The sequence below is a fragment of the Brienomyrus brachyistius genome, chromosome 15 (assembly GCF_023856365.1).
Source record: "Brienomyrus brachyistius isolate T26 chromosome 15, BBRACH_0.4, whole genome shotgun sequence".
NCBI lineage: Eukaryota > Metazoa > Chordata > Actinopteri > Osteoglossiformes > Mormyridae > Brienomyrus > Brienomyrus brachyistius.
Genome location: NC_064547.1, coordinates 11,190,343 through 11,262,431, shown reverse-complemented (window position 1 = coordinate 11,262,431; position 72,089 = coordinate 11,190,343). Strand labels below are relative to the sequence as shown.

Below are 72,089 nucleotides of genomic sequence, written 5' to 3'. Positions count from 1 at the left end.
AGGTCCAGCACCCCAGTGTAATCCCAGGCATCCCTGCATGCTCCCCTGTTCACCTGTGGCTACCTTCAAGCTATGCTGTCAATCTGGGCCTGATGCTATGAAAACCGTGAATCTGCATCGGCGTCTCCCAATCAGCCTTTCCCACGATCCTGCACTGCAACGGAGCGAGCCTCATTGTGCCGACCCGCGTGTAGGGCGGCAACGGACATCAGTCACACGGGTTTTATAAAGCAGTAGGTTTTCAGTCCACGTTGAATAAAGATCATGAGGCAAGAAGCTTTGTTTGAATAGGGCAGCCAGGAGTTTCCTACTAAAGGCGCGATAGAAGCCGCGACTGAAATCTGCTGTGAATACAAGTGCCTTTATGTTCACTTCATCCCCTTTAATAGGGACAGAACAGAAATGTTGATGATCTGCTCACAATGGGATACATATGAATAGGTTTGTCCTAAATATCTGACAGCGGACAAGAAAATCTATCAATTATTATGCTTAGATGTCAGTCTGTGGGATGGGGGGGGGGGGGGTTTTAACCCTCATTTGTCATTTTTTTTATTGCGAATTAAATTCATGGCACAAATGCCATAACTTTGGGTGTAAATATAAAAGGAAAAAAGTAAAACAAAATCAGTAAATACAATGGCAAAATATTTCACACATCAGTACTGAATAATAAAATATATTTGCTTATATGTGCTATATGCCTCATGAGTGTTACTTTGGATGAAAGTGAATTATAAGGCATTCTCGCAATGCATACTCTTGCATTCTCAAAACAACAAAGCAGATTACTGAGCAGTATTATGTGCAAATACCCCTTAATCATAACACTCCAGAAAAACTAGATTACATAGTTAAGTATCAGTGCATCCTGTAATATGTAACATAGTTATAAAAAGCATATGGAGCATATTTATTTAGATTTATCATCATAATATTAATTAATACTTCAAAGCATGATTAACAGCTATCACTGAGGGTTTAAGCTGTAGAGACTAGCCTGAGAGCCAGCAGGCAAGATAATATTTATTTAATATTTCACCTGTCAGCAGCAGCACATTTTGATGGTTTCAGGGGCCTGACAGCACAGCCATGCAGTGTGATTGGAAGCTGGCTTTAGCTGCTGATTAGTCAGCTAATGAGAGGCCGAAATAGGCCTGGCTCCTTTCCTTAGCTGTGCCTGTCACTTCATGACCGCTTCTGGGGGGAGGTGAGTTTGCATGTGTGTGATGTTCCCAATTTCCCAGGTCACGATGGACAGAGCGATGAATGGACACTGAGGTGGAGGTTAATGAGGCCAGTTAGGAACAAGATCCATGATGAGGGGTTAGCCATGATGCAACAGGGGCTGCTGAAGGCCGTCACTGCTGGGCCGCACAGAGCGGGTGAGAGACGTGTCACTGGATGGACGGACGGGGCAGAGACCCTCGCCTATCACATGGTAGCAGGACTTCAGGATGTGGCTGGTAGTGAAGCGTGAGAGAAAAAGACCAAAACCGTTTGATGGAGAGCAAAGGGGCAGAAAACATCAGGGGAACAATGGCCTGGGCTGAGTACCTTCTGATACCTCCTGATCAAAGAAGAGAGCAATGAAGAAACTGACAAGGCTGTGTGTGAAGGTATCCATTAAAGCAGCCAGCTTGAGATTCAATCTGATGTCTTATAGTGGTTTATTTGAGTGCTTAATATGTAACTGTAGCACCCATGACATCTCATGTAATATCAATAAATTATCTATCCATCCATCCATCCGTCCATCCATCCAATCTAAACTTTTCGCCTTTAGAGTAACAGAATGATAGCCTTATTTCTGTGGTGTGGCCCTGCATCTGAAAGTGTTGTATTGGGTTAACTGTCACGGATTGCGTCCGGGAAAGCAACACAGACGTTGTGAAGTCGGGTAAACAGGGATTTATTCGAAAATACAAAAACCACAGGACACAACGCAAGCACGAACGTTAATGACCAGACAGGGGCAAGACAGACATGGAAGCACTAAATACACAGAATCAATTAACAACACCTGACACAGCTGAAAACACTGGGAATCCACATGGGGAAACAAGGGGGCATGGCACACAGGAGGATCGGAACGAGCAGGTCATGACAGTTAACAATGCCAGAGGACATAATCTTCCCTCAGGCAACTCCTTGAACTTGGTTTGTCCTGAGTGAGCCAGGCCCTGATCTCCCACCAGCCTCAGGCCTACATTCTACATTCAGCCCATTGTGTTCAAGTAGTAAGTATTAAAAAGTATTTGAGGAATTAAACAATACAAAGTCATAATCAGAATAGTATCTCTCAGCTAGCAGAGTATCTCTCCATTCCCAAATTCAACAGTGTTGCATATTCTCAGTGTGCTGGATTGGTGATGTAGTTAAAGCCAAGTCCAGAATATGTTGCATGTATCTAGGATAACCATGGTTGCAAAGGATGCTGCTGAGAGAGAGCTTTCTTGAAAGATTTAGGGGAACGGAGTGGAAAGAAAATTCCTAGATATCTCAGTAAATCCAAAAACAGCTGCTGTTTAGTATTCAGACTCTCTGCTGCTTTAATTGCAGCAAAACAAGCATCTTCAATAATGTCCCAAAATACATTCTTTTATTTTTACTGCTAGTAATGACCACCACAAGGACTGTGTCCTAAAAGCTTTCATAAAAAATGGGGAAGGGTTGTGCTTTTAGTTTCTTTTTTTCTGATATCTGTCATTTTTGGACTATGCCCTCATTATCAGAATAATAGTGTATATGTAAACACAGCCAGTGGGCTGCAATCTGGTGGCGAACAGACCCTAGCTGAGCCCACCATGGACTGAGCCAGCACCCCTTCTGCAAACAGGATTCAGCCAGTTTTCTGCAATTACCTGTGATACTGGGTTGCCTTTCATGCTGTCTGCGGAAGTGGTGGGAGTATAGGAGGCTTAAGGACAGCCATCGGGATAAGTGGGTTTGGCCCTGTGCTGGCCAACAGAACATGAACCTCTGAGAAGATCTAGGGGGGCTCATGTGTTCCTCACCTGTTATCTTTGCGAGTAACTGGTAGACTGAGCGAACCAGTAGGATCACTGGCTGTGTGCTTTCACCTGCGTTCTCCTGTTATTTATTTATACCTAACCCTAGCATGAGGCCTGTTCAGTGAATATTTGTCCATCCACCTTCCACATGTATGTTTACCCTGGATAGGCACAAGGCAGGAGAACGTCTGGATGGCTCTGGATTGGTCAGTCCATTCCCCACTAGCATTTTTTTTCCTCTAGCAACTTTCACCGACCAAACATTACAATTAAGGTAAGGAAATGTTCAAAGTGTCCAGTGTCCAGTGTAATAGTCATGAAGATTCCCACTTTGGCATTGCCCAAGGATTAGATAAGAAGTTAAATTATAGATAAGATACCATTTCACTTAGTTCTCCTAGGCAGTTAGATTCTGTTGATAGGCACAGAAATCTAGGTAGGTAGTATACTATCTGCTGCTGATTACCAACTTGTATAATCTACCCTGTGCTGGATACTTCACTACTTAACTGGTTTCATCTAGGCACTAAATGACATGCATGCTAAGTCCATCCCACATGTCCTGATGCCTCCTAATAAAAATAATACCAGTTTCAAAAAAACATGAGATGTACATGAGCACAAGTGAGTAAATCTGTCCTATTGAGCAAACTCACTAACTGAAGCACTAAACTATTATTATATAATATACACCAAAGAGACATAACATTAAAACCACCTACCTAATATCGTGTAGGTCCCCCTTGTGCTACCAAAACAGCTCTGACATGTTGAGGTATGGACTCCACAAGACCTCTGAAGGTGTCCTGTGGTATCTGGCACCAAGACATTAGCAGCAGATTTTTGAAGACTTGTTTGTCCAGGATATCCCTCAGATGCTCTTTTGGAGTGAGACCTGGGGAATCTGGAGGTCATGCTCTCCTGTAGGATCAGACCAAATGGGCTACCCTTCGATCCCCATGTGCATTACTGAGCCTTGGGTGTTCATGACCATGGCACTGGTACACCGGTTGGCCTTCCTTGAACCACTTTTGGTAGGTACTGACCACTGCATGCTGGGAATACCACACAAGACCTGCCGTTTTGGACATTCTTTGACCCAGTCTTCTAACCATCACAATTTGACCATTGTCAAAGTCACTCAGATCCTAATGCTTGCTCATTTTCATGTATCCAACAAATCAATTTCAAGAAATGACTGTTTACAGTCACTGGCCACTAGATCTTGTTAATACTGGGATTAATACTCGATGTGGAGGAGCGGCAGCTCTACTCTGTGTCTCTCCCGAATGACCATACTCCTCATCCTATCTCTAAGGGAGAACCCAGCCACCCTATGAAACGAGGAAACTCATTTCAACCACTTGTACACTTGTAATCTATGTAATGTTATGGCTAATGATTTTACTGCATTACTGAACATTTTGGAAATGCTGTGCTCCCTGCCAAAACCAGTAATCATGCATTTCTCATTATTTCCTGTTGGCTAATGTACCACTTCTAAATCTCATTAATTACATAAAAAGACGAGCTACCACTCATAGCTTTCCCATTAAGAGGTGCCATTCTAAAAATGTGAAGACCATTTCGTAAGATGGAAAAACATTAACTCAGCAATGAATGAAATGTGAAGTACTAGCACCCATTTGCATGTTCTCCCCATGTCATCGTGGGGTTTCCTCCGGGTACTCCGGTTTCCCCCCACAGTCCAAAAACATACTGAGGCTAATTGGAGTTGCTCAATTGCCCGTAGGTGTGCATGTGTGAGTGAATGGTGTGTGAGTGTGCCCTGTGATGGGCTGGCCCCCCATCCAGGGTTGTTCCCTGCCTCGTGCCCTTTGCATCCGGGATAGGCTCTGGAGCCCCCGCGACCCAGTAGGATAAGCGGTTTGGAAAACGAATGGATGGATGGATGGATGGATGGATGGATGGATAGCTCTTACCCACACCAAGTAAAATGGGAAAGCTATAACTGTATCAGTTATAGAAAAGAAATTAGCACTATACTAGGTACTATAGCAAACACCACGGTAACGCTTTACCTGAGGGGACACAAATAACTCAGTTACTACTCAAGTACAAATCATGAATAAATATAGTAACTACATGAATGATTGTTTAATGGTGATCAAACATGGTATCAGTATGTAACTAACACTTAGTGTATGGAGTGCATGACTACATTGTTCCTCTTCAAGTAAAGCGTTACCAACACTTGGATTTTGCTAGACTTCTCCTACCTGCATCAAATGTGGATTAAGTTATGTGGATACAAAATTCAAAGCCACCAATCAAATTTAAAGCATTAAAGCAATGTATTAAATCACTTAATATTTTCGTTTATAACTATCCATCCATGTATAGATTTTCTATGAAGTTGTATAGTCTGGAGTGTTACATGTGCTTTATCTAAGACCCAGACACAAAATACAGAAGCTATATGGTTTTTGATTAACTTGTCCCCATATTTTAAAAAGTTTCTCAGTTATACTAGTTCGTATACGAGTTACACATGTCCTCTTTCTAAGGTTTGTGCTAAAGTGTATTATGTTGCTGTCATATGTGGTCATAAATGTCAGTGACCGTTAAGTGATTTATAGATAAGGAGAGATCTGGTTATGAGCATCGAGATTTATCTGGTTAATTGATGGTTAATATTTCTCATTGGAAGTGGTTATCCTCGCTGGCACTCGCTCTAAGGCTTGGCTGGCCCTGGATGCAGCCATGACACTCTACACCAAGTCTCTGATCCCCCAAACCCCTGCCCCTGCACAGACAAACACAGACAGGCACATGTTGGAGGTGCTGGCTTCCAGGTCAATCTATAGACATGTCTATTCATCAGTAGACAATGTCTGCCATGATGGTGCATGCCAGGAATTCGGTCTGGGAATTGAGGTATCTTGCCAGAAGAAAAAGAAAAAAATGGAGGGAATCAAGATCTCCCAGGCTGTTATTGTGATGACATGTCCCTTTTCAATAGAGCCAAACAGCTAGGATGACTTTTGTAGGTTTTGGTGGAATATAACGCCCTGCAGTCCTCAGTCCCATGAAACTGAACAAATTAATAAAATGAAAGATCATATTCTAGAGTCTCCCTAAAGCATGAGTTAATTTGACTTAATGAAATGAATAATGAGGTTATCTGTAGTGGTTAGCAGATTAAAGATCTGGAGGGATTATCCTACACCAGGAAATGAAGACTTGGTTGAACACCTCAACAGTCACAGTTAGTTAAGTTTAAATCTGGATTCCACACACGTCGTTGCCTTTTTCCACCCTGGTCAAAGCCCACAAGATCTTTTGTAAGGAAACCTTTCTCTTCAGAAGGGAAATTAAGGTCCCCTCGTTTTCTCAGGGATTTTGCATATCTGCATTGTATTGGTCCATTTCATGCAGTTTTCAGAAACAGAGATTCCGAAAGAATTTAAGTGCTTTAAGACCCACCTAATGAAATTGTTAAAAAGTCATGTATGTTCCTTAACACCCTTTAAATTTTCCTTTACAGTATCACTTGTATACCATTCTAACATTTACCAGCATACGATTCAATATTTCCCATTTCCTGCTATCTTTAAGGGTTTCTTTGACTGTATGGGACACCAGTCCATTGTAGGGCACATGTATGGGCAATTCAAAGGAACCACATATCTCTGAACTGGAAGATGAATAGCAGAGCATATAGAGGAAACCCGCATAATTCAGGGAGAATGTGTAAACTCCACCCAAACTGAACACCACCCAGATCCGAACCCCCAACCATAAAAGTATGAGAGAACAGCACCATACATACTTGGCAGCCATGCAATACAAATTTCCTTTTATCAAAATATTTTTTAAAATATATAATATTCAAATTCACCAGTATCATTTGAACTTCCTGTGAATACTTCTGCTGGCATTGTAGGTGGATTTGATCAGGACTGACAGGGTGGAGCTGCGCACAGAGCTCTGCTTGATGCCAGGCCATCCCTTCACTGTTCCCACTGATCCTGCAGTGGACATTCAGTTCCCCCATTCTCCGAAGGTAGAGCAAATTATCATCACTGTAATGTTGCCTCATTTTGCCCCTAGACCTAAAGGAATCTTTTCCATAAGTCACCTGTGTTTTTCTCTTATCCCTCATCGTTCGGCTTGTTTCATGTGTATTTTTGTGGATTCAAACCTCTGATGTGGTTTATTTCTAAATAAGACATTAATTTATCTTTTTGAACCAATGCCCCCCCCCGCTCCCGCCTGCCATGGCCTCTCATTCTCGTTTGTTGAGTATGTAAGTGTCATAATCAGAGGTGAGCTTGCAGTGAGCGCGTTTTCTCGTATTGAGTGAGAGCTGCTAATCCCCTAATAATATCCCTCCGATAAACCGCCCTGACACTAACGCAGCTGCATCTGCAGGCAGTGTAGGAAGGGGGGTGTGCCTCTTAATTCCGTGGGTCTCATTTATCCAGCCACTCCTGATGGAATCTAGATTGTAATTCCAGTTTCTTTGAATGGATTAGATCACCTGAGCAATGGAATAATAATTGGAGCAAATTAAAGAAAAAAAATACATTTAAAAATGTATGAGCATTCCAGGCAACTTTTAAATAGGTATAAAAGCAATAATTGTTAATATTACAAAAAATTCCATCAGTATTATACCTTCAGTTACAGAATAATTGCATGTATGAATGTATTGTGCATGTGTAAGTTCCATAATTCATTATGTGTTGAACTTCAGCGAACAGACTAAATTTGCCTGTTGTACATGATGGCAATTTATTTCATTCAGTATTTTAATCAAGCAGGCTTCTCTATCATTTGCTTCAAATATTTAAGATTGTTTTTTTAATTTTTAACTTCAAGAATTATGTTAATCAAATTCTTTAATCAAATATGTATTAATGTAAGCAATAACATTTAGATTTTAAATATCAGAAAATAAACATCTCTTCAATCCCAGATTGATTGTTTTCCATCATATGAGATCATATCAGAACAGAACAATAAAAAACTATACTGATTCTTTAAAGTCTTGCATATTTTATGATATACTTGAGGGCATTCACACTTTGTCCCAGATCTGCCTCCCCAGGATGATACCTCCGGAGACCATGAGGAGCCCTCCAACACACAAGCACTCTTCTTCTCCTCTCTGAGGAACAGGAGTGGCTGCTTGAGAAGGCAGGAGCTGCGGACATAAAGGCCGCCTCTCTAGTGAAGATGGCTCTCCCCGGTCGGCTCGGTCTGGCTGTAACAGGCCGCGCTTCTGGGTTGGCGTGCTGCCAGTGCACGTTCAGCCTCTTCAGGTGCACCTGTTCCGGAGATGGCCTCTCCTCCTGCCCGCATTGAGACCCTCCCCGCCATTATGGAGAGGCAGAGGAGCAGGGAAAAGGCTATCTGAAGAAAGCCCTTTCTAAAGGGCCCCGTTGCACATAGGCCAGATGTGTGAGGAGCAAGGGCTCCTCGAATGGCTTTGCTGATGGCGCCCCTCGTTATCCCAAGACATCCCTTTCAGGGTTCCTTCGAGTGGGCATGTCCATGGCAACCTCGGAGGTGGCCTGCCTTTTGTCCCCCACTGATCGCCCCCTCCTCCCCCTGACCCAAAGCTACCCAAACCCACCCAGGATAAAATTTCTGCTCCAGTGGTCCTAAACAAGGGCACCATTAACTGCACGCCTGTGTGGAGAGCACAGAGGACAATGGCACCAACACAGTGTCCCAGCCCTCAGACAAGACTGGAAACAAATGTTACAGGGATTTCGCAGAATAGAATCATCCGGACGGTGTCACTGAATACATTTACCTACCTCAGAGCCCATTCAGGGCTGTTTTATATCAGAAAAAAGAGCCGCGGCAACGGGGCGAACAATCATAGGGGGCAAATAGCTGGTCTCCACAGAGACGATCTCAACAGAAAATATGGGAACTTCTCAAAGGTGATGACACAGGGCTTACTCTTCAGAGATGAGGAGCTTTTTGGTTGTTTTTGTTTTTTTAAATAAACAAAGACTTGTTTGTGCTTTTGTTAGATCTGCTCACCCCTAATTTGCACTTCATACTAATTAGGGAGTTTGGAGAGTAGTGCAAACTAAAATATATACTCTTTTGGGTTTCCGAAGCTTGTTTAAAGAACTAAGGGCTGTATGTATGGGCCAAAGTTAACTAAATTTGACAGATTCAAGCAAAACAAGAAACAAGCTGGAGGTAGAGACTGGATCAGTCTCTGCTCTCTCAGCTACACCAGTCTTACAGGAAAACTGTAAAAATAATTCACTGAGGTTTATTATATATTATACAGCACAATTAAGGACCAAAGACATGCAGGTATTCATTCTAAATGTGTTTCATGGAAAAGGATTGTAGCCCTAGATGCTTCCCGACCTGTGGCCTTTAATAGACTTGCAGTAGCACTCAGATACCGCTGCTTGCATTCGAGCCCTGATAAGGCTGATCTGTGCTTATCCAAGCAATCTGCTCTGTCTGAGCTCTTATCTCCCCTCCAGCTTCAGGCCATCGTCTCCGACGGCACATTACATACATCTATGTCTCTCTCCACGTCCATCTCCGTAGATGAGTGACGGGCCTGCAGGAATGTGACGTTTGTGGGATGTGAGAAACAGACTGCAGAGCATTGGGGGGTTTGCACCACATGATCATTCAGAGCAAAAGGATAAAGCGTGTTTCTAAAAGAGCAGCTTTAACTACAGACACCTGCAGGCCATTAACCCAGCAGAGAACTGAAAAACACCATATGATTCTCACACAAAGGCCTCAAGTGAACAGCATTAGATGGTTTTATCTTATGGTATTAGCAGCTGAATAGTATATTTATATACGGTTAAATTACCCATTCCAGTTCTTTGGGCAAGCTATCCCAATAATTACTATATGAATAACAGAAATGGTAAAATATGCTGAAATCAAATATAGTATTTTTGTGGTGTCTGGTGACATTTTATATCTTAATCTAGATGGCTTAGTTTTTCCATAAATAGCATTGTTTTCTTAGAAAAATAATATGTGCGTTTGCGTGTGTGTGACTGTACACTGTACAGCACTGTGCAAACGTCTTAGGCACTCAAAAGAAATGTTTAACGCTATTTATCTGGGTAGTAAGTGCACATTTTCTTAGAACAAAAATAATATAATTTAACATAAGAACATATGAAAATTACGAGCAACACAATAAAAAGTAGAGAAAATGTCTTCTGTTCTCCAAAAAGTTACTGATGTCTACTTGGATGGCTAGATGAACACCACTTCAGTTCCCAAACTTCTCCTCAGTGGCACCCAAACCATTCTATGTATTTATTAAATTTCACCACCAGCTCGCTTAATTAATTAACTTAATTAGTTAAAAAAGTGAACGAGATATTGATATGAGGTGGGCTAGTGGTCAGGTTACAAAACACACGGGTGTGTTGTATGGTTTCTGGAAATAATAGGATTATTTTAGCAGAGGTTTTTAAATGGCTAAGCTGACACACTTTGCCAGACGTAACAGCATAGTTTTACATGAACATGACAGTTATTTAAACATAATTTTTTTTTGGCTGCCTAAGACTTTTGCACAGTATTGTAGATACTTACATACAGTATACACATATAGGCCAGTGGACTGATTGACCGTGTTCCCATTTCTCAGATGTGACCAGAATGCATAGATGTGAATGGTCATAAAAAACTATATAGTTTATTCTAGGAAAACAAGAAAGTACCTCCAAGCATTCAGTGGCACACAGGAATACTGAGCAGAAGCTAGCAGCCTCTGGTATGGGTGGGATCCCTGAAAAGAACAAAAACGCCTAGTGTCTTGGATGTCAAAACTTGTAATGTCATTTGTCACGTCATACATTTAAAGAAAGTATTTAAGGAATTACTTAAAAATGTAATAACAGAAAACATATACGTGTCCAAAAATGAATTTGACTGCTAGAACCTGCAATGAGAGGCTCATTCTCCATCTGGACTAGCAATTCATGTCACGAAAAGACATGGTTAAAATATTAGGTACAGCTTCAAGAGTCAACATGTACCTAGACACAGTTAATCCCTCATGATTTGTTTGATATTTGTATTTTTATCACATGTCGCAACCAAATTCCAGCATTCGCAGGGCCATTTTTGATATAAAACAAAGTTTGTAAAAGGTGCACCTTATGAAACTGTATTAAATAGCTTCATTTTTACTATATACATCATTAAAATTGTACTACATTCAAACAATATGCAATTTATTAAAAAAAATACATTTCTCACATTTTATCATACTATGTCCTGCTCTATAAAACTGATTCTTTGGGTCAAGAGTCATCATAGAGGAAGCATCTCGATACATTACTCACATGTTTGTGGTGATGCTGGTGTTAACAAACCTACTGCGCTGCCAGTAAAACTACAGTACATCACATACAATTATGTGCAGTACATAATACTTGACAATGACAATAACTATGTCATTCTTTTATGAAGTTACTAAAGTATTTTTTTTTTTATCGTTAAGCAGGCTATACCATCTAGGTTTGTGTCAGTACACACAACAAAAATATTTGAAACAAACACATTTCTCATAACATATCCCTGTTGTTAAGCGATGCATGACTAGGTGTGTGTGTATATATATATATATATATATATATATATATATATATATATAGGAATAGGAAGGAATATTTAATATTTAGTGGAGAAAACTGTGCCATTAATACACTAAGAAATTGTAAATCAAACTGTCTAACTGTGACATTACCTTGTTTGGGCCCATTTGAAAATTGCCTTCAGCATTTTAAAACGGCAGAATGTTTCCTTATTAAACTAGTTTTTTTTTTTTTAACAATAGAGAAACTGCGATGTAAAGAGCGCCCCCGGAGGCAGAGCAAACATGGGCCAGACATGTCCGCCTGCTGATGACAAAGCAGAGAGCCTTGGACAGGGATGCTCTGCCACAGACATCCTGTCCGGCTGAATAGCCCTTGTGTCACTTATAATAAATTGGGCCCTTCGTGAGGCTACCTGCGTGGGATATGAATGTGTCCCAAGCTGACTTTGGATGCCCTTTTGGGGTTTTGTTTGGGTTGTTTGTCCCCCGCCCCTGGTTCCCTGTCCTCTCCTAAGTGGGCTGTAGGTAGCCTGGGAAGCTGGCGGCCTGCCCGGGGACTTTTAGAGACAGCTCATGAATTAGCCCTTATTAGGCGACTGCCTGACATCCAGGGCAGCTTGTCAGAGGTGCGGCCCCGCCGACAATGCTGGCCGTTAACGAGCAGAGCGGCGGCCAAAAGACACACCAGCAAGAGAGCAATTTGTGGGAAAGCGAATTGACCCCTCTGTCTCAGCTTCCTGCTCTCCGGCACGGGGAAGCAGGGTGGGGTTGGGGGGTGACAGCTGAGCCTAGGACTATCCCCCGTGCCAGAGCTGTCACACCGTGGATGCTAAGCAGAGCCACTGAGGTGCTGCAGCCAGCGTCTGCTTGCCATCTTCCTTAAATAATGCGAGGCGCTCGTTTGGAGACAGACCACGTGCTTTGTTTCAGACGGGATCTGCTTGTGTCTGCTGTATGGACAGGCTTCTTCCACCACGTTTGTCCTCTAGCTCCATGGTGGGATGCAGACATAATGACAACTTCAGCTAATCTACCCATATTAAGTTTACACAGGTCAGCTTTCACAGGCGTGGCAGGACTGGGGGGTGGGTGGCAGAGATCTGTGGAATGTAGTCAGGTGAACCAGCAAGCCAGACAGCCTGGGCCCTACCCATCACTGGGGGCCTGAATGAGAGGCTTCCATGCTGCTCTCAGTTCCATCCCAGACACTGCTTTAGTGGCCAGCAGAATTTCACTTGCTGGAAACAATCTTCCATTTTCCACCGCTGCATATTTTGATTTTAAAACCCATAACCACAAAAATAGAGATGCAGCACATTTTTCCACTGGCTTGACCTTCCTAGCAGCCTGTTTGATGAGTGGACTCTTGCCATTGCTTAAACTTAACTTAAATCCAAAGAGCACCTGCATTTCTTCATTGACCTTTTTGTTAAAAAAAAAACAAACATCTCCTATCTGCCAAGTAAGTCAAACAAACCAAAACTAACCAAATATTGAGCAAAAAATACAAATTTTATCATAAAGTTAATATGAGATAATGACCCATATTTTAATATTCTTTTAATGGCTTCACTTTAATTGATTTACAGATTATTCATTTCCAACAAAAACACTCCTTGAGAGCAAGAACAAGATGATTTTCATAAAGACTAGATACACAGATGGCAACAAGACAAAAAAGGGCATTGCATTATAAGTAGGGATGCTAAACGTTTTTTCCCCACACACCTTGGTGATTAATGTCACATTGTACATATAACTGCATGTATTCAACAGGTGAATGCATGTCAGGTCAGGTTGGGGAGCATGTGCTGATGCATCGCGTTGCCGCTCCCACCACAGGACGAAACACCTTGGGATCTTGGTTGGCAACCACTCAGGCAAACTCTCGGCAATGAGGATCCTGCAAGCAGATGGCTGTAGTGCCATAACTGATGTGTGACCTCACAATGCAGGTAATGTGCCTCATTCAGGACTCTTCTAGCAACCGCTTATTTGACACAAAGTCAAACCAGTGGTACTTAAGGATTCTCCTAAGAGACACAGTACTGAAGGACTACAATCTTTGTCTCAGTTCACTGGATTGTGTCCATGTCTCACAGCCACACAGCAAGACAGGAAACACCAGGACTCTAAAAACTTGTTAAAAACCCTCGTCCTCTTGCAAAGATATCGGGAGCCACACACCCCTTTCCAGCGACCTCATGACCCCCCCATGCTCTCCCAATCTGTCTACTGACTTCATAGGAAGAGTCACCAGAGACATGAATGATGCTGCTGAGGTAAGCAAATCTATCGACGAGATCGATGTTCTCCCGCAGACAGACACACTACAGATGGCTGTGCCTAAGAAGTCAGTAAAGGCCTGGATCTTGGTTTTTATCCAGGACACTTGTAATCCCAGAAACTCAGACTCTTCACTCAGTCGCTCGAGAGCCACAATCAGAGATTCCATTGACCTTGCAAGGATCACAGCATCATCAGATTCAGGATCCAAGATCCAAGAGGTTTATGCGTCACATACACAGTTATACACATACAACATGTAGTGGAATGTAACCCTGGTCACTCTGAGCAGCTGTGCATGACAACAAACTATAGAGAGAAAATGAGGAAAAATAATAATATAACACAAAAACTATATATATATATATATATATATATATATATATATATATAATGTTCAGCTTTTATAATGTTAATCGATACATAAGTGATAGGTCAGAGGTATTTTTCTGTGCAATACAAGTGCAATGTGCAAGAGGCCTGAGGAATGTGCCAACAATTTGGACAATGTGAAGCAGTACCTAGAGTCACTGAGTATTGTCCTGGTTTAGGAGCCTTATGACCTGGGGGGAAAAGCTCCTCCTTGACCTTTCCGTTCTGGTCATAAGGCTGCGGAAGCATTTGCCTGAATTCAACAGGCAAAACAGAGAGTTATTTGGGTGTGATGGATCCTTGGAGATTTTTGTTGCTCTCATCCTACAGTGGCTATTGTAGATGTCTTGTAGTGAGGGCCAGGCAGATCTGGTGCGGCGCTCAGCTGCTCTAACCACCACTGCAGGGCTTTCCGGTCTTGGTCAGAGCAGTTCCCAAATCACGATGTGATGCTCATGATCAGGATGCTGTCTATGGCAGTCGAGTAGAAGGCTCAAAGGACAGCAGGAGAGACCTTAAACCACCTCAGCTGCCTCAGATGGTAGAGCCGCTGCCTCGTCTTGCTAACCAGAATACATGCATGTGTGGACCAGGTGAGGTCCTCCTGTAGATGGATGCAGAGGTATTTGAAGGTGCTCACCCTCTTTACTGTAGCACCGGTGATGTGGACAGGTGTGTAAGAGTCCTGTTGCCTTTTGTAGTCCACAGTCAGCTCCTTTGTTTTGGTGACGTTCAGCTGGAGAGTTATGCAGGCACCACGTTTCCAGGTTCTCCACTTCCTTTAAGTAGGTTGACGCATCATTGTTGCAGATGAGGCCGAGCACTTCTGTGTCGTCAGCAAATTTAATATATAAATATCAATATAAAGCTTTGGACAGAGCAGTGAAGGAGGCAAAGAGTCTCTACATGCGGAAACTAGAGTCACAGCTCTGACAAAACGACTGTAGGAGCCTGTGGCAGGGACTGAGAATGATAACAGACTATGAAATACCACCTTCCAGAATGGAGAAGGCAGATGTGTTTCTGGTAGAAGAGCTAAACACTTTCTACACTCCAAGGCTGGAGCCCATGGCGCTAACGATGCTAGCAGCACTAATAGGGCTGGTAGGGCTGTTGGCAGCAGTCATTCAGGAAGTGTGAGAGCAGAAAACACTGTCACCATTATGGAGCATGATGTGATGAGGGCTTTCTAAAGAGTGAACACCAGAAAATCTCAGGTAGATTCCTTAGAGCCTGTGCTAACCAGGTAACACCAGGGATCACAGAGATATTCATTCCCTCACTGGCATAGTCAGTAATCCACATGTGTTTTTAAAAAATCTGTAAATCTGTTATTTTTCCTGTACCAAAGAAATCCTAGCCAGTCTGTTTCAAGTACTACCACCCTGTAGCCTTGACCTCAGTGGCGATGAAGTGCTTTGAAAGTCTGGTCATAAACTTCAGTCACCTCTTTACCTATCACCCTAGACTTACTACAACTTCACAATTCTTCCACCGATGATGCCGTAACATATCTCCTACACACTGTCCAGAGTCATCTGGATACCAGGAATTGGAATTATGCGAAAATGCTGTTAGTTGATTGCAGCTCAGCATTTAATACCATTAATTATTCCCTCAAAACTCACAGAGAAGTTGGAGGATCTGGGTCTCAGCTCATCACCGTGCCAGTGGATCTACAACTTTCTGATGAGAGACCACGAGCTGTACGGGTGGGCAGACGTGTCTCATCCTCTCTCACCCTCAGCACTGGAGCCCCCCAGGGTTGTATATTGAGCACCATACTGTACTCACTGTCATCTACTACTCTGTGGTCACTTTCAATGGTCAAGTTTGCTGACGACACTGTTGTTATGGGCCTAATCGCTGACAATGAGGAGAAGGCCTACATGGAGGAGATTAAGGTCCTGGAGAACTGTTGCCAGAAGAACAACCTCCTCCTGAACATCAGCAAGACTAATTAATTAATTGCTAATTGTGGACTTCCTCACAAAACAGGAGAGGAGTTATCAATGGGTCATAATCAATGGGGCCCCAGTGGAGAGAGTGAACAGTTTCTGGTACCTAGGTATCTGCAGTACGCAGGATCTGTCCTGGTCCGGTCATACCAAAACCCTGGTGAAGAAGGCTCGCCAACGTTTATACAATCTCAGACGTCTCCGGAACTTCAGTCTGCCCACAAAGGTAGTTAAGAACTTTTATTCATGCAGAACTGAGAGCATCCTAACAAGGAGCATCTCAGCCTGGTTCAGGAACTGCACCATGCAGGACAGACAAGCTCTGCAGAGGGTGGTGCGATCAGTTGAGTGCACCATTCGCACCAAGCTCCCTGACCTGCAGTCCATGTACAATAAGCAGTGCTGGACCAAGGCCAGGAATATAATGAAGGACCCCAGGCATTCAAACAACGGTCTCTTTTCTCTGTTGCAACCAGGGAAGCGCTTCTACTTCCTGAAGGCCAAGAAGCTTCAAGAATGAAAGGAGCTTCTTCCCACACACCATTCGAACACTCAACCAGAATAGCACCTAAGTCCGAACATGGTCACTATCCAACCTACCCCCCCCCCCCCCCCAGCGACAAATCTCATTGCTTAAATCATTATTCCTTATATTTCTTATTTAATTGTAGACTATCTCTGCTTGCTGCGATGGGCTGGCCCCCCATCCTGGGTTGTTCCCTGCCTCGTGCCCATTGCTTCCGGGATAGGCTCCGTACCCCCCGCGACCCGGTAGGATAAGCGGTTTGGAAAATGGATGGATGGATGGATATCTGTGCTTGATGTTGCACTGCCTTTTACTTGCATCATAAGTTGCACTGCCTTCTGTTTGCACCATAACCAAGCATCTGTGCATCATTAAGTTATTTAGTTGACATGTGTGACATCTGTAAATAAAATTTGAATTTGAATCATCCTGTGTAAATACTGCAAATAACGATGTTCATTTTTTGGTTAACTTCCTTGTGAGAAAGGAACATGTGAGGGCAATTGTGCAATTATATTTTTTGGCAAATGTGAGGATTAGAGTTTGCACCCGTCCCATATGTTAGGTAATCACCCCATGTTGAAAAATAACATATTGTGCTCAGTTACATACCAAAATATGGTAAAAGATCTGTCCCATATTTCTGAACTGTGTTATCAATGCTCGCCCTCTCTTTTCCCCACTGACTCACTCAGCCAAATTTTTATTATTTTGGATCTAGGGAGCCAGGGATGTGGCCTCCCTTGTTTCTTCAAATTAAAATGAGGATTGATAGTTTGATCAACAAAGGCATGTATCTCCAGTTAGCCAAACACAATAACATACTGAGGAAAACCCACGATATTCTGAAAAAGCTGATTGATGTGATTTCATTTTTAGGTTGTCAGGAGCTGGCATTTAGGGGACAAGCTGAGAGTGAAATTCTAACAACAAAGAAAACTGTAGGGAGTTCACAGATGTGCTTCTGCACCATGACAGTATTCCTCCACTTCAAAAGGAGGTTCAGATATCTGTCTAAGATGCCTCCTGGACACCTCTACAGGGAGATGCTTCAGGCATGTCCAACCAGGAGGAGGCTCCGGGGCAGACCCAGGACATGCTGCAGAGATTTATATGTCTCTGCTTGCCTGGGAACACCTTAGTATTCCCCTGTAGGAACTGAAGGAGGTGGCTGGGGGAGGGTGGTATGGGCATCCCTACACAGACTGCTGCCCATGCAAGCAATGCCTAGATAAGCTGCGGAAAGTGTATGGCTAGATGAAATATAATACCATAGTATAGTAAACAAGCTCATAGCAGCACGTGGGATCGAGCCTGTGCTGTCATCTGTCATCTCCTGTGCTGCATGCCGAAATGATGGAGGGGTCGCTGACCCCTCTTGGGCGACACATGAAGCGGAGTGGTTGTTCATGTGTGCCAACCAGACTTCTGTGATGATCACTAGGAAAAAGGAAGAGGGAATAGAGCCCTGGGGGCAGCTTCCTGTCTTCCTGATATCATCGGCCGCAGACTGAAGCTGGGAGAAGCTCCCCTTTCATCCCCCTCTCTGCTAATTAACAAACAAAGTAACTGTGCTTCTTGCCTGCTTAATCCCAGATCAATGAGCAGCAGTAGATTTTACTTTCCTCCCTCATTCATCAAACAACCAAAGTAAGTCACTTTCATGATAAATCTGGAGTGGGGGGGGGGGGGGGGGGGTCCAGGCTTCCACAAAGCGCCCAATTTGATTTAATTGCTCTGCTAGGCCTGAGACCAGCGATGCCCCTGTTGGCCACTCCTATTAGTGCGAACGGCTTGGAAGCATCTCAGAGCTACGCCATGTGCTGGGAGCCCTGCCTCTGTGGCCTCATTAGAGAGATATATAGGGGTGAGCTTCTGCTGTAGCGTTAGGCAGACTGAGGCACTTCATCACCGGTGGGGCCAGGTGGGCTCTGCTCAGCCCTGCAGGGTCATTGTCAGCTCATTATCGCCAGTTCATGTAGGGCCAGGGCACGGCTGGTCATGGAAACACCTCCAGGAGAAGCAGGACCTGCCACTGTCATGGCATGTCCCTCTAACATTCTCCCAAAAGAGAGTTTTTGTGTAACAAAGCAGCTTCGTTTAGTTGAGAGGAGCGTATCTCAGATGCTTCTGCTAAGTGTCCCGGGTCACGTGTTTGTTGAGGTCACAAATGAGGTGCAAATTTGGTGCTGGTTCAAGTGGCTGACCGGTAAAGGCTGCTCTCTGGAGAGAGACCATTTAATTTTGCTATGGGCTATGACTTTTGGGTGTCACAGAGAAGTTGAGGGACATCTGAGACTGCCTGGGGTCCCGGAGGATATGAATGAAGGCAAATGCTATCAAGAACCATCCGTCAGAAGGTCCCTGTCATTCACCCATGTAAAAGAATAAATGAAAATGATACATGACAATGTACATATCGAAGAGAAAATATCAAGAATAAGGCCTTCGGATTTAGGATTCTGGTCATTTAAATTAGAGTTCTTCCACACACCTTGAAGTTATTATTTTTATTGTTCAGGTTTACAGCTTCAAAGCTTATGGAATGGCTGTTCCCCTGATGATTATTAGACACTTTGTGAGTTTAAAACCCCAATTCCCTGCACTCAGTAGGGTCGAGGGGAGATAACAGCTTGTTTTGAGTTTGCTTGCTTCATAACACCTATTCCTGCTCTGAGTCCTGGAGCTGGCAGCGGAGCACAGCTTTGGCAGGACCTCGTTAACTCTGGCTGCTCTAACGAAGCTCCCTGACAGGGTGCCGCTCTTCCAGATGGTCTGTCAGAGTGATGCTGAGTAGTTGTAAATTCCTGGTTTATTCTCAGTGCCCTGGATGCAATGATGCAATATCACCACACGTCAGCTCTGCCACAACCCTGACATGCTACTTGGTGGACATGCAACCCACCACAGCCCAGAGTTATATAGTGAGTCATCCCTGATGCCAAAAAGACAATATAATAATAAAGGTCACAACTTTGCTCAAAGGTCAGCTGTTTAAGTCTGAAGAGGGGCCTTGGTTTGAGCGGAGAGGATTCAGTTTAGCTGCTTCTGAAAAAATACTGTTGTTATGTGAAAAAACACTCCTGCTGACTAGGTTGCTTTGGAAACAAGTGTAACCTTAGAAAATATTTAAAGCACAGGCAATTTTATGAGAATGATCTTTCACTCGAATTTGCTAAGGAAACACTTCTAAATATAGTTTTCCGCTGTGCCTTGGAACCCCACTCAGAACTATGAATGCAAAGGATGTTTTCCCTCTCTTCAATTTATTGTTTAGCTTCAGTTTTCTGCAGAAAAGGCATTCTGTACGAGTGGAGCTGTAAAAAGACATAATGACATTAAGTCTTCATTTTAGCAGACAGCTCAAATGCTATTATTGCTTTAGTTAACTTACCAAGACATTTATCAGAAGTAATGGAGATGAATTATGCACCATGAAGATCTTAATCTCCTAAAAGGAACTTTGATGTTATTAAAAGTTCTCGGCTGCAGGCCTTAGTTTCAGATGAAGAAAGGTCCGTTTTTAAAGTTGATATTTTAGTTAGTCTGGGTGGTTTAGCAGTAGAATCGATGCCCGTAATTCATAGTCGCTATTATGTGTAAAGTATATCATTGGCCAAAGGCTGAGTGACTTCAATGGCATCCAAAACACAGCGTCCTGCCAGTGACAGGCTGACCCCCACGGCCTCTCTTTCAGCCACCCGCCATTGACAGGCAGCTGGACAAAGCTGATTAAAGGGCACTGGCCCCGCCCTCCCAGCAAGGAGTACCAGGTCGGCTCGGACAGGCTGGGTCCTGCCAGAGCTGAGGTCAGAGACCGCCATGACCCCCCGACCCAGGCGTGTTTGGACATGTCTGGAGGCAGAATAGTGTTGCCATAATCCAGCTGATTAGAATATGGATGGATGAAAGGGCCCACCTTGGCCACTGCTATGTACACAGAGCTGGGGTCTCACGGGGCCCCAGACCCCCACCACAGAATGGACGGCGACATGTAGTGGCTCCGCCCCAGCTTTACTGCTGCCAAGGCTCCAGAGATCATCTTGGATTGCAGCTTTCATCAATGTAAAGGAGGTCGCATTTCCCCCTCAATCTCCAGTCTTCCAGGTAATACTTGTGGCTCTTTATGTGTACTGATACTGCATGTGATCAGACTCACAAAAATGCCATTTATGAAATGTAGGAAGAATTTTTAGATGAAATGCTATTAAGAATGCAAAGTATAACTTCAGTAGAGCTGTCATGGTTTCAACTGAAAGAGGGATAATATGAAATGTTCATAGCCATAGTAATAGCATCCTCTAGCTAGCATATGAGGGCCACAGCACAATTTTTTATGTTCTGTGAAATAATTCTGGTATTCTATGAATAGCCTCAGTTTTGGGTTCACAGTTTGGTGCAATTTTGTTAGAGTAGGGCAAACTGAATTTGTTTTGAAATTATTTATTACTAGAACTGCGAACACAAACACAATTAGGGTGTACCCACACTTAGCCTGACTGTCTTGTGCCATACTCGGGTCGGGTCGCAGGGGCAGCAGTCTCAGCAGGGAAACCAAGACTTCCCTCTCCCCAGCCACTTCATCCTTCTCCTCCGGGGGAATTCAGAGGCGTTCCCAGGCCAGCCAAGAGACATAGTCTCTCCAGCGTGTCCTGGGTCTTCCCCGGGGCCTCCTCCCAGTGGGACATGCCCGGAACACCTCACCAGGGAGGCGTCCAGGAGGCATCCTAATCAGATGCCCGAGCCACCTCATCTGGCTCCTCTCAATGCGGAGGAGCAGCGGCTCTACTCTGAGTCCCTCCCGAATGACTGAGCTCCTCACCCCATCTCTAAGGGAGAGCCCAGCCACCCTGCGGAGAAAACTCATTTCGGCCTCTTGCACTCACGATCTCGTTCTTTCAGTCACTACCCATAGCTCATGACCATAGGTGAGGGTAGGAACATAGATCGACTGGTAAATCGAGAGCTTTGCCTTTTGGCTCAGCTCCTTCTTCACCATGACAGACCGATACAGCGCCCGCATCACTGCTGCTTCCTCACCGATCCACCTGTCGATCTCCCATTCCATCCTCACTCACTCGTGAACAAGACCCCGAGATTCTTAAACTCCTCCACTTGGGGAAGGACCCCCTCCCCGACCTGGAGAGAGCACTCCACCCTTTTCCTGCTGAGGACCATGGTCTCGGATTTGGAGGTGCTGATTTTCATTCCAGCCGCTTCACACTCAGCTGCGAACTGCTGAATGTTTTCAATGAACATCTGTGAATTTCTGCCCATGTCCTGAAATGTATTAATTCGTTTCATAGTGCATTGTGAACTGGAATTGAGGTAATCGAATGGCCCACACTGAATACCTGTGCCATCAGAGCCGTCCCAGAGAAGTGCTGATCATCCTGTGTGTCAAAAATGCAGCAAAACATTCTAGTTGTAATCTGATTGTTTTGATTTCTTGGGACTAAACTTTAGCAAACAAGGATCCAGCAGATAATGCCAGATAAAAGCAGACGAATAACAGCCCAATGGATGCTTTTAATTTTATTCTGTATCTTCAGAGGGTTTTTTGTGTATCATTGTTCAGTTTTATTTTAAAAGAATTTTCAGGAATAATGTTCACTATAAAGTTCACATTTGTAAATGTCATTTACATATAGCACAGATTTCCACCAAAAAATTGCAAAGTTTAGGTCATACTGTTATTAGCTAAATAAATAAGGCTTGGTTGGCCTTCACATCATTGGTGGGTTTTAATATGACCCTTTCAGTGACAGTCAGTACGTTTACATTGAAACACACTATGAAAATTGAAATGTGTTAGTCCAACCAAAATCTAACTTTTAAAGTATATTTATCTGACATATATGTGTATGTGTGTGTGCGTGTGTGTGTGTGTAAAATCAGTTCAGTTTGGGAATGAGTGATGAAGTGAGCAGTCTCTAATGAGAGGAGCTTTTATCTGTTGCCTGACCTGCTGCACGTGTTACGGCCCTAAGGCCAAAGGCAGAGTCCGGCCACCATGGCTTCTCCATCTGCACTCCCGCTGACCCCCAGGAACAAAGCTCTGTTGGTGAAGGTCTCAGGGGGCAATCCCCCCCTGCCAGGACTGCTGGCCAAAGCCCCCGGCCTGCTTCAGAAGCACATCTTTGTGCCTAATTAGGATGGTACTGACCCGATCCCAGGCAACCCCTCAGCGGCCCCAGTGTCCCAAGCCAGTGGTCCGAGCAGACACTTCCTGCGAGGCGCAGAGCTGGGGCACAGGGGTCTCGCTCGGACTCTCCTGTGTGGTTTCTTTCAACACCGAGGTTGTGTGTCATGGCTCAGGGGTCAGGGTGGGGGAGGGGGGCAGGCCCCAGGCAGGTAGACACTCTTAATTGGGCTCTTGAGACCAGGGTGGGGAGGAGGGACGTGGAGCAGGCAAAACAGAAATTCTGTCGTTTGAAGATAAAAATAACACATACACAGTCTGAAGTTAATGTTTGACAGCTTCCAAACAAAAGCATCATTTAGACATTCAAGGAATATGGCGTCTCTGCCTTACAAGTTCAAATATGGGGCCAGAATCGGGGGCAAATTTGTGCAACTGAATCAAGTGCACTATCAGCACTCTTCCTGAATGTTTGAACAAAATCCATATTCTTAACATAAAATGTTAATATCTACAAAAAGATGAGGTATGTAAAATGATTGAATTTACAATACATTTCACATATTCATTAATTACAGTTGAGTTCCCTTTTCTAATGACTCTGAAGGAGTACAGTAAGAGCTTTAGCAGAGCAGTTCAGCTGCATCAAAGAGAACCTTCAGCAGGGTTGTTAATGCCATTGTCACAGGGACGCTGGGAAGGTGGCCACGTGTAACATGCAACCAAAACAGATTCCAGGAAGTGGCCCTGAAGGAAGTAAACAGCCCCCCACCCCCATCCCCAGTTTTCCAGTGCTAAGAGCTGCTGTTGCAGAAGGTAGGAGTCAGAAGGTCAGTGTTTTGTCCGCTCAGGGGGAGGGGGGGCAGTGGGGGCTTGCCTTTGAGGTATTACCTGACCTGCTGATTGTTCAACAGGGCAGCTGATTTTAGGGTTATCTCTACATGTCTGGGGAGCTGCTTGTTTGAATCTGGGGGTGGGATTTGCTACTTTCTGTCACCTAAAGGCTTACAAAAGTAAGATATACTTCATGGGTTTTTTTTAAATGAATCAACAGGAACAGGCCAATACCTTCAGCGTAAGACCATGGGTCCACTTCACAAACCATTCATTGATATTTCTGTCTGTGTGAGTTTCCTCGCCACTTGAAGAAGCTGATGCTTCCCCCCGCCCCCATGCACAATCTGCTGATCAGCCGCCTGACTCCATCCTGTGCTGTTTTAAAGTTAGGAATGATGCTGTGGGTGGTGCAGAGTGCAGACATACCGCCGTGTCCCATGTGGGACGTGCAGCCAACCCGCCAATCGCCAATCGCCCACCATGTTTGCTCAGAGCCAGAGTCCACAGCACCCCATTATACACCTATTATAAGCTGGTAATTATTTACCTTCTCCTCTTCCAGAAGGACTGCATCCACAGATAAAGGAAGCCTCTTTGCCTGGAAGTGCTGTCTACGGCTCTTTGGAGAGCAAAGGCGCCGGGGGGCGGTAGCCATGACTCCTTGGTGTTAGCAGAGCAAACATTCCTGAGCAGAGATCACAGTGAGGGGGAACCACTGCTCCCAGGGCCGCTGGCCTGGCCAGGGCGCACTCTCACACCGGACAATGGGGGACAACAGCATTTAGTGGGACCCAACAAGAGCCAGCAGGAATGTTGCAGTGGCCCCAGTATTTTAACCCAATATTTGGGGAGGCTCTTGGCAGCGTGCCAGCTGGTCGTGTGTGGATGGGGGTTAGGGGCAGCTTTTCAGCAGAGCAAAAGTGTCACTTGTGGTGACAAGCAGGTGAACAAACAGGACGAGGAAAAATAAAGCAACAGCAGTAAAGAAGAGCTCCATTTTTAGTTTTAGACCACGTGCACTGATGCCGACAAAGTGAAGACAAACAGAGCATGATAAAGAAATTCTTTAAAATGTCTCACAACTGCTAGAAGATTCCAAACTGACTTTGTTACTCTTAACTGGGATAACAAAACAAAATTTAAAAATTATTTATCTAGTATTTATTAAATTCCGGATGAATAATAAAGGTTCAATGCTTCCTTTTCCCCAATCTTTTTCCCAGTCTTTTCATGGCACCTAGGATTCACTAGAAATGGAATGGAGATGGAGGATTAGACAGCAAAAAACTGGACCATTTCCTTATCTGTAACTTACGAAAAAGAAAAATCTTCAGAGCCCTTGAGAACCTACAAACGCCGCGGCCCTGCATGGGAGATGGTCCACACCAGGGTGTCAGTTGATTCCATTTATGAGCTGTTTGCCAAAGCAAGGATTACAGGGAAGTTGATAACATAGAACATTAGTTTTGCCTACTGTCTTGCAGCACATCAGGCTGTCAGGCAGAGTGCCGAGGGCAGCCAGATCCAGCATTCCACACCAGGAAAATAAAGCTATGCAGCTCTGGGCCACAGAATACAAGGAGAAACTGACACCAAGCTACTGTGCAGACTGTGGTACTGCTGTACCGTGGGAGCGTACTGTCCATGGAGGTAAGCGTAAGGCTGAAAGCCAGAGTAATGCCGGCGGGCAAACCCACATTATACTGGCCTCAATGGGCTCTTACGTCATCCACAGGGACTATTAGCTTCTGAAATAGATGCCTAGAAAACACAATGGCGCATAGAAGCGGCCTGTAATAACATGGGGAGCTGCAGCTGTATGCCTGTACACACTGTACGTACCCTAGACATTGTTATTTGGCTAAGGTTACATTTTTTTGCCTTGTCTGCAATACAAACATAAAAAGTGGAGTACGGTGCACGATTCTGGGTATGAATGTCAATGAGTGTTACTATCTCATAACTCATTAGGTGAATTAGCAACAGGTGAGTACAATATCAGGTTATATATAGTCTATGCAGTGAACATGAAGAGAGGTTCAACACTCTGTGAAAAAAACTGTATGGTTAAAGTGTGCAACAATTCAATAATGTTCCTCAATGAAATGTTGCAAAGAATTAGGGAATTTCATTACCTACAATACATAATACCATTAAAAGATTCAGAGAATCCCGAGAAATCTCTGTATACAAGGGATAACGCCGAAATCCAATATTGGATATTTGTGATCTTCGAATCCTCAGGTGATGCTGCATTAAAAACAGACACGATATCACTGATTGGGCTCATAAACGCTTCAGACATTGTTGTCTGTAATGCAGGATGAATCTTTACCATGCAAAGAAGAAACTATATCTAAACATAATGCAGAAATGCCACTGACTTCTCTGGGCCTGAGCTCATTTAAGATGGACAGAGACAAAATGGTATACTGTCCTGTGGTGTGAGGAATCCTAATTTCAAATTCTTTTTGGAAATCATGGATACCACGTCCTCCGGGCTAAAGAGGAGAGGAACCATCCAGCTTGTTATCAGCGGATAGATCAGAAACGAGCATCTGTGATGATATGGGGGTGCATTAGTGCCAATGGCTTGGGTAGCTTGCACATCTGAGCGATATAGATACAGGTTTTGGACCAACATATGCTGCCATCCAGATGTGTTTTTCAGAAAAGGTCTGTTTTTTATCTTTTACAGAGCGTTCCAACAATTTTGGAAATGGGGTTATAAATTGTCTACTTCCTTAATGTTCACATGTACCTCAAATAATCACACATTTAGTTGAGCTGTAACTTGGTAGAATGAGAATAAAGGCATTATAATTCCAGTATTAACATGCTGATATTTCCAGCCAATATTAATATTCAGAGTTTACAGCACCCTAAAGACACAACTGAAATAATGACGATGAATGCACTGTATGATAAACCATTTTCAACTGAAGGGAATCGTATACGTTTTATATCAGCCAGACATTAAATAAATAACAAAGTGCCTGGTCTGGCTAACTCATCATGTAATACTTTGGAATTAAATTGTACTTTGAAGAAGACCATATACCATGGGGGTATTTGCTTTGATTTTCATATTTACTGTTACAGAACAGTACGAATTTTGCCAATTATGCATATTACAATTCTGTTGCCACATACAAAGCCCGGTCCATCACAGACTCCCTCTGCTCCTTGCACTTTATTTGCTAATGCTTTCGGGATTCCAAAGGAGCCATTCTCCACAGTGAAGTAATGTCACCAGAGCACTTTTCTGGTCGGCCCCTGACCCACTTACACCATGAAAGCGTCCCCATCCGGGGACGAGTGGAAGCTTTAGTCGAGCCCTTCCTTGGCGAGATCAGCCGGGCTATGGATACACTTTCATCCTGAGGCCCAGGGCCCCATTCTGGGGCTGTTTACCTAAGGGATGAGCCTCTGGGCCTGGGCCTCACCTGCTGGCCTCGCCGCTCTCATGAATATGCACATAATCCGCCTAAACCCATGTGAGCCACAAGCGAGGGTGCCGGTCCTTTCACACGCCTCTATTATCCACAGCAAGTCTAATCTGCACATGAAAGCGAGTCACCGGCGCCACCATGGCCGTTTTCGCAGCCCTGTTTCTATCGGTGTTTACCTCCGAGGTGGCAAGATGGCCGCCGGCTAAATATAACGCTAACAGTGAGTCCTGGTGTCACTGTTGCTGAGAAAAAGAAGTGGATTTGCTTTGGTGCTCCGTCTGTGTAGGTAATCTGCGGGCCAGGAGTTTATCTTTGAAATATAGTTGGTCGACTGATAATTAGTTAAATGGCATAGTTTCCTCATAATGAGGCAATTCAGTTATACAGTCAGGACCATAAATACTTGGACAGAGACAAAGTTTTTCAGTGTTTAAGTTCTGCACATTACAACAACAAATTTTAAAAGAAACAAGTCAATTGCAGTTGAAGTGCAGACTTTCAGCTTTAATTTAGTGGGCAGAACAATTGCATAAAAATGTGTGGAACTAAAGTAATTTTTCTACACAATCCCCTCCTTTCAAGGGCTCATAAGTAATTGGACAAATTAGTATAACTGCAAATAAAATGTTCAGGTCTAATACTTAGTTGAAAACCCTTTGCAGGCAATGACTGCCTGAAGTCTTGAACTCATGGTCATGACCAGACCCTGGGTTTCCTCCTTTTTAATGCTCTGCCAGGCCTTTACTGCAGCAGCTTTCAGTTGCTGTTTAATTGAGGGTCTTTCTGTTGGAAGTTTAGTCTTTAGCGAGTGAAATACATGCTCAATGAGGTTGAGATCAGGTGATTGACTTGGCCATTCGAGAATATTCCACTTTTTTGCTTTAATAAGTCCTGGGTTGCTTTTTTTGTGGGGTTTGGTTTATTGTCCATCTGTATTATGAAACGCCGCCCAATCAGTTTGGCTGGATTTGAGCAGACATGATGCCTCTGAACACCTCAGCATTCATTCGGCTGCTTCCATCCTGTGTCACATCATCAAGAGACACTAAAGACCCAGTGTCACTGGCAGCCATGCACACCCAGGCCATCACACTGCCTCCACCATGTTTTACAGATGATGCGGTGTTCTTTGGATGATAAGCTGGTCCAGCCTTTCTCCATACTTTTTTCTTTCCATCATTCTGATACAGATTAATCTTTGTTTCATCTGTCCAATGAATGATGTTCCAGAACTGCTGCAAAGTCCAATCTAGCCTTTATATTCTTAAAGCTTATGAGTGGTTTGCATCTTGCAGTGAACCCTCTGTATTTGCTTTCATGCAGTCTTCTCTTTATGGTAGACTTGGATATTGATACGCCGACCTCCAGGAGAGTGTTGTTCACTTGCTTGGCTGTTACGAAGGGGTTTCTCTTAACCATGGAAATGATTCTGCGATCATTCACCACAGTTGTCGTCCGTGGACGTCCAGGCCTTTTTGCATTGCTGAGTTCACCAAAGCTTTCTTTCTCATGATGTACCAAATTGTAGGTTTTGGCACTGCTATTGTTGCGGCAATTTCTCAAATTGTTTTTTTTTTCTGTTTCTGCAGCCTAAGGATGGTCTGTTTCACCTGCATACTGAGTTCCTTTGACCGCATATTGCATGTTCACACCTCAATCTTCCAAATGTAAACAAGACACCTCAAATTAACTCCAGGCCTTTTATCTGCTTAATTGATAATGACAGAACGAAAGAATTGCCCACACCAGTCCATGAAATAGCATTTAAATGAATTGTCCAATTACTTTTGTCCCCTTTAAAAAGAGGGTGTCATGTGTTAATGAGGTGAAACTCCGAAACCTTTCATCCAGTTTGAATGTGGATACCCTAGAAAGATCTGAGAGTCTGCACTTTATATCCATACCCATTGTATAACTACAGTTGGAATATATTTCAGTAAACAGGTAAAATAGTAAAACCTTCGCCAGTGTCCAAATATATATGGACCTAACTGTATAACCTCTGGCATTAGAGAATAGTCTGTGCTGTTATTCATTGCTCCCCCCCCCCAATTTCCTGGCCTACCTCTGCAAATCTCCCCTATAGCCTCACAAACCGTGACCAAGATTAATGTCAAGGTTTTGTATTTAGTTAAATATGATATTTCACCACAGATAAAAACATGGAGAATTTCAAGGAGGACTGGAGTGAGAAGGGTTGGCTTTAATGCCATCAACACAAAATCACCAACCGCTCTTCAATGTTCACAAATGCATTATTTAGTAGCAGCACTATCAGGTAACAACCATTAGAGGTTTGGTATGGTGCGTAATAATGGTCATTTATTGTAATGAAAAGGGTGGCAGGTCCCATGTCACCTGGCTGTTGTTCCAATGGGCCACTTATCAGGATCCCCATGATGCCATATCTGTAACCTGTAAATAATCACAATGGTCAATGGTGTGACCGGCATCACAGGAAGAGCTCTAACTGTAAGAATGAGTGTTACTGGTCAGCATAGCCATTCAGCTGCTTTGGCAAACCAGCATGTGTGTGTGTGTGTGAGAGAGATAGAGAGAGAGGACCCCTTTATCACCTCAGGTGATAGCAAGTCATTTTTTGTGTTTTATTTCTGAATATATATCATAGGAGTGTGAGGAGACTTTGGTGTGAGAGTTCACGTTCAGTTTGGGGTGGCGCATTCAGAGCGGGAGGTCCCACACGCTACCCTCTTTGCGTTCCGTACATAAGGCCCTCCATTAACTCCTAACCTGTGCAAGAAGCAGACTGAACAAAGGGGGGGTGTCCGTCCCATCTCTCCAACAAGCAAGCTAACAAATGCTAACACGGCTATACCCGGCCCTCCCCCTGAATCACGAAATTGATTTTCTTACACCATAGAATTCAGATTTGAGGGGAAAAAAGCAAAAAAAGATAACAAAAGACAAGGTCTTTTTAGGAGGGGCAGAAGGGAATCTTTGTGGCCGTCTGGTGCCGCAGCAGATTTGACATTCCCTCGGCAGGCTTTGGCTTCTTTGTGTCACACGCATAATAGGCAAAACACAAATTGAGCAACAGCCGTATTGTGGCCTGACTATTAGTCAACGTGATGGCCTTTGGAAATGCTAATGGCCAGTGTAGAGTGTCCTCCCAGTCCTGAGAATTTGGTTATCTGATAGCACAATGGAGATTCCTACGGGTTGACTTTCGCCTCTGTCTAAGAAGCTGTATGGAGTCGAGCATCTTTTTTTTTCCAAGAGGAGGAATATAATCGCAGCATTTGAATGGAGAGAATGCAGAGTAACGGTGCGGGATTTCCCCACAGCCCCCCGCGCTGATTGGCACCCGCCCCCTCATCGCCTCTCCGCCCTCTTTGCCCCAAGGCTGGGCTATGATTGAGATGCCTGCAACAATCGCATCCCTTGTGAAACACATGAGTGAAGGCAGCATCCCCCCCTCCTTCTGGAGTTAAAGACCTCTACCCCCAGAGTTATCAATCAGCTAGCCATTAAGGCAGCTTCCCAACACAGCACCTTCAGCCCTGAGCTCAGACTCGTGCTTCTCTTGATAAGCAGTAAGGATTCTTAGCCTTTACACCCATAGGCTTCATGCGTGAATTAAGGCTACGTTAATGCTAATATCAATGCCATTACTCAGCTAGCAGCAGGGGATGGCCTTATCTTGCATTACACTCACCGAAGTTCATATACACTGTTTATCATGCATTCAGTGATGCTCCTTGCAATAAAAAGGCAGTACAGGTTATTCACATCTCTTGCATTCATGATGCAGATCAAAAAGCTGTCAGATTTACATGCCATTTCTCTGTAACTAACTGGAAACTAGGTTATCGACAGCAGCACTAGCTGATATGGGGGGTGATGCATGGCTGAATGGGTTGGGATGATAGGTTTGAATCTCATGGTTGCCAGAGTGATTTTATTGTTGAGCCCCAGAGTAAGATCAATAGCTCCAGGGACTGACCCTGGTTTTTAATTGTATGTTGCTTTGGTTAGAAGCATCTGCTAAATGAATGTATAATGTAAGGATTTGTGTCATGGTGATCTACTGAAATGGAGGAAGGAGAACAAAAAACACTGATGTAAGTGGTTTTAGTGGGATAAGCTATCAAGACAAAAGAACAACAATCGCAATCCCTACACGAGGCGCCTTCCCATCAAATTTCAGGAACCTAATTCCGCAAAACAATGGCGGTTCCCCAAACAACGGAATATGACAAACTCATGTTGTTAGTTATTAGTTATTGGGGGAGCGATCATGATCAAAATGGGACACAGCCTTTTATATGTTACTTATACGTCCTGTAACATTTAATTCATTATAATTCATTATTGAATCTAACCATCAGATCAATGATTAATTTTCCACAGAATAAAAAAAAATATGGAATGTTATGACACTAATAAGCACTGGCAAGGTTCATGTCCAGCACCGATGATATTTGACAAAGTATATTGGTTATCAAAGGAATTTCATGATATAGCAGTATGAAGATGAATACAAAAATAATTCCACCTGCTCAATTTTTCTTTCACTACTTCTATTTCTTTTCCTTGCAAGTTAGTGCCAGTGCTTGTGGTCAACCAATCAGCAATGTTAATCGAATTCGGAACTGCCTCCGAGGAACTACAATCGGAATGAATTACTGCGGTGGGAATGTGACAGAAGGCTGGGTTCCAGAACATATTCCTGTGGTAGGAAAACATCTATACATACAGTTCCTGCACATTAACATACAGCTAACACAAAAACAAAACACTGATATATGCTACAAGGACAGAATAACAACAGTATGCGAGGGATGCGATTAGAAGAAATCTGAAGAATCTTTTCATCATAATTTCCCTTAACTGTTCATCGAACTAAAGATTTTCTGCTTTTATGCAATCTATATTAAGGGAACTTAAAGCAGGACCCGATTGCACATACAGGAACTGCATTTTACATCAACAAGAAATAATTTAAACGCAACAAATATTTCGAAGTGCACTAATCTTCAGAATTCTAGAATTCTCGAATATTGGTCAAACTGAAGCTTGGGGAACCAAGTAACAAGCCATAAACATGTTTGCTGAGGACAGACAGAATAATCCATGCGAACTCGTGCTGCCATTGCGTTCGGACCTCGTCATTACCACCAGTCACTCCTTCAGGGTTCTGCCCTATTTCCAGGGGTCACTGAGAGGTGGAATCCATTACTTGTATGAAACTAAAACTGAACGATAGCTGACGGGCATCCTGGCGAGGGCAAACGCTCGTTACATGCAGGGATTGTGACCGGGACCCAAAGCACTTTAGAGATTTTGTTTGCCTCTTAGAGCAGGGCTATCCAGCAGGGGCTGAGAGACCCTCAGAAGCAGGAAAACAGCGCTGGCCGTGTGGGCGAGCATGACGCAAACACACAGGTGTCTGACAGGAAACCTGAGCTGCATTTAAGCCTGTAACCTTGAGGACAGGGAGTGGGGGTGGGTCATAGAGTGGCTTCATCGCCCTCACACATTGCCGAAAGAGAGAGAGAGCTGAATGGCTCCCTTTAACATGACACGGGGAATAAGCTTGTGAAAAGCAAACACGAGAACGTGGGGCCTGCCACAGTACACACACACCTGCAGATCCCACCCCTCCCTTATCGCCTGCAATCAGATAAACAAGCTTTGCCGATGAAACACTTCACTTTCACACTGAATCAGGCACAGGGCAAAAAAGAAAACACACATCACACTGGGGCTTTACACGGAGACGGCGCAGATCATGTGGGTATGGGGTCCCAGCGGCATGACAGAAGTGTCACGGAATGATGTTTGTTTTCTTATAACAGAGATCATTCTTCAGACTTTTCTTTGTTTGCAGAGTAGCGTGTACAAATGGACAATAGTGCAGAGCTTTTTGGTCCAAGTAACTTTCACTTTGCAAAGGAACTGCAGCCAAACACAGTTCTCATTAGAAATTCCTGAATTATTGGAGAGAGGGAGGAATTTGCTCTAATCCAGAAAGCCATGCGCCCCCCTCCCCCGATTGTTAAATTCTTGGATTCTAGTGTGGAAGAAGAATGATTCATAATAAATAAACCAAACACTTTTAATGAAAGCGTGATCATAGTCACACTGCATTAGCAACGTGACAAACAAGTGTGTGGTCAAATTCCACAAACTCCCACATTATTTCCACTTTCCCTTTATTATTTTTACTGTATCGACATTACTAATACTTTACAATTTTTTCCTTTGTTAATTTAATTAAACTGTGCCCCAATGTTAAAATCGGGGGCTGGGGAGGTGGGGTTTGTAGGTGGAGGAAAAAGCAGCAGCCTTTCTCGGATTGCCAGTGACCTGCAGTTTGTGTCCAGTCACAAATCCCCTACTGACAGCGAGCAGCTGCATGTCTAGAGAAGGGCAACGATTGGCCTGCAGGGCGGCGCACACCGCCACCGACAATAATTTATTTAATCACACATTACAATGTTACATTGCTTCTCAAATGCAGTGCTGCTGCAATAGGCGAACCAAGAAGGAACAGTCGGCACTGCATAATGTCGCACATTTCCAGGAAGGTCACATAGCCTGCGTTACTTCTCCTTGTGAAGAGCTTCGATGAAGGCTTCAAGTTTTTCTTGAATTTCCCGAACTTTTTCTGTGCAAAAGAGAAAAACACAAAATCAGATAAATGTACATGTACCTTAGAATCACGAATGGAGCTCTGAAGATTCCTGCGGCACCCTCTAGAGGTGTGCAAAGACCACACGGTGGCCTTTGCCCCCGCTGAACTTGTGACATGATGTCATCATTGACTAATTCATAGGCAGCAAGATGAGCCCTGCAGAATCTGCCTGGTAAAGCCTCGAAAGCTCCCAGCTCTGCTTGTAAACAATGATCATATTTTGCCCTATTTTTCTTTCTGGAACAGGAGAGCAGTTGGGCACCATTGTGCACCTCCCACTGCCTTTCAATCATCCACGCGATGCCGAGCAGATGGTTCCCATCACCGCTTTAAGACCAGAAAGGTGCACTTTGATGCTGTAAGTAGATCTAATAATGAAAGGCCGGTGTGAATTTCCACTTAGCCCCACGGAGCAGGGGGGACGTAACCTCCACGCAGGCCACATCAAAGCCCCTTGACATGGCCATTATTACGTGGTTGTCCCTCAGAGCAGGGATGCCACTACAGGGAAAGGAAACACCGGGGGAGTTCGAAATCCCGAAGAAGAAGGAGAAAAAGTGTCACCTCCTGATATATGTATTGTTCTGCCCTAAATGACAGTTGTCACTTACGCCAGTTAGAAACCAGCCCCCCCATTCCTCCCAAGCCAAACCCCCCGCAGCCCCCCCTCCGCTGACAGAGAGTGAAATCCCTCTGTAATAGTAATGCTTTGTGTATTCTCACACGACAGTACATTAATCTATAGGTTCTTTTTTCAAACACAAATTAAACAAGACCAAGTCCAAATCTTCACGACAAAACCACTATTCAGGAAGCGGCTGCAGCGGTGGCCTTCCTGGCTGGTTCAGTGGCTGGGAATTCCTGAGGCCATCCTGATTCCCTGTACAGTCTCAAAGGACTGGGAAAGCGAAGCAGCGGATTTCCTTTTTTGGCCACTTGGTTAAACCCAGCAGGTTCAGTTAGGCCAGAGAATGGGTTCCCTTCCAGACAGTCTTATTAGCAGCCCTTCTACAAAGCACGTTACACAGAAACCACTTTAAACTGTTCCTCTGCATTATAAACACCACTGTGTGCATATTTATGGATGGGTCTCAGTTCTTCCTCGACTGGGCGGTACACAGACCTAAGACTGAAAAGTATGTCAAAAACAGTCACGATGCAGGCTGGGCTGGTTGTCGTTTTTAGAGGTCCAGCACTCCAGAGAGGGTGTACATAATGCCCTGGTGCAGATATCAGTGGGGGGGGGCATTGGAGCACGTCCCTGACCCGTGCTTAGTGAGCTTTGAGAGATACTCATGCTCCTTTGATACTCTGTTAACATATCGTGGCACAAAGGAGAAGGGGAGAGATTACAGCACCTAGCCATGGGAGTGGGGGGAGCGGCTGCTCTGACATGGCAGGTGTGACGCTGAAACACGATCCAGCACCGGAGCGGACTGTGTACACGGGGGGGGGGGGGGGGGGGAGGGGCAGACAGAAGGGGCCATTCACGTGTGGCCACACTTATCGCTTTACAATAACAGGGATCTAGGCACGAGAGAAGTAAAACGTGACCCAGTGCCTGAACTCATGCAGTTTTACCATGCAGTTCATGGAGTTTTAACATGCAGTTCATGGAGTTTTACAACTACAAAAAAGTTCAGCACCAGCATTCAAACTTACCTATGACTCCAGACAACTAAGTCACCCCTAAAGGTGGCTGTATATATGCTTCCAATGAAATGGACTGAATCAACATTGTTTTAGCAGTACAATGTTGTATGAGCTGTAATTGCTGCGGCGATCACTGTCTTGGCGCACGGCCTGTGCAGGGCCCCGAGGCAAAACTTTACTTTTGTTATGATCCCACTCCTGTCCACGATTGACTGGCATAAATGTGACACTGCAAGGTTGGTCAGCAGGACTAATTATGCAGTTACTGGCATGCTCGTACTGTATTCCTCTTATGTATACATTTAAGTTATTGTAACTTTTCAGTTCATTGTTGACATTCTTAATTCTATTTTCGATTTGATTTTCACAGTCTAAGGGTCATTCAGGGTACATTTCACTACATGTTGTACTTGTATAACCATGTATGTCACAAATTTAGTATCTAGTATCTTATATGCTTTGCACCGCACCACACTTCAAATAGTGAAAATTAATATGTGTATTTCTGTTAATAGTAAATGTCATTACCATGCAAAGATTGCCATTGGATGGATGTTTTATTAGTTTCTAACCGTGACGCATAAATTGTTAGCTTCCCTGTCTGTGCTGCTGCTAGTATTTGGCTGCTAGTAAGTGGCTGCTGATAAAGAGGGCAACTTCCATTTCAAAAGAGCTGTCATCTCCTTTACTAAAATGACTCCCACACTCTCCACAATACATTTATTTGTGCTCGGTATGTAGGTCTGCTGCATCAAAAACATTCTGCGTCCTCTAGGGTTGTGGTGTGACACAACACAACAAGGTGGCAGCGTCGTTTTAAGTATGTGACAGATTGCTCTCGCCGACGTGTTCGATTTCATCTTGTCTGGACGTTGTTCAAAGTAAATAGCCACCTTAAATAGAAGCAGGTTTGGGAAGTAACTACCCACTGACTGCAGTCCTGGATTTAGAAAGGACAAGGGGACCTGAATGGGGCATAAATGCTGGCTGGATTGAGTCAGACAGACAGAGGATTGGAAAGCACTCGAAAAAGCTGGCAGGCCAAATTACATAATACCAACCAACATACTGGTAAAGGTATATATTACCTTTACCACTTATGAACCTGTTGAAGGTAACTGTGTCATATTCAAAGTTAGGTTTGCCAATAAGGACCAGCGCAACTAATAAACAGGCAATGTTGATTAGATGTTCTGCTGTGATGCTGAACTGAAAACCCAATTTTCCAAAAGAAAAACAAAAACAAAGGTAACTTTGAAGTGCAGGGTGGTCTTACAGAACAAGGGCCGACCAGCTAGATGGAACATTCAGTCTCAGTTAAGTGGACTGTGTAAAATGGATATTTATTGTCCACTACCATCTGTTTTTTTCTTGGTGGGGCGATGCAAGAGAACAACAAAGGGGAGACAGACTTCCCTTTTTCAGGAAAAGAAATGCAACAAAGTCACTGTTCCCTGTACCTCCAAGGAACGCAGGATCTAAAGTCCATTTAGGAATTGTTTACCTAAAAGATGAGCTGCTAGCAACATCAATTCATGACCCTCCTTTATTCCATCATGAATATTCCCATAATCCTCTGGCCCCTATCCCAGCAACCCCTTTCATAGGCGCTGTGCAGGATTCTTCCATTCAGCAGTCCTCCACAATCCCCCCATTCACTTTCTCAATGAAATGATATCTCTTTCACAGCCTCCCTCTCGCTGCTAAGCTTCCAGCTCTTGCAGAAGCGACTAAAGCCTTTAATTGACCTGTAATTAGACTCTGAAACAGTGTGGCTGAGGGGGAGAGTGACGGTGCAGGGCACAGAGAGCGAGGCATCGGCAACCATTCAGTGGGAGGGAAGAGGAAGGACAAGGAAACCTAATTTATTTAATGGAGGATGAAGTGTAAGTGAAAGTAAAACCAGCCTGATGGGCAATCGTGGCCATGCAGTAATGCAGTGATGCACTGTACAGCTAAAGAAAAGCCAGCCTGATAGGCAAACATGGCCATGCAGTAATGAGGTGATGTACTTGTACAGTGAAAGTAAATCTGGCCTGATGAGTCAACATGGTCATACAGTAAGGCAGTGATGTGCTGTACAGTGAAAGTAAAGCTGCCCTGATGAGCAAACATGGTTATAGTAAGGCAGTGATGTACTGTGCAGCAAAAGTAAAACCGGACTGATGTGCAATGGTAGCCATGCAGTAATGCAGTGACGCACCATATGTCGAGAGTAAAATCAACCTGAGGGGCAAACGCGGCCATGCAGTATTGCAGTGATGTACCGTACAGTGAAAGTAAAGCCAGCCTGAGGGGCAAACTTGGCCATGCAGTATTGCAGTGATGTACTGTACTGTGAAAGTAAAGCCAGCCTGGTGGGAAAACATGGCCATGCAGTAATGCAGTGATATGCAGTACAGGGAAAGTAAAGCCGGCCTGATGGACAATCGTGGCCAAGCCTAAATCTTGGTGGAAGGCAGGGGAAGGGTATATATAACGTCATACATATTTCAGAATATAAATTCATTCTTAAATCTCCAGTGAAGAGAACTCACACTTTACTTTCATCATTAGGCGTTGACGTGACTAGCAGCATATCCTTCAGCTCTGTGTCTTTGTGTTTTCTATGCCTTTTTGTTTCCTTTTTTTTTTACTTTGCAACTCTTGTATTACACAACCTGATCCTGTGGATACACAATTCTATCCTGTGGATATGGAACTGGAATTGCAATGCTCTGGCAGCAAGAAAGTTGTTTTTACGAGGAATCAGCTGGTCGCGCTACGAAGGAATGCCGGCGGCGTTCACTTTAACATCTCCAAGGAGTCAAGGTGAGGGCGAGGAGATGGGAAAGGAAGTGGAGATACAAGCCTTCAATTCCATCGATAGTGATGGGGAACGTGAACTCATTTAATAATAAGACTGGCGAACTGGCTGCCTTAGTAAGGAACCAGACGTTGTTCAGAGAATGTAGTCTGATATGCCGGACGCAGACGTGGCTAACTAGCTGCATCCCCACTGCTAATGTAGAGCTATTGGGATTTAGCGTGGTTCGCTTGGACAGAGATTACAAACTTTTGGGCGAGAAGAGGGGAGGGGGACTGGCGCTGTACATAAATAACAGAAGGTGTAATCCTGGTCATGTTACAGTTAAAGAGACTGTATACAGTAAGGATGTCGACTTATTAGCGGTTAGTCTCCGGCCGTACTACATGCTGAGGGAGTTCTCTGTTAGTGTTTATGTTCCGCCACGAGCCCTTCCGGACACAGCGTGTGACATCATTCACTCTACAATTGCAAGGCTCCAAACTCAACACACAGATGCGTTTTTTTTGCGATCTCTGGGGACTTCAATCATGTAACACTGGATTCTACCCTCACTAATTTTGACCAGTTTGTTGAATGCCCGACTAGGAAAAATAGGACAACAGACCTCTTGTATGCAAACGTAAGGGATGCATACAGCTCCACCCCCCTACCTCCACTGGGAAAGTCGGACCACAACCTCAATCATCTTCAGCCAAGATACAAGCCACAAGTACAGAGGCTACCAGTTGCTACACGCACCTTCAGAAAGTGGAGACCAGAAGCAGAAGAGGCCTTGACAGACTGTTTTGAATCACTGACTGGAGTGTGCTACAGAATGGAGAGGATCTACAGAAGGTCACTCATTGCACACCGGACTACCTGAACTTCTGCATGGAAGTTGCACTTCCCACAAAGACTGTGCGCTGCTTCCCGAATGACAAACCTTGGGTGACCAGTGATGTCAAAAACCTCCTTAATGAGAAGAAGAGGGCGTTTAAGGATGGTGACTTAACTGAACTGAGGCGTGTGCAGAAGGAGCTCTGAAAGAGGCAAAGGAGTCTTACAGGAGGAAGGTTGAAAGGAAACTGGAAGAAAACAACATGAAAGAGGTATGGAAGGGAATGAAGCAGATCACATGATGCGGGAAAAAACAGCACCAGGGCAGAGGGTGATGTGGCTAGAGCATATCAACTAAATCCATTTCTATAACGGTTTTGATGACTCTGCCACTACTGCTAATCGCCGTGCCATTGTAACTGCTGCAGCGACCACCCCAACACATCCCCCACCATTGTTTGCTGGGTGTACAGCGAGCAACCCAACGCCTCAACAACCTGGGACATTCCACTGGACACTGACTGCTGGGCATTGTCTGCTGACGTCTCAGCCATCGAACTCACACCTCCGTTGCCAACCTGTGACATTCCTGTGAGCTGCTGGGCAAGTGTCTGCTGATGGGTCTGCTGATGGAACAGCCATCAAACCCACACCTCCTTTGCCAACAGGTGACATTCCACTGCAAACTCCCCCCTCCCCCCCACCACTGCTACCAGACTCTGCAAGTGTCCCCCCCCCACCACCACACTATTACTGATTACTGTAGACCAGGTAAGAAGAGAGTTGACGAGGCTGAAACTGAAAGCTGCTGGGCCAGATAGAATCTGTGTAAGATTGCTGAAGGCCTATGCTGTGGAACTGGGGGAGCCACTCCAACACATCTTCAACTTGAGTCTGCGTCTGGGGAGGGTACCTACACTATGGAAAACATCATGCCTGGTACCAGTTCCCAAGAAGCAACACCCCAAAGAACTCAACGACTTTAGGCCGGTTGCCCTCACCTCACACGTAATGAAGACCCTTGAGCGGCTGCTGCTCCACCTCCTCCTAAGTGGCCCCAGTTTGTTAGACTAGGGGACATCACATCTGGGGCTGTGGTCAGCAGCACTGGGGCGCCACAGGGAACTGGTCTCTCTCCTGTACTGTTCACCTTGTACACCACACAAACTTCAAGTACAACTCAGATTCGTGCCATATGCAGAAGTTCTCTGATGACACTACAATTGTAGACTGTATCAAGGATGGGCAGGAGGCTGAGTATAGGAGCTTTGTGGAGGACTTTGTGGGATAGTGTAGAACCAACCAGCTGCAGCTGAACATCACCAAAATGAAGGAAATGGTAGCAGACTTCAGGAGGTTTGCCCCTCCATTGCCGTCTGTCACCATCGACGGGATGAATGTGGAGACTGTCAGTACATACAAGTACCTGGGGGTCCACTTTGACAATAAACTGAACTGGTCTGCCAATACTGAAGCACTTTACAAGAATGGGCAGAGTAGGCTGTACTTCCTTAGGAGGCTGGGGTCCTTCAATGTCTGTAGCAATCTCCTGCTCATGTTCTACCAGTCTGTCATGCTCAGTGTCCTTTCCTATGTTGTGGTATGTTGGGGAGGCAGCACTATGAAGAGGAATGCTGGATCACTGGATATGCTGGTGAGGAAAGCTACCTCTGTGGTGGGCATGGAGCTGGAGTTACTGACATCAGAAGAGCATGCTCTCCAAACAGAAGAGCATGTTCAGTGATAGGGTCCTGTCTCTGTCATGCAGAACAGACAGGTTCAGAAGGTCCTTTGTCTCTAGGGCCATGCAACTCTTCAACGTCACATGGAAGCGGAGGAGTGTGATGGACTTAAGTGTTTAGTCCTGTATAGTACACTGCCCTGTTATTTTCCTTTGTATTGTTGCAGTATGTATGTGTGCATGAATGTCATAGGTCTGTGTGCCTATGTGTATGTATACTGTGTATAAGCTACTGGGAACCTAAATTTCTTTCTGGATAAAGTATGTCTCTCTCTCTCTATCACTCAGTTGTACCACTCCAACTGAAAAAAACAAGCACTAGCATTCAAACAATTCTGGACAACTAGGTTAACCCTAAAGACCAGCGGATTTGGGAAGTGACCACACAGTGACTGCAGCCCTGGATTTACAAAGGACAAGGAAATTTGGATAGGGCATAAATGACAAAAAATATATATTGCATGAGATAATTGTGTGTCCTGAGACAAAATACAGTGGGGTTCTAGATAGTAATACATGAAAATAAATGTGGCACAATGGCAGCTTAAATGGAAAAACTGATAAAAGCTTAACAGAAGAACCCCTGGTTTCCAGTTTAAACAAGAGGTGAATGTACACTGTCATCAAACATAGCAGTGCAACACCCCCACATTTGGAAGTGGCTTCAGTGAAATGTGCCCAGCAACTCTTTAAACGTGTTATATATGCTATATGTTAAATTAAATTAAACAAATATAATAATGGTGCTTCTCACAAATGGTGAGGAAGTACTGTAGTAATCTGAACTGTTAATACACGAGCACTAGCTTTACCCACATAAAGACTAACATGGAATCCATCTGGGCAGACTTCACATTTATTTTTTTGGTCTAAGCCAGAGGTCTTTAGCCCAACACAAACTGAATTCCTCATCGCAAGGAAGTTGCACATAATTAAATTCACCTCTTACCAGTTTATCATTTTCATTTTAAACTGCTGTAGCCAGGGCTGGATCTCGCCAAGTCCTTTCATACGTCCCAGTTACCCATTACCGGCTCATCCATCTTATTCTCACCATTACATCAACTAGGCTTGATGGCTAGAAAGCCCAACCACCCCAAAGCGTACATATGACTTGTTAAGTTTATACGGGCCTGATCTCCATCAGCGTTCACATGAGTTTTTGGTTATCGTTTATCCGCTAAATTACAGACCACCCCCATTGCTACAAGCTTTGTTTTATGGGAATTAGGCTTGCAATACTTCATTCATTCGCTGATGGATAAAACGTGTGTTCTTGAAAACCATGTGATTCTGATTATGGCGACAAAAACCCCATGCTGACAAAATTACACTATTCACCGCAAACAACACGCAGGCTTTCTGTTTGTGTATATGTTTCTGGGTGCTGGGTTACAGCTCGGCCCAGTACTTTAGTTACAGAGCCAAACAGTGCAGCACTGTAGGCTACTATTTAAGCAGGGAGTCCACCTGGAGCACAGCACCCCTGGACCACCACTCAATCAGCACTGACAGCCCCTGGGAAACATCTCCTTATATGGCAGAAACTTACCTCATAGCCTAGTGACGCACATAATTAAGCGCCTTTGCAGGGGGCTACAGGCAGCTCTCATTGTAACACATTCCTCTGGGTTAGTGTTAGTTAGTCATACTACTTACATGCTTTAATTCAGTTGCAGTATTTTTTATGCATCAGCATCACTATTCGTCAAAACTGAATTTCAGCTAAAGTTAATTTTTTTCATTGATAAAACCAATCCGTTACAAAACTATAGGAAGATAATTATTAAGTTGGAAAAGCTTAAAGGAAATGGGACACACAGGAAGAAGAGGGTAGAGATGGGGGACAGGGCAGCGGGGGGCGGGCAGAGACAGGATACAGAGGTGGGGGACAGGGCAGCGGGCGGCGGGCAGAGACAGGATACAGAGGTGGGGGACAGGGCAGCGGGCGGCGGGCAGAGACAGGATACAGAGGTGGGGGACAGGGCAGCGGGCGGCGGGCAGAGACAGGATACAGAGGTGGGGGACAGGGCAGCGGGCGGCGGGCAGAGACAGGATACAGAGGTGGGGGACAGGGCAGCGGGCGGCGGGCAGAGACAGGATACAGAGGTGGGGGACAGGGCAGTGGGCAGCGGGCAGAGACAGGATACAGAGGTGGGGGACAGGGCAGTGGGCAGCGGGCAGAGACAGGATACAGAGGTGGGGGACAGGGCAGCGGGGGGCGGGCAGAGACAGGATACAGAGGTGGGGGACAGGGCAGTGGGCAGCGGGCAGAGACAGGATACAGAGGTGGGGGACAGGGCAGCGGGGGGCGGGCAGAGACAGGATACAGAGGTGGGGGACAGGGCAGCGGGGGGCGGGCAGAGACAGGATACAGAGGTGGGGGACAGGGCAGCGGGCGGCGGGCAGAGACAGGATACAGAGGTGGGGGACAGGGCAGCGGGCGGCGGGCAGAGACAGGATACAGAGGTGGGGGACAGGGCAGTGGGGGGCGGGCAGAGACAGGATACAGAGATGGGGGACAGGGCAGCGGGCGGCGGGCAGAGACAGGATACAGAGGTGGGGGACAGGGCAGCGGGCGGCGGGCAGAGACAGGATACAGAGATGGGGGACAGGGCAGCGGGGGGCGGGCAGAGACAGGATACAGAGGTGGGGGACAGGGCAGCGGGGGGCGGGCAGAGACAGGATACAGAGGTGGGGGACAGGGCAGCGGGGGGCGGGCAGAGACAGGATACAGAGGTGGGGGACAGGGCAGCGGGGGGCGGGCAGAGACAGGATACAGAGGTGGGGGACAGGGCAGCGGGGGGTGGGCAGAGACAGGATACAGAGGTGGGGGACAGGGCAGCGGGGGGCGGGCAGAGACAGGATACAGAGGTGGGGGACAGGGCAGCGGGGGGCGGGCAGAGACAGGATACAGAGGTGGGGGACAGGGCAGCGGTCAGCGGGCAGAGACAGGATACAGAGGTGGGGGACAGGGCAGCGGTCAGCGGGCAGAGACAGGATACAGAGGTGGGGGACAGGGCAGTGGACAAGGGTCCATAACGGGGGAATGGAGGCCGGAAACAGCAGCTCATTAATCTTAGCAATGCTGGTCTTGGAACTTTATCGGCATCACATGACAGGCCCCCCACCTCGCTTCCTGGGGTCTGCAGATAGACTCGACCCCTGGCAGGTCTTGGCCAGAATACGATCACTCACAAAACAAAAACAAAAGATCAATTAAGTGAACGAAGTCCATTAACAGGTAAGTCTTCTCTAGCGAGCATGACTGGTAAATTGTAACAACCCAATAGTGAATTAAAAAATTTAAGGTTAAACTTTCACTAAAGCTACAAATCTTATGTCTGATTTAAACCACTTTTGAAGTTCTCTAGCTGATGGCCGGTGACACCTCCACCCAGTCAGGATGGCCAAAGGACACCGATGTTCTGCAGGCCATTATGATGATCAGAGTTATGATGAGTTTTGATGGGAGGGTCACAGAGACGAGAGACAGGGGCTGAGAGCATTCCAGAAGCAGGCCCGGACAGCGTCGGGGCAGCAGGCAGCTGCCTATGGATACACCCACGGCACTCTGAGCTGGGAGGTCGTGGGGCCCGGGATGTGTTTATCATCCAGGCACAGGGGGCCCTTTCAGAGCCATGTCAGCTCTGTTTTGGGAATGCCAGAGCACGGGGGGGGGGGGTTAGGCAGAATGACCCATCAGCTCCATTTGAGGAGGGGGGGGTGCCACTTTTGCAGGAGTGATATCTGACGGGGAGGGGGTAGGGCAAGGATGCCGCCTCAGATTGAGCTACATACACCCACTTCTACTCAACAAGTCACTCCAATCATTTGTCTGTGGGTGGGACACCCCCTCACCCATCTCGCAATCCTCAGAAGACTAGGCATGCGGGCAGCGGCGCTCCTGACGGCAACAATCCCCATGCAATAGCCTCCCCCCCCCCCCCCCCGCCTCCCCAATGTAAACTGTTGCCTAGGTGTCCTGTGGGGCCGTAGCCGTGACAGAAGACAGCCGCCCCCCCCTTATCAGGAACGTGTGACCATGGCTTAGCAGAGGTGTCAGGGCCCAATACACAGTTTACGCTGCAAGCGGAAGGGTGGTCCCACCGTGCCCCCCAACCCTGTGACTGGGAGCCACACGCCCGAACAGGTAGGCTTGGGGGGGGGGGTCTGCGGGTTCATCAACACTAATTACACTAATTACACAGAAGCCAAAGCCAGGCTGCATATTAAAGCAGCCCAGTGTGGTTCCGGGTGCGAGGGCTGCACATGCACAGGAGTGCCTGGGCTGGCCACACATCTCACAGCTGTCTGGTGCCCCCCCCATTCCCAGGGGCAAGCTTTAACTCAGCACAGCGCTGAGGTTTAACCCCCCCACCTGCATGAAACCTGAGAATCACGGCGCGATCCTGTGAGTGAGAGTCAACGCTCGCTACCTCAGTGTGCAGCCCCCCAGGGATGCACTTCTCTCTTTGTCCAGCTGAAGTAGCTGGTCCCCCCCAAACCTGCAGGCATGGCAGCCCACGCGGCTCACTGCCCCGGCCTCAGGTCAGCCCGTCCAATGACAGTCTCTCGCTTTTAATTACAGCAATTAGGCCTTCACTTTACGCAGCTCTCCCTTTTCCTCTGGGGCGGGGGGTTAAGGTATCACACAGCTCTCTGTTTAATCCCTGCTGGGCTGACCCCCCCCCCCCCCCCCGTCTGCTCCAGGTGGCTGCTGTTTCCATGTGTGCCCTCGTGCCTAACCTAAGCACCAAATATCATCACAGACTGCAAAACTCCGAAACCCCCCCCATGTGCTCACATCTATCTCCCAGGCAGGTCAGGGGGCCGGCAGGTTTCCGGTGCCTTCGTACAGGACCACAGAGCCCGTGCTGACGGCCAGCACACTGTTTACACTCTGGGAGGCGCCGCTTAGTAAGCAGACAGTGTTATTCCTCACAGGCGTGTGGAATGCTGAGATCCCCTCTGTTCCCCCCACTGTGGCAGGCCAAGAGGGCAGGCAAGCCTGGACGCATCCTGCAAGCCGCCTGTCATCCCCCCCGCGGCCTCGGGGGACTGGGAGGGGGTGGGAGCACACCTGCCGGGGGGAGCAACGTGGCGGGAGGGCTGGCGTGCCGCTGCATACGCTGCCTAATCCCACATCAAAAGGGCTCCGTGTGCAGGGGGCATTGGCGCCACCTACTGCAAGCCAACTGCAGGGCCAGGCAGGCCCGGAATTCCAACGCCTCCAAGCGTGGGAGTCCTGCCTTGCATTTCCAAGGGTGCATTTTCATAATAAAGTCTAAAAAAAGAGGAAATGAAGTAAGCTCTTCAGATGAGGCTTGACAGCAGATCAAAGCCCATGTGGAGCTAAGGGAGGACAGGCATTCCCACCGCACCCTGTTGGAGCTCGGGGGAGACGTTAGTCTGCTACTATCAGTGCATGCATTCTGCCACATACCTGCATCACTAATTCGGGAAAAACAATTTAAAGCAAAACAAACAAAACCATCACACACAAAAAAGACAATAAAGAGCCATTTGGAAAAGAGACAAAACGGATCCACCTGGGAATGAGCAAGACTCAGCCGTGGAACGGAAGAGAGCAAATAATCAATTAAGGAGATTCTGCCGGCAAGGGAAGTGTGAGAACCTGGTAAGGGTGTAGCCCCTATGCAACCCCATGGCCGTGCAGGACATGTCAGCAATGCCGTCTGGTCTCCCAGGAGCTTGCATCTGAGCCTGTTCTACGTGATCATAAACAGCCCCCCATCACACAGTAAAAACACATTATGTAATGTGAATTTAACAGGATTTATGGCGGTTCGTTTGTGAGTATGAGTTATCCATAAGTTGGATGTTCTTAACTCAGGCACTGCCTGTACACAACATACTAATACAGAGAATTAAAGCAATTGGAGTGCCATTTTAAAAAGTAAGGGGGGTTTAAAAAATCCTAAATTACATTTATCGCTACCTGAACTTCATACATACTGTGACATTTCACAGGTTTCATCTAGCTTAACCTTAAGAGATACCTGGACATTGCACCCAAAATGCAAACACACACCAGACACAGATCAGTACTGCGGTTGGCCTTCAAACACTGCCCATCTGAAGTCAGAGAAATAATTACTTACATCCAAAAACACATAAGGTAACAAAGTCTCCCTGAGTACCTACCACCTGTGTCACAAGGCATCCATTATCATATGCCGAGAAACACACATACTGCACTGGCATTCAGGTGGAGATACACAAACATTTTAGAATATATACTAATGCAACGGTAAGGATGTAAGACAAACTCCAGTCTGAGTGCAAGGTTGCTTCCTGGAACTTTCCAGAATTCCAGAAACATCAGCAGCACATTTCAATTTCAGTGCTCTTTTGGATTAATGGGTTTCAGCCATATTTCACCCAGTCATTATATATTTATAGTGCTGCAAAACAAAAAAAATGGTTGAAATGGTATCGATTTCTTTGGTATTGTAACCTTTAAGTCTAATTAAGGTCTTGGATGCCTGAAAGCAAGTGTGGTTTCAGCCATATATCCTTAATTTGGAACTTGTTCATTTTTACTGACCAACACCGCCCTCTACTGGTCAACAAATTTTAAACTACAATTTCAAATGCATAAAACTGTAAACGGGCTGTTAATAAAGCAACTTCCAGAAAAAGGTCACTATATAAAAAAATACAGGCTTTAGTATTGTGTTGTGATGCAAATAAACATGCAGAGACTATTAGTTTAGAAATAAATGATTGGTGTAGGTAGATTGTAGGGCTGCAAGATGTTAAAAAAAATTTTTTATATTTGAATATTTTCCAATAAATATTGCGATATTTATAAAGCAACAAAGGATTTGAAAATTAAATTAAATTACAGCCAAATATAATTTGCTATTAACTACCAATAGATCAGTCAAATATATTGCTGGTGTTGCTGCGAGTTGTGCCAACAGACACAAACCATGCCGATATATCGCTTGCTTTCACTCAATATACTCCCAGTGGAATACAAAATACTTCCATACAGCCGGAGATGAATATCTTTTTGTAACCAGTTCTTGTTCGGTTTTCTCCTTTTTTATCTATTTACATTTAAATTTCTCACAAACGCACCACACTATCTATCAGAGAGTCCAACAACAAGGATGAGAATGATTATGATTGGCTCAGAGGGCACATGCAAAAGCAAGGGCAGTAAACTTCAGACAGATTGTTATGTATAATACATAAATCATAATTTCAAAGCTTGCCATTTTGTTTTCTATGACAATAAAAATCTGTGTAACTTATTGATGGTCTCAAACCCAACTGCAAGTGTGTATCATGCAATGTCGATATTAACTTCACACACGGTACAGGCCAAGCAGACAGTCTAGTGCACAATTTCATGTGTATATGTTTGTATACAGTCTTGAACTGTCTTGTACATTGTTACACCAGGGCACACAAACCAAAACAAAATCCTTGTATGTTTCACATACTTAGTCAGTACTATCTTTCTGATTCTGGTTACAAACAGAAACTCGATTAAATACTCAGGCCGGGGTCTGACTGGGGTCTGATTGCGCTTGAAGTCACTCACTGAGATCCTCGGCAAGCTGCACTCTCCTCCCTGTAATAAGCTGCACCTTCTTCCCATTGTCCTCGGCAAAGTCCTCTAGAACCTCCTTTACATTCTTCTCGAGACGCCTCACTGAGGAGCAGAGACAACAGAAAGGCATCATTATTCATAGACACATATTCATCATCATATTTCCCAGCCCCAGTCCAAGAATTAACCAATATAAACTGGTCTTGGGTCTGCGACTGCAAAGCGCAAAACTAACGAACACTCAACCAATCCAAGAAGCCAAACCACAGATGCTTAATTTAAAATTCACTGGCACATCCAATCAGATTTGTGCGATAGGCATTGATCGGCATATATTGCAGAATGCACTACACCCTTGATCATAGCGTAAATATCTATACTTGATAAAGGGTCACGACTGAGTAGACATCATAAAAGCTGGATTGTGGTGCAAAATGGCTGATTACCACTGCACTACAGGATAGTTAGAAAGCAATTTACTTATCTGCATGTTTCTGAATTCCTGGAGGACACATATGCAAATCAAGCCCAGGAGACCCTAAACACAGGAGGTAACCCTTGCACCCATCATCAAAGATAACTGTCCCCCTACCTTCCGTGTTGGTGAGCTGCTGTCGGAGGGTATTGGCTGTGATGATAAGCATCCTCTGGATGCGCCAGAACAGAACCACGTCATTGCACTCCAGCTGCAACAACAGGTACAATATACAGCCCTTTGTTGTCCACCCCCAGTAAAAAGAGAAGGGGGGCGGCCAACATCACAGCCCGAGCTTCAAGAACCATCATAAACCCAGAGTAACAGGACTACACAGCTGCGTCATTAGGATTTGTCTCGAAAGATTCATTAAAAAATTATGTGAATTGCGAACAGGTATCTCTGGTCCCAGGCACCTGTCAGTGGAAGATCTGTACTTGGGGGGAGAACACCTGGGGGTTTACTGAAGCTAAGCACACTCATAAAGGAGATCAGAAAATAAAATTAGAGGAGAGCTGGGGGCAGGAAAAGCAAAACGAGAGGCAGATATGAAGAGGCAGAGAGCCAGATGCGGAGAGGCAGACAAAGAGAGGCAGATATGGAGAGGCAGATATGGAGAGGCAGAGAGTCAGATGCAGAGAGGCAGACACAGAGAGGCAGAGGCAGAGAGTCAGATGCGGAGAGGCAGACAGAGAGAGGCAGATATGGAGAGGCAGAGAGTCAGATGCGGAGAGGCAGACACAGAGAGGCAGATATGGAGAGGCAGATATGGAGAGGCAGACAGCCAGATGCGGAGAGGCAGACACAGAGAGGCAGAGGCAGAGAGGCAGAGGCAGAGAGGCAGAGAGGCAGATGCGGAGAGGCAGACAGAGAGAGGCAGATACAGAGAGGCAGATATGGAGAGGCAGACAGCCAGATGCGGAGAGGCAGACACAGAGAGGCAGACACAGAGAGGCAGACACAGAGAGGCAGAGGCAGAGAGGCAGAGAGGCAGATGCGGAGAGGCAGACAGAGAGAGGCAGACAGAGAGAGGCAGACACAGAGAGGCAGACACAGACAGCCAGATGCGGAGAGGCAGACAGCCAGATGCGGAGAGGCAGACACAGAGAGGCAGGAGTGAACCACCCTACCTCGGAGTCGTCAAAGTGTCTTTGGTAGTAGTGGAAGCCCCTCCTGCAGAGGGTGCAGTGGAGCAGGGCCTTATGCAGGAAGTGACGTCGGTACAGCTGATGCCATGTGTCCTTAATCTGAAGGCGAGCGGGCAGGACCATGAGTTGAGCACAATAAGGCAACTCATAGAGCATCACCTCCCTAAGTGAGTTGCTTTTGTCCTGACTAGCAAGTCTGTTGTCTGATTAACATCTTAACATCTTCATTCACCTACATTTAATGCAGACTTGAAATCTGACAAGCTATCCAGCTAAGCAAAAAAATCCTACTTCGTGATACGGGCCCCAGATTTATGAGTGTGAAAAGGCTGTTTACAGCTACTCCTGGCCTAGCGGGCTGTCTGCAGCTGTAAACAGTGTAGGAGTGGTTAGGGAGCACGGGACGGCATGAGGCCCACTGACGCAGCCCCGGCCACAAGACTCACCAGCACAGGGTCGACGTCGACGCCGTTTGCTTCTAGGTTCTTGCGCACGGTGGTGACCTCGTCGTTGGCCAGGTAGGCCGCGTGCTCCTCATTGACCCTGAGCAGACGCTCCAGCTCGCCCCGGGTGGCGTTCCTGATGTGCTGTACATACAGGGGCACCCGTAACATGTCACATGAACTCGAACCTGTAGCAGCTTTAAAGGGACACCAACAAGAGGAACACCCAGACCAAAGTGGGGGACAAATCTAGCAGTTAAACTGAATTTTTCTGCTTTGAGTATTTAGAACCACATGCTGACGTTAATGATAAATTAACCCTTCGCATGCTGGTGGAGTGAGGTTCTTTGCATTTCTCCAGCTTATTCTAAACTAAGACACCCCACACCTGTTAACAAAAATCTACCAGAACACAGAGGCAAAATACTAATGCAACAATTAAACACAGATATCTATCCTGCTTGCATTTTACACTGGTTTATCTTTGAAAATGCATATATTATATGACTAGAATGCATATATTATAAAATTCAGGTCATAATTGAAAACATCAAAAGATAAAAACCACAAAATGTGAACATTTTGGATCTGAAAAAGTGGATATGACTACTTTTAGTCATGTTTTTCATTCATATCAGTACATTTACTGTACTGGACTGGACCAGGAAACCGGTCCCCATAAGGGAAAAAATACGGATATTTATCACGTTATGGGGACATTGTGTGCTGTATCTGTACTTTATATTTCTGCTCCCTGCATGGATTATCTTACATTACCTTACCTTACATTTATCTATGTTAAATTTCATCTGCCAGGTATCAGCCCAGTAGCTAATTAAATCCAGATCCCGTTGTAGCCCCTGTGCTGCTAGATCAGTATCTGCTACACCACCCACCTTGGTGTCGTCTGCAAATTTAACCAGTTTACTGTATGTATTGGTGTCAATATCATTAATGTGGCTGTTCTGTCCTGAAACCGTAAAGCTGGAAATTTTTAAACGTAGTATGCATTTTATAAAACGTTGAATAAATAGGAGTCGTTTATTGGTGATTTCAGTTTCTGCTTTTCAACAAATATATGTTATTTTCTATACAAATCAATTCAGGTGAAACAAAAAAATGTACGTATTCAGGGTTGCAAACTCAGACTCTCACGCAAGAAATCTTACGGCAAATCTGTATTCCATTCGGAACTTAAAATTAGCTGCATCAAAAATGTTACAGCAGTTTGCAAACAATACAGACTATTTACAAGGTAATAAAACTTACATACATGTAAATGTATGTGAAGAACAGAGAACAGAAAATCTCACTCCATGCAGTTGACCAAAGTTGCCAACCCTGCATTTTATTTAAAATGAGAAGTAAAATGCAGTTTTCGACTGAAGCGGCTTATCATTCCTTTGCTTTGTTACTCGGACAAATACAAAACGAATGGATAAACATTATATGCGTCTCGTTTTGTATCTTTTTTTAAATAAGACCGCGTGCACATACCCAACTGTAATAGCAATTACAGTGATTTCGATTTGAAATCGATAAATCGTCCAGCCCTAGTCGTAAGTGTCTGATGATATTAAAGCCTCTAAATCATGAATTTTGTGATTTACAGAATCACCCCCCCTCCCCCCAAGTCCCTAGTTAAATTATTCCTCAACTACACACATACACCTCCCCAAAACACTGGTTCCCCACTGGTTCAGATGGTCCCACCTGTTCCAAAAGGTCTTCCAGTGCCCCATAAACCTAAAGCCCTCTTTCCCACACCACCCTTTTAGCCACACATTTAATCCCCTTATCTCAGCTAACTTAGCCTAGCTTGCACGCGGCATGGGAAGTATTCCAGAGAACCACTGTAGATGTTCTGCTTCTAAGCTTATCCGCGACTATGAATTTATCCTGCAGAACAGCCCTCCAGCCCTTTCTTATGTCATTGGTGCCAACATGCACCACGACCACTGGATCTACTGGCTTGTGAGACGGCTGCTGACCTGCTCTGGGGTACGGCTTGTCCAGTTGAGCCATCGCTCTTTCCAGTCAGGCCCCACCATGTCGCTGATGATTGAGTCGGCTGAGGCGGGGGGGGGGCAGAGGGAACGCATGTCAGGCTCAGCACGAGAGCCGCAGGAGACAGGCAAGGTGGGGGACATGAGAAAGGCCTACTGTCTCTGAGGCGGGACTGCAAGGTCTCCTCCATGAACTGGATGGCAGAGTCCCACTGGGGCTTGTCTGTGATAGAGCGGTCCTCCAGGGCATTATGCTGGATCACCCTCTGGGGAGAAAGAAGGCCTGGTTACAGCTTCAGGGCACCCCAAGACGCAGCGATACTCAAAGGGACTAAAAACCCACTACGGTAAGTTTAAAAGAACCTCCTGATTCTGTTCATTGCCTGGCCATTGGTCAGCATAAAGTGAGAGAAACTGGTGTGGAGTTGGGCCCAAGGCCCCCTACCAGGCTGTCCATGGCGCGCTCATTCCACTTGTGCCGCTTGATGCTCTCGTCCTTCACCGCCTCCTTCAGCTTGTCAAAGATGTCATCCTGATCCTTGCCCTTGTATTCGGCCATGAAGCGTGCAAACTCCTCCTGAAGGGTCTCCCATGCTACCTGGGAGGAGGTGGGGGGGGTTTTTGATGCCATGCTCAGTGCTCTGAAGCTCATCTATAGTTAGATAGCGTTCTTATATCTAACTGCAGACATCATATATAACAAAACATTGCAAAATAAAACACACATAGACAAACAGATGGGAAAGAAAGACAGACGGAGCAGTCAGATAAGTACAATGGGACACAGTAGCCGGGGGTGGGCAGCACCTCCAGAGCTTTGTGGGGCAGCTGCTTATCAGTCCACTGCTTGAGCTTGATGTCCACAGTGGTGTTGAAGGTTCCAGAGTTCATGGTCTGGGCGGCAGGGAGGTAGATGTTCTCAATGACATGGGTGGACACACGCTCCCACAGCTTCTTCTGCAGGATGGACTCCCTGGGGGGAATGAGGGGAATATGGGTTTATTGGATCCTCAGAGTCAGCAAAATTGGCTTCTGTCACGTTCATTTAACCTTTTCACTACGACCTTTTCTTAAGGACTTAAATGGCTCTAAGGTTTTGATTTAGATAAATAGCAAAATTTTGATGTGTGGTACTCTGGGTGAACACCTGGTTCTATAAGAACTATGGTCTGAGTCCCCAAGTGCGATTGTACCCACAAGCCAGCCATGTGCAAAAGAGCCCCCTTCAAGATGACTGGTAGGGGGAGTGGCTTACGCCATTGAGATGAACAAAAGCATGTGGGTAAAATATTGCTTCCCTCATCAGTGATCAGACAGCCCATTCATCACGAATGAGGGGGGTCATATTTCACCGGCCCTCTCAGCCTTGTATCAATATATGCATTCCGATGCACTGCCTGCTCACACCGGCGCTAGGGTGGCCTATGATTGTGCAAGGGGCCGTTCATCACACCATCGATCCTGGACACGATGCACGTGCGAATCTTTCGAAACCCGCCTCGGGCTTATTGACGGAGCTCCAGTGTTTGGCCCCCCTAGACCGAACCTCCCATTTCCTTCATGCAGCACGTGGACCTGTCATAGTTCTTTCAAGTCAGAGCCAACAGCCACCAGCTGGTGAGCAGCTTGGCGAACTTCAGAGCTTCAAATGGCTGAAGCGAGCTGATCACTGAACCCCGGTATACAGTAGGGTATGGTTGGGATATTATGCATATGGTTGGGTACAATTTTCAGATCAAATCAAGTCAAAATGTATAGAGCATATTTAAAACAACCGAGGCTGACCAAAATACTGGCCAAAATCAAATAAATCTAAGACAAAAAGAAACAAGAAGAGAAACACGATAAAAGCAGAGAAAAAAAAAGACTGTCACTCATGATGTAAGTAACCGAGAGGGAGAGCTGGGTTGCAAGGGGTCAGCGAGGTAAGGAGGAGCCAAGCTATTCAGCCATAAAGATAAACACTGCTACCTGAAAATGGACTCTGTGGCAGGCCGGAAGCCAATAAGGAGACACTAGCAGGGGTGATATACCATACCAGCGTGTTCCTATCTTAAAAATATGGCAGGGTGGGACTTTATTCTGCCAACCAAACTGAAAACGCATCCCAGGTCCATCCCTCACACTCTGCACAAAGCCAACCTACCAGTACATACCAGTGTTTCGGTGTAACTTGACTCAGACTGATCACTTCATCCAAGATTTCATTCTTGGCCTTTTCAAAGAGCTCGTTCTGTTGAAACGAGAGAGAAGCAAGTGCATTTTACTAGGAATCCTGTTTGTAATATGGGCATTTTATTGACAAAAGTCATACTTTATAAGGAGAATGATAAAGGCGCTTCAATGTTTCATTGTTAATGCAAGCAACTTTATTTCACACATCCTATGATTTCTCAGTGAAGCCTATCACCTAAATAACTAAATACTTTTGGTAGAATACTATTCCCAATTTGTTAACTCACCATTCACCCCTATTTTCAATGCCTGGCGATGTGGTGTTTGGGTGTGAGAGAGCTGGACAGTACTGGGGTCTAACCCAGCTGCCCTTGCTCCTCCTGGTCTGAGCATCACTGCATACATATGTATTCAGACATTAGCCTGACGCTGCCCATGTCCCCCCCTGCTCTTACCCTGTCCAGCTCCCGCAGGCGGGGGTAATTGTTCTTCCACTCAGTTTCCAGATTAAAGCGGGACGCTAAATCACAATGGGGAGAAAATGCGGGACAAGAAGGTGAGAAATCAACAGGCGAATCCATACAGCGATCAATATGCTGCCTCACGGCGTCAAGCCTGCAGACGGCTTTATTAGTAGCCGGGGGGAGTGGGGGGGGGGCATCTTCCTGTACAGCCAGCAGTTTCCCGTACGTACGGACGGCCAACAGGAGAGAACCACTCAACGTCTCAGGTGCAAAGTGTTACCTGTGTTAAGTGTGCTTCCGTCTTAACTCTCACATGAAGCAGAATGCTCTGTTCCAGTCCAGGAGCTAAGCAAGGCACGGGCACCAGGCACGCAGGGAACACTAGTCTGGGAACATCCTTGCTGGAGCCAGTAGCCTTAATCGCATTCCCGCCATCTCTCAATGCGCAAGGATCTATAATCCCTTGTGTGATGGCCCCATCTCTTCTCACACAATGGAAGACGTCGTAATTGCTGAGCTACCCACCCCTCAGGGGTTTTGCACGCGCTCCAACGGGCCGAAAATCTATAAGCAACACAATGGGCAGGGGAGCCAGGCCTGGCACCTAATCAATCTGCCCCACTCCCCTGCATGTGTGATGCTCCAGTACCCCCTAATTGGCCGAGGACTGGGCACTGGTTGTGGTGGGACATACGCTGGGATACTGGGATGGGAGGGCAGTACACTGGTGGGACATGGACACAGAGCAGCTTCACACATGCCAGGTCAGGGGGAGTCGATCTGTCCTGAGAGGTGCTAACAACAGAGTAGTTACTAAAGCCAGAAGGCACGATTTACAATTAGCACTGCTGGCTCATGCCACTGGGGTTGTGAGTTTGACTCCCACCTCCACTCTGTGCTGTTTCCTCCAAGTTCTCTCCCATAGTCCGAAAATCTGCAGTTAGGTTCATTGGTGTCTCTGACTGCAGCCCCCAGACCCTGACTGCGTGTGCCTGCCTGGGAGTGCTGCCCAGCCTAGGCCCCTCTGTTGCCTGGTAGGGGGTCCTGGGCTCCTGTAACTCTGACTGCAGCCCCCAGACCCTGACTGCGTGTGCCTGCCTGGAAGTGCTGCCTGGCCTTGGACCCTCTGCGGCCTGGTAGGGGGTCCTGGGCCCCTGCATCTCTGACTGCAGCCCCCAGACCCTGACTGCGTGTGCCGGCCTGGAAGTGCTGCCCAGTCTTGGGCCCTTTGCTGCCTGGTAGGGGGTCCTGGGCCCCTGTGACTCTGACTAAGATAAACATAATCCATTTCTCTCAAAGTACAAGAATGGTGACCTAAACATGGCCTGTCCACACATTACATAACTTCAGAACTATTTGCAGCACTTTCTGTCATCTTAGTGGATCTAATACCATAATCTCATAAAAATGAAGGGCATTTAATGCAAGGAGAGCCTTATATACCCAGACCAGCAGTTGGCACTATGCAAGAGCGCTGCTAAGGACACAAAGTTGTACTCTTAACCCAATCTGCTCCCAACACTGATTATCTGTATAAATTGCTCAGAATAATCATCCCCCTTTGGTAATAAGCCTCTCTAATTATCCAACCTTTGAAGGAATCTGCCTGCTGTTCCACAGACTCGCGCACCATCTTCCAAAAGCAGTCAGACACGGCCAGGCTCAGGTTCTTGGTGGTCACCTGATGAGCCTTCAGCATCCCCTTCCTGGAGAGATCCGAGGCGCATTAGTCAGGGACGAGTCACGGATTGCGAGTGACAGCTGCCGATGCGGCAAAGAACTGGGTACCCCCCCCCCCCGATCCTAACCACAATTGCTAAAGCGCTAAAATGCAAAAAATAATGCCAGAGGGAGGTCATACACCCTGGGGTTCACATCCTAACTAAAGTAACCATGCCCCGAACACGCAGAGACGTACTTCAGCAGACTGGATTTCTGGAAGAACTCCTCTTCGTAATCCTTGATGGCGTCGATGTTCTCGTTGGTGCTGCCTGAAAGGGCACAGGTGAGAGTTGAAGGCCGACCAACTTCACTCTCCCTCACCCACCAACGGCCAGACAGGGTTCACCTTTTCCAGTCACCACAGCAAAGTAGCCCAGCGCCTTCATGGGGAACAGCTTTCCTTCTACTATCTGCTGAATCTGTACAAAAGAAAATAACATATTAAATAGTTTATTTTATACATGCAGCCATTTGTAGTAAATTATCCCAGATTTTAGCAGATTTCTACAGAAGATTTTACTGTATGAGCAGCTGTCTAGAATAGCCAAACTGCACCCCCTTGTGGCCAAAACAGAGATACTCAAACAAAAAATATTGGACAGGCACTCACCCTACTGGGACTGGCCAGGTTCTTCTCAGCTAGGTCCACTTTGGTGAGAACAAAGATGGTCCGCTTCCCCTGAGGGTCCATTTGGCTGACCAGGTCTGTGACAATGCTACGCTCAGCATCAACTGAGCCATCTAGGAGAGGATATGGAGAACCCCTTCACTCTCTACGCCTTCCCACACCGCTCACCGGCCAGCATCACCCACATCGCCCCACACCGCTCACCAGCCCAATCTTACACCTGCCTTGGAACATTCAGGGTCTAATGGTACCTCACAGGACCCCACACAGAATGCTAAACTGAAACAGGAGGTGTGGACATCACAGAAGCTGCAGGGGAGGGGAGGAAGGTGCCTTTAAGAGAGGCTTCCTAATAGGCTGGCCAGCAGGAAGCCGAAGCCCAGCTCACCCTGGATGCATAGGATGATGGCGTTGGGGTTCTGCATGTAAGCCTTGCTGATGCTGAAGATGGTCTCCTTGGTGTCAGCAGCCATACCCGCAGTCACAGTCTACGAACAGGCACAGGCAGGCGTCAGATATCCCTCAATAGCCTTAAAATGGTATCTTTATTCAGCTACGTACTAACACAGTCAGTACACTCTCACGAAAATTTGCCCAGAGCCTAGTGTGCAACCCCAGCTGAAGCCCCCTCCACAGCCCAGCACCTGTGTACATTTGAGCCCCTCCCCCCACCCTAAAGGCACTGCCTACTTTCCATGCTTCTCCTCCATCTAACTCCAGCAACACATGGTTCGGCCCAGAGGACACGTTACACGCACCTCTTTGATTAACTGACATATCAGTGCAGCATATGGCTGTGTACGATTCTTCTAATAAGGTTACTTCAGTATTGCTTCTGACCAAAGAGGAAAGATGGCCATTATTAGATACTTATTTAGATACTGGATGACTAGTAACTTGCTCTTGTTATCCGCTGCCGGGTCCAGTCCTGCTTGTGTAAGCGTGTTTGAATTACAGTGAGGGGAAGACAGGCTCAGCTCACACTGATGACACCCGGCAGGTCCACCAGAACCATCCTCTGGATTCCTGGGCCCTTCACACTCAGGGAGATTGTCTGAGAGGAAGACAGTCAGTACACAGCTCTGTAAACTGGGAAAGCAGCCTTCTGCTATATTCTGTAACTACAAGCTTTCAGTGATTGCTTGTGCTTCACTACAGCACAGTGTAATTAATGACAATATACTGTGTAACCAATAAACTGTAATACTGTGCTAAATAAAAAAGTAATTGGTAATAATAAACACTATGTAGTACATAATAACTGAATATGCATTTAACAACAAACAGCATAATAATTTTATAATGCAGAGAATATAGGTGTCTACCAGAGGGCAAGAGACATACCAATCACACAGCCCTCCCCTCACCAGTCACACGGGGTCCAGCCCTCACCAGTCACACAGGGTCCAGACCGCATCCATCACACAGAGTCCTCCTCTTACCAATCACACGGGGTCCAGCCCTCACCTATAACATGGCACCCCACTGTCACCAGTTGTACGGGTTCCAACCCTCACCAATCACACAGGGTCCAGACCTCATCCATCACACAGAGTCCTCCTCTCACCAGTCACACAGGGTCCAGCTCTCACCAATTACACAGACTTCCTCTCAGCTGTTACACAGGGTCCAGCCCTCTCCAATCATATGGGGCCCAGGCCTCACCTATCACACAGCCCACCTCTCACCAGTAACACAGGGTCCAGCCCTCACCAATCACATGGCACCCCGCTGTCACCAATCACATGGCGCCCCGCTGTCACCAATCACATGGCGCCCCGCTCTCACCAATCACATGGCGCCCCGCTCTCACCAATCACATGGCGCCCCGCTCTCACCAATCACATGGCGCCCCACTCTCACCAATCACATGGCGCCCTGCTCTCATCTATGGCTGCGTTTGATTTAGGCTTAGGTCCGTCTGCAGCTGACATGACGTGGAGCGAGATCTGCCGGCGGCTGGAGGGGTGGAGTACTGACTACAGCCAAGTCGGACAACTTCTACTCTTCGTAGTGTGCAAGACCTGACTGCAATGGCAGCATTGCCAGAAGGGTGTAGATAAATCTATTCAAATATCACCTGCATGCACATTACTTCTTTTACAATAAGCAACTCCCAATCCAAACTGTTAGCAGTGAAAAAATAAACTATTGTGTACAGTGGCCCTGTGTAAAAAGTGAGCTGCCAGGAAAAAGATCAAATACATTTATTTCAAGGATTCAAAGTTTTTATTGTCATGTACAGAGTACAATGCAATTCTTACTTCAATGCCTTAATTCTTCACAGACTAGACGACTAAACAAAGCAGCAAATTACAGTAACTAACAATAAATAAACAACTAACTTAAGTGTACTATTAGAGCATTTATGTCATTTATTTAAACATCCATCCATTTTCTGAAACCGCTTAATCCCAACTGGGGTTGCGGAGGGGAACCAGAGCCTTTCCTGGGAACAATGGGCACAGGTGGGAACCAACCCTGGGCAGGCGCCAACTCAGCGCAGGGCACACACACTCACATGACTACAGGGCCTATGCAGACTCACCAATCAACCTATCCTGCACGCTTTAATTTTACCAGGTAAATTAACTGAAAACCAGTTCTCACTGCTTTACGTGCTTTTCAGGAGAAATAGCAGATAACGTATCGAAACTGCCTGGAATACAAACGTCATACGTGTGACTAAAATCTTCAGCCAATAAGGGCAAAGTTGTGTCATCATGGAGGCGGTTCCAGTTTGTGCAACTGAGAGGTGCTGCATGATCTGTCGTGACGTTTTGCAGCGCCGGCTGGAGTAGGACAAAAAAATCTAACCATGACACCCCGCTTTCACCAATCACACGGGATCCAGTCCTCATCTATCACACAAGGTCCAGCCCTCACCAATTATATGGATTCAGTTCCTCACCAATCATACAAAGCCACACTCACCAAGCACAATGGCCTGAACCCCTCCCATCACACGGGGTCCGTCCTCACCTCAGGGCTGACGGTCTGGCCTTCCCTCACGCTCTTCTTCATTCGCAACTCGATCTCATGACGCAGGGCAGCCAGCTGCGCGGAGGGAGAAGATCACGCTGGGTCAGCAGGCACCCATAACTACAGAGCTAATCCGGATAGAAAACACATCAGGGTGGCCATTTTTAAAGGGTCTCACGTCTTGCTCTTTGCTCAGGTCAAATTCCCGCGAGCTGTCCTTGAACATGGCAACGTGGTGAGGACCTTCGCTCAGTGTCACCTGAAGGAGCGAGACAGCACATTCTCAAGAACCACATACTCTTCTAATTATGATGAAAAGTAGTCATGATTCATCGCCAAATGAAATCTACCAAAGACAACGGGGGTTTTCCTCACCAAAGATACAAGCTGCAAAAAAAGACAAAGACGCTGAAGTAAGAACCACAGAGAAGAATGTTTCCGGCATTCACCTTCACTGGAGAGCGAGTCATCATCTCTCCCGAGCCCCGTGGGAAGATCCTGGCTTGGGCAATCATCTCCAAGACGCTAGTCTTGCCTGCACTCTGGTCTCCCACCACTACCACCTACAGGAGAAAGCGTGCAATGACATGGGGAAAAGTGGGTGCTTGTCATTAAGCTTGGGCTGGTTCAGGTCAAAGGGCAGCTGCAGCTCAAACAGTGATTAAGCAGGACAATATAGACAAGTGCGTATGCATAATGAGCAGGTAGTTATGGGGATAGTTTAATGGACCATAAACTTTTGTAGTTTAGTTGCGCAAGCAGCTCATTTAATTATCAAGCTGGTCTAGACAGCCACCACACAGCAGTAGGAGCGGCACACCATGGCTCAGCGTACCCGAGGCAGGTGATCCTGGGTGTTGTAGTTGGAGTCGTAGTCGGACAGGATGTCCAGGACCTCAGAGTACATGTCGATGAGTGACTTCTGGGCAGGAGAGACAGGCACAGCTGACAAACCCAACCTTTTCCTCCAGGGATTGACTGCCATGGATGAACTTTTGGCGCAGAGGCTCGTCTATGCTTAGGACGTGTGAAAAACAAGGAGGCCTCCTTTTCTGGGACTTTTTTTTTTACCCTGCAATAAGACTAATTTTCACACACTGATCTTGAATCAGTGCTTAAGAGGTAGGCTCCCATTCATATATGTATGAAGAGGCAAAAGGTCTAAGCTGATCTGATGAATTAAACTGCTGACAAATATGCTTAAATTTGATTAGATAAGAGCAACAGTGAACAATGGGCCTGGTACAGTACCACCCAATGAAGTGTACTTGTCCACTAGCAGCTGGTGAAATGGAGCACGGTAATCACCTTGACCTTCCTTTGATGAATGCCCTTGTCGTCTTTCTGAAGCACCACCTTCCTTAGCTCCTTGTTCTCCTTCTCCAGATGTTCCAGCATGCGCTGATACTTCATCTGCATGTGAGATCATCCCAGGCATAAAACAGAATTAGAGCACAATTGAAACCTGCAGCCTGGATTGTGATTTACCCTTCAAATACAGAGAACAGGGGGCAGAAACTGATCTAAAGGGAAAGGTGCACTAAACAATAATGAGTTGAGCAAACACCCAGCTTTATACAGGGATACACTGTAAAAAAAAAAGGCTGCATAGACATACTGCATATATATGCTTCTTTCCTATCTGTGCAGTACCATGGCACACTGGGTACCTCCTTCCTATCTGTGCAGTACCATGGCACACTGGGTACCTCCTTCCTATCTGTGCAGTACCATGGCACACTGGGTACCTCCTTCCTATCTGTGCAGTACCATGGCACACTGGGTACCTCCTTCCTATCTGTGCAGTACCATGGCACACTGGGTACCTCCTTCCTATCTGTGCAGTACCATGGCACACTGGGTACCTCCTTCCTATCTGTGCAGTACCATGGCACACTGGGTACCTCCTTCCTATCTGTGCAGTACCATGGCACACTGGGTACCTCCTTCCTATCTGTGCAGTACCATGGCACACTGGGTACCTCCTTCCTGTCTGTGCAGTACCATGGCACACTGGGTACCTCCTTCCTATCTGTGCAGTACCTTGTGACACTGGGTACCTCCTTCCTATCTGTGCAGTACCTTGTGACACTGGGTACCTCCTTCCTATCTGTGCAGTACCATGGCACACTGGGTACCTCCTTCCTATCTGTGCAGTACCTTGTGACACTGGGTACTTCCTTCCCATCTGTGCAGTACCATTTCACACAGGATATCTCCTTTATGGGGGCCATAACAGGAAGAGAAATAATTGAGGTTAGTACCTGTGTCCGGACAAGCTCCTCCTGAAGCTGGTCTATCTTTTCTTTATCTGAGACCTGTAAAACAAAGTTTACAGCCAGTTTACACAGGCTGAACAGTGAACCCTTACCGAGGAGGAAGACCAAAGAAATTCAAGACCCAAGAAACCGGATGTATTCATGGGGCAAGAGAAAACAGTGACTGAGGTAGAAGGAAAAACGAGGCAAACAGTCTTTGTGGGAAAAATCAGCAGCAGGTCATATTAGAAACATGCTCTGCAAAAGATCTGATTAAAACCACAGTGTATTGATTTTACAAAATATGGCATCCCCAATCCATACCTGTGGAGTCACACAGTAAGTACAATAGAACAACAAGAAACCAAAAGCAGAGACAGGCCAGAGGACAGACATCCCACCTCTCCTGAAATTCAACAGCAGCTCCCTAATAGCAGAGAATACCCTGGAAATCTGTTGTATCATTACGTTCAGAGGCAGTAAAATATTACTGCCAGCTAGTGATGGACAAAATGACGCTTCACAAATTATTTGCTGTGTTTTGTGTCCCCACTAGATTGTGCACTTAGATTACTTTGGGTCATGCTTTGTGTCCTATTTTTGAACAGAGAGCGCCATCTAGTGCCGTCAAGAAAATACAGCTAGTGGTTCATGAAGCTTCATTTTGTTCATCACTATCACCAGCACCCCTCTCCCCAGATAGTCCATTTTACTACTGGCACTCCAACCAGCCAGCTTGGCTTGGGCAGTTGAATGTTTACTATCTTCCAGACATTACACTGGTTTTTTGTAAGATATCTTACAAAATTACGGTATTTACGGTGATTACGGTATTTACCACAAAAATTTTCTGAGTGGGGTGGTATCAAGCTATTCCCTTGTCAACCTTCACGAAATCATCCATCCATCCATCCACTTTCCAAACCGCTTATCCTATTGGGTCGCGGGGGGTCCGGAGCCAATCCCGGAAGCAATGGGCACGAGGCAGGGAACAACCCAGGATGGGGGGCCAGCCCATTGCAGGGCACACTCACACACCATTCACTCACGCATGCGCACCTACGGGCAATTTAGCAACTCCAATTAGCCTCAGCATATTTTTGGACTGTGGGGGGAAACCGGAGTACCCGGAGGAAACCCCACGACGACATAAGAACATAAGAACTATACAAACGAGAGGAGGCCATTCGGCCCATCAAGCTCGCTTGGGGAGAACTAAACTAATAGCTCAGAGTCGTTAAAATCTTATCTAGCTCTGATTTAAAGGAACCCAAGGATTCAGCTTGCACTACATTATCAGGAAGGCTATTCCATACTCTGACTACACGCTGCATAAAGAAGTGCTTCCTTAAATCCAGCTTGAAATGTTCTCCCGCTAATTTCCACCTATGGCCACGAGTTCGTGTATTTAAACTAATGCTGAAGTAACTATTTGGTTGAACAGCATCCAAACCTGGGGAGAACATGCAAACTCCACACATATGTGACCCAGGTGGAGACTCGAACCCAGGTCCCAGAGGTGTGAGGCAGCAGTGCTAACCACTGCACCACCATGCCGCCCTCTTCCTGAAATCAGTTTGACTAAAATAGGATGTCTGCCTTGGTGTCCTCCCAGACCAGGCAAAACATAAGCAGAAATCATCTCAGAAGGCCTGGGGATGCATTTCTGGTAAACAAACTCAGACCGTTTCCTGGACATGCCATGCTGTTAGCAGGAAAGTTAAAAGAACATGCTGTCACAGAGCTGGGCTGAACAGCAGATCAGAGCACCCCTGGGTCTTAAAGCCACCTGCACACCAACTAGAGTTTTGAAAGAAAGAGGAGGAGCTGGTAGGAGTCTCAGATCAATACAGACAGCCTCAGGGAAGCTGACTGGTTTACCGTCATATCTGAGTACGCATGAAGTGTAGAGGATAAACGGAGAAGGGAAGGGAAACGGCAGGTGGGGAGTGGGGGGCGTTTCTCTTCCACCCACTCCCAGACCAGACAAAACAGAATTAGAAAAATCTCAGGAGGCCTCAGCCTGGCATATTTACATAACCAGGCAGAGGGGCGTGTCTCAGGGGGAGGAACTCTGGGGTGGGTTTGGTTTGCCGCGGGTGGGGTTGCTTCACCTTGCGCTTGTGCGACGGGGGATTGGGGCGGTCGCTATCAGGTACGGTCCTGCGTGTCTCCTCCTCGTGCTGCTGGATCTGTCGCTGAATGAGAGCAAGCTCCCTGAGCAGATCCTACACCGGGGCATCGCGGGGGTGGGGGTGAGGGATGCAGAGACAGGCGTGAAACCATGAAAGGGACAATCCAAGGACGAGATGGCCTAGTGCACACACCTCCAACCCTGACCCTGGAAACCCATTCGAACACTAAACCAGGGCGAAACCGGGGAGCTTTAAACAGACATCATTTCAAAACATGGAATCAACTATCAATCCCCTTTACAGTGGTGCATTTATAAGAGAACTTCCTCAGGTAACAAAAGACTTATGAAACTCGGGACAGGTTACCTAATTGTATCTACCAGGTTAACAAACACCGGGACAAGGGCTGAAGACAAGGTTAGAAGGGCCTGAACACATGTGGGACTGCTGAGAAAAAAAGCAACGAAACATCAGCTGTAAAGCTGCTGGAGAGCAAGGGAATGCATTGGAGGATGCGAGAACTGAGACCGAAGCGGAAATGAGCTGCAGATCAGGACAAAGGCTGGAGTCTCAGCTCACAAGCTGAGGGTCGGCTCTCCTGCTCCATGCCACCTAGACAGATTATTGGGGTATAATGGTGGATTCCCACAGGAAGTGGTACACTTTCACAACAGGCATGTGAAAGACGACAAGATCACGCGAGAGACATTATGGAAAGTGTGCCTCTTGCTTGGAAACATTCACCAAGAGGGTAGCAAGGATTTAGAAAAACTATCAAAGCATAATCACAGACTTGCTAATTCATTATTACAGTAACACAGGGAAGTGCACAGGCAGCCCCTGGGGTAATAGAAAGCTAGTTTCTAGAAGAAAGGATAGTGAAGCCATTCTGCATAATACCTTACCTTTTTAAAGTGCCTGTCACTGCTGTCTGCAGACTGGCCACCTGTAGCTTTAAATGCGGGGTCCCCTGCAGATTCTGTGAGGGGGCGTTCAGGGAGACAGGACATCAAAACTACGATCTGACAAAGCTGTCGCTCTCGCAGATCTATACACAAAGGTCTGCCATTGGTACCACTTCACAATCAGGCTCTCTTTTGTCACTTGTAAATGGTAGTGACTCATTAATAAAAAGAACACCGTGCTATAACTTGTTTAAAATGGTTTATAAAATAAGTGTACCAACCTAATTAATAACCAGATTTTAAAGCAATCATAAACTCTTTATATGTGTAGCCTTATTGCAAAGTGGCACCCTGCCATTCAAGTAAAGAAGCAGCACAAAATTAAAGTTTGGAAAAGTGCTAAAATAAAACTTTGCTATTTCATTCGACAAGCTGAGCGTATCACTTGCTATTTAGTTTCGCTTCAGTAAAAAAAATCTGCTGCACAAAAATCCAACCTGTACCAAGCAGGTGCAACACTAGGATTTCTCACTTAAATATGGGACGCCATTCTAAATAGGGTCTAGAACAGTGGTTCTCAACCTTTTTTGCATCAAGACCCAGTTTTTACCATTCCAGCTGTGTCGCGACTCTATATCAAGATTAGGTCTAAATTAATGCTATGATCAAGCACACAGTGCACTCTGCAATTTATGTCAATCAATGCCTATCACACAAATCTGATAGGACGTGCCAGTGAATTTTAAATTAAGCATCTAGTGTTCACTAGGTTTGTGCTAAGCAGTTGCAGACCCAAGACTCTTTTTTATAGGTTAATTCTAGGAATGGGGCTGGGAAATCCGATCATGGATAAGCATAGGAGCTTGCTGATTTTAAAATGCTTATATTTCCAACTCTGCCTCACGACCCTTTCAGAACTTGCGCGACTCATGGATTGACAATCGCTGGTCTTGAACCACCTATGGCACCAAGCCAGTTCTTCATTAGTTTGCGTCGACCAAACTTGCAATTTAATTAATGGATTGCACAATTAAAACCATGTCAAAGCCAATGGCAAAACTGAATTTGTGCATGACTTTCCAACGGTTTCAAATTATTATAAATACTAATTGTTTCTAAAGGTTATTCGTCTTTAAAATACAGGATCTATTTTATTATCCCAGAATGAATTCTTCATAAGAATAAAGAATTTTAGAAATGCAATAATACATTTTTATATAATTAAGTGGTATTCTAAAATCAACAAAGTTTTATTTCCCAAACATTTGACCAACCAAAACTATAGTGAACATCCAATGTTAAGGTAAGAGCAAAACGTTTAGGAAGTCAAAGGAGGCCAGCACACCTTCAGCCTGAAGGAAAGTGGTTACAGAAAATAGATCTGTTAATGAAAAGATAGCAAACAAATGCATTTTAGATTGGCCAGCTAGAGCAGGTATCTGTTGTTAAGTGCAGTATGTAGCATGAGATGTACTCATTGCTGATGTCAGAAGATTTAACATACACCAACATAACTCTATTTTTAAGGCACCAATTAATATTGAATTTTGACTTAATTTTAACAGACATCACCACAATCAAGGTGTAAGATTAATGTGACCGTGCTGTGCTCTAGCCAAGCAGCTAACCAGCAAGGCTTCTCAGAGCTGATACATTCTACTAGACACTGGACTTTTTGGTTTGGTGGCCACTACTATCTTGGTGACCACGCCCTTCTGAGCAGCAGCAACCAATCAGCAGTGGCTTCACAGGAAGTGGCCTGGGAAACTGTGCCAGGAAGTGGCATCACACACACCTAACAACAGACGCAGACCAGAAGCTCCTTTGACTTCATTACTGACAATAACACCTGTAAAAAGTACGCAGGGGGTGGGGGACAGGGAGTGGAGAGAAGAAATCATCAAAAGATGGAAACAGGAAAATGTATGTATTCATAATTACAGCAGCACTGAGTCTTTTCAGAATGTTCCTTCTGTTTCCAGTTTCATAGCTCCAGTGGACCTCAAGGATATATGTAAATTCTTACCACAAGCAGATGATTTTTTACACTTTGTTTGTGACATTAGTGAAAGGTCATTATTTCATTGTGGCCCTTAAAATTTAAATTCTATATATTTTTTCATATATTAGCTCACAACCCCCATAAGTAACACAAAATGCAATGGACTGAGTATGTAGCATCCATTACTTTAACCAGTACAGGGCAGAGCATTAATCAGTACCCTTGCCACAACTTGACCCTCACCTGGAATCTTTATAAAAACAGAACTGTAACTTGTAATTATTAAAAGCCACACTACTACCAATAAAACGCTAGGTGTATGTTAACATCCTGTATAATTCTTTCTTCATCAGACCTTGAAAGCCTAGTTTTACTTGTCTCTTTATGACAGTAAAGAAGCACAAAGCAAGATATATGTGAAAGTGTCACAATTAACAGGTAGATAGTTTTGTATCACAACCTGCAAATGCTAATATAATCTATTTAAATACATTTTAGATGATTAAACTAAAGTAGTAAATCTCCAGACATTTAATATTAAAATCAAAAGTAATTTATGTTCAATTAAAGGCAAGTTATGTTTAAAGCAAAAGTTGAAACAAGGCATAAAAAATACATATTACTCTGAATTAACATACAATGTCAATCACTGATTTGGTTAAACCCAAGAGAAACCAATTCAAGAACCAATATGAATTAATCAAATCCTGTGATTGACAGTTCATGATCAACCCACCCACCATCAGATTCAGACCCCAGTTCTCTCACTAATTTAAATCATCTTCATGAGAGAATTACTACATATTATTCACAGGAGTAAAAATGTATGTTTTGAAAGTGAAATGTCATTCATGATCATAACTGGGTATGAACAATTAGCAACAGACAACAACCTCCCACACTGAGAATCCAAGCCTAGCCTCTCCTGACTAATTTAATGATTAATTTAAATAATCCGCCATTGGATAAAATCAGCCAAAGACCTACATGTTAAATCTCACCTTGTGCTGGGAACATTCTGATTCAAAAGCTTCAATCAGGCACACAAACACCATGACACAAGCAGGCAGCTGATGTACAAACCATTGGAGATGAGGGTCCTAAGGAAGGTGAAGTTCTCACTGATCTTCTCCAAATCAGGCAACAGCTTCGCTAGCTCTTCAGCGTCAGGGAGGGCACTTACAATCTTTTCTTCATTAGTAAAAGAAAAAAGTGGGTACTACTTTACAATAAGTCTCCCCTTTGCCACTTATAAACAGTAGTAACTCATTAATAAAAAGAAAACTGTCTTATAAATTGTTACAAATCGTCTATTAATAATTTACTAAATGTTACAACCTAATTAATAACCAGATTATAAAGCATTCATAAACTCTTTATATGGGTAGCCTTAGTGTAAAGGGGCACCAAAAACTGTAATTAAGTACATCCCAGAGATTGTAATCTACAACCACTTGATGAAATCCGCGACCTGCTGTCAACGACGAGTGGGTCACATTATCTTCAGTAGCCCTGAATTTAGACTAGTTTAAGCAGAGACTGTTGACTGATCACAAAGCCTCATGTTAACAGCACTTACACATAAATATCAAATGTGTCATATGAAAAAAGGCAACACAATTCCATCTCTAAAGATGACAATTTCTACAACCACGACATCGAACACGCACCCAGGTCAATATGTTCACCGAGCTCCCAGAAGAAATCCGGCACTATCGATGTGTATTCACTGAAATCAGGCAGGAGATCTTTCCATTCATCGTAGGTCTGAAACGTCAAGGAATTCACTACGTATAATTCCACAGACTAAGTTACTTTTCCACATTTACATATACAGGGATTTAAAGATTACTTTTGTAAAATAGACATGTTTAACAGTAAATATACTCTATAAGCATTACGTCCCAGAAAACCTGTATCATAAGCAATATACTCTTTATGCAAAATGCCTCAGAGAACCTGCATTATGAGTAATATAGTCTATATACACTATGCCTCAGAGATCCTACATTACGAGTAATATAGTCAATATCAGGGGTCACCAACATGGTGCCCACAGGCACCAGGATGCCCCCCAAGCACCACATTAGTCGCCCGTGGACCTGTTCTAAAAATAGCACAACTCACCAGTAAACAGTGTCTAAAATTTTATTTTATCCTGTTGCTATTCTTCTTCAATCACATTTGCATTTATATAGATTTGAAAATGGCAATATCTAAAAAAAAAGCATTTAAAGCATGAGTATTATACATGATTTAAGAAGAGTGTATCAAACTGGTAGCCCTTCGTATGGCTCAGTACCCATGAAGTAGCTCTCAGTTTCAAAAAGGTTGGTGACCCCTGGTCTATATACACTATGCCTCAAAGAACCTGCATCTTGAGTAATATACTGGACATGCATTATGACTAGAGAACATGAATTATGAGAAACATTTTCTACAATGATTTGAGGGAGGCTGGCGGTCACCCATCTTACCTTTTTTGCGGTGTACCCTCCTCCCACAGCAGAACCCAGCAGGATGTACCGAAGCTTGAAGAATCTCGTGACCAGCCGGGTGACCCAAAAAGAACGGTACTGCTGGAAACAGTGTCCCCCGTGTCGAGGACGGGAGGAACGCAGAGGTGGCCGTGACAGGTTGGTGAAATGCCTGACCGCCGGGCAATGAGGAGGGTGCTGCATCCTGCCAGTCCAGGAGAACAGGTAGTGGGGGGCGCAAGACATGGGGACAGGCTTCTGCAGAGATACTCTTACTCTCATTCTGGAAGACACCAGTTTCCGGCACGCCACACTGTGCAGACAGACAACTGTTTCAGTATTAAGGAAATATAAACAAATGAACTAAAACTCTGATTTATCTGCATTTTTAAATGTTTGTAATATTCTGATGAAAACTGAAACTTTATTTCTGAAATAACTAAAGGGTCATTACAAATGTGTAAGTTATAGCTGAAAAAAAATGCAAAAACTCTATTATAAACAACACTTCAAAAGCTGTAGCTACCCAGCTTGACAATAACACGTTTGGATAGGGAATACCAGTAATAAACCTACTTAAAAGCAAGTTAATTAGTAAATTAGTACTTAGACTCCAGCATCAAAGCCATCAATACATAGTATCCTGTCAAGGTAAATATGGTTTTAAAGTTCAGATAATTGTGCAAATTAAGTTTATACTGCCTTTTAGTCGCATTTGTAATTCATGGTCCCCTCTGAACGTAGCTGACATTACTGTCTTCATTCCCACTAACTGATGTGAACACATACAGTCGCCCTCATGGAAAACCATTCGCTACCCGAATAAGCAACTAACTACCTTGATAATGATAATATCTATAAACCAATCACTTACCAGGCGACAGAATTTGCAGCACGTAGCATAATGCTATGAGCAAAGAGGGGGAGGGATAAATGTAAATAACAGTTATATTTTTAAAATACACTTTATTTCATTTTTTTTACATATGATACAACCAGCAGGCTAGGGCTAGCTAACAAGGACAAGGTAAGAAAGCGGTGACAGGGAGACTTCCTCAAAATTGGTCCTTACACAAATGCCTGCCGATCTGAAACAGAAACGCGGATTAAGGCACACTTTCGTTCCGACCAAAATTAAAAGTGATCGTGACATTTTCTCTTTAAATATAATGCTATTAATACTCATTAACGAAATACATCTAGACTGTTGGTTAATAATGTAGTTATTTCTTCCAGTTAAATTCTTTTTACTAATTTACTACTAACAACAGCCATTTGTAGAGAATGATACTCTTCTTAATTATTTGCATTCCTGTTTGGGGCAACAGTATCAATCGGTGTATCGATTAACTTGGCCAAAAGTGTTATGTCACAAAGATACAGATATAGCACACAGCATACAAATCCTGAGGAATTCCACCTATTGGACACGTGGAACATTATCTCTCACTAATTGGTTTCAGAACCTCCATTTAGCAGCCATACAAACAGACAGGATGGCCAGGCATGTATTTCTCCCCTTCTTAAGGCAGTCAGTGAAATATCAATGCAAAACCAATAACAAGTGCATGCACCACTGCTCCAGAGTAGGGAGTAGCATGAGTCCCTGAAGTCTCACTAAGATGTCTCAGCTTCTTGATTATGGGGTCGATCTATTCCGCCAGGTCAAAACAGATCATAGCTGTGTGCATTTTTCACTTAGCCCTAAACATATTCTGCCATCAGCATACAGCCTATAGTGTACCTGTCCTTAGGCCAGATATGCATTTTGGGTGGAGAAACACCAAAGTTTCGATGCACTGTGTGTAAATGATCCTAATGGGCATTCTGTAACAG

The 72,089-nt window shown here is 45.3% G+C and overlaps 1 protein-coding gene across 5 annotated transcripts; it reads right to left on the bottom strand.

The window, feature by feature from the left end:
* Nucleotides 1–33,229: 33,229 nt before the first annotated feature.
* Nucleotides 33,230–71,328, bottom strand: opa1 (OPA1 mitochondrial dynamin like GTPase). Of its 5 annotated transcripts, none has more exons than XM_048977669.1 (30): nucleotides 71,128–71,328; nucleotides 70,254–70,566; nucleotides 69,447–69,543; nucleotides 68,860–68,967; nucleotides 67,570–67,623; nucleotides 65,775–65,848; nucleotides 64,849–64,962; nucleotides 62,741–62,794; nucleotides 61,785–61,889; nucleotides 61,312–61,398; nucleotides 60,926–61,039; nucleotides 60,655–60,735; nucleotides 60,477–60,551; nucleotides 58,477–58,548; nucleotides 57,883–57,982; nucleotides 57,477–57,607; nucleotides 57,213–57,285; nucleotides 57,063–57,135; nucleotides 56,735–56,850; nucleotides 55,136–55,200; nucleotides 54,662–54,738; nucleotides 53,313–53,478; nucleotides 52,951–53,103; nucleotides 52,663–52,771; nucleotides 52,491–52,570; nucleotides 50,503–50,643; nucleotides 50,039–50,155; nucleotides 49,026–49,119; nucleotides 48,425–48,535; nucleotides 33,230–33,799 (listed from the first exon to the last, which is right to left on the bottom strand). In XM_048977669.1, the coding sequence occupies exons 1-30, from the start codon at nucleotides 71,154–71,156 to the stop codon at nucleotides 33,735–33,737; spliced, it is 3,048 nt and encodes a 1,015-aa protein (XP_048833626.1). In that variant the 5' UTR covers nucleotides 71,157–71,328; the 3' UTR covers nucleotides 33,230–33,734. The 5 variants fall into 5 exon arrangements, with proteins under 5 accessions (XP_048833626.1, XP_048833627.1, XP_048833629.1 ...); XM_048977670.1 differs by having other exon boundaries at nucleotides 61,312–61,395; XM_048977672.1 differs by lacking the exon at nucleotides 64,849–64,962.
* Nucleotides 71,329–72,089: the final 761 nt, after the last annotated feature.

Bases quoted from the DNA above. Each gene is read 5' to 3' on its own strand.
- opa1 (XM_048977669.1), bottom strand. From the start codon at position 71,156: ATGCTACGTGCTGCAAATTCTGTCGCCTG. The intron at 68,968-69,446 runs GTGCGTGTTCGA...TTACTAATGAAG, and splicing joins CGGTGAACATATTGACCTGG to AAAAGATTGTAAGTGCCCTC. The intron at 67,624-68,859 runs GTTTGTACATCA...TACTTTTTACAG, and splicing joins TAGGACCCTCATCTCCAATG to GTGTTATTGTCAGTAATGAA.